Genomic DNA, 72,089 nt, shown 5'->3' with positions numbered 1-72,089 from the left:
GAGAAGTCCCCACACCCACTATATCCTCCTCCTCTCAGTCTATTGGGTTTAAATCCCGGCCCCTCCCATATGATCCTACATTTAGTTCTTGTGTATCCTCCAGAAATTCTTTAGAGAGGGAAGGGAGGAAGAAGAGAGGGGGTCATGAGAGGAGAGGGCAAACCTGAGCTCTAGGGAGGCCCACGGATCGTGGTGCTGTCCTTCCCACCCCACCCCCAGTGCCCCAGTGGGAATCTCAGCAGCTTAATCTCAGGCAGGAAGTGGAGTCTAGTTACCAGAGAAGGGAGGGGAAGGGAAAGGAGGGGGGAATACCCAGGGCTACGAGTAAAGGGAGCTGGTGAAGAGGGAGGGAGGAGAGGAAGAGGAAGGACAGTCATGGGGGGGGGGGGGGAAGGGTGCCACCGGACGTGCCAATCTTTCCCAGTCAAGCGTTTCTCTACCCCCTCTCTTGCCTACCCACTTCGGGGCGTGAACTGCTTCCTAAAACCGTGGGGCTTTGCCATACACCACTTGGCAAGGGGGTGTGGCCGTCCCATCTCGGGGCTCTTGACTCTCTGGTTTCAAATTTGTTCCCTTCTGAGAGGTCTGGCCGTGTTCCGCAGATTGCCTTCTCTCCTGCCCACCGTCTCTTCCTGCACCTATGTCCTGTCTGTCAGCGGTCCTGTAAGAGCAGGTTTTTGCCTTATGCTTATGCCTTATGCTTGCTTATGTGTATATGGTATTTCTGTATCAGTTTCTTTGTACGTCTGCATCCCTACTTTCTTCCTTTGTCTATATCTCTATCTGCTCCACACTGGTCAACCAGGTCTGACTTTCTCTTCACTTGTCACCGTCTCTCCATTCTGTCAATAGAATGAAAGCTCCTTGAAAACAAGCAGTTTTTCATTTTTTCTTTGTATCCCTAGCATAGTTCTGGCATTTTGTAAGCACTTAATAACTATGTTTGGGATTGGATTGTCTCAGGGGCAGTTCGATGGCACAGTAGATAGAGCACTGGTCCTGGAGTCAGGAGGACTTGAGTTCATCTGGATTGGATTCTCTTTGAGTTGTTCCATTTCTATTTTTTGTTGTTTTATAGGCTCAGGCTCATCGTTTATGTTTTCTGACTGTTTTCTTCTCTGTCCCTCTCTGTGTTTCTATCTATATGTCTGTGCTTCTGTTCTCTATCTCTCCTTTTTCTCCTCTGCCTCTCTCTATGTCTCTATGTCTCATCTATTTTGTTAGAAACCAAACCTTTATCCTGGGGCCCAAGGGTCCTTTAGGTTTATTCCTCCTTAGAGAAAGGAAAGAAAGATGGAAGAATGATGAATATGGGTTGAGGGGACCCTCAAAATATCAGAAAAAAAGGATTAGAGAAATACAGAAGAATGAAAGGATTGATGGAGTATGATTACCTTATTCTCCACAAAGATGTAGTAGACTAATGGTCCTGAAAAGAACACTAGAAGAAAAGATTGCTGGGAATAACCAGTAAAAAGAGACAGAGAAGATGATAGGATGTCTGATAGAATGGAATGGTCATCAAGCCTAATCACTCCATTTTACAGATGAAGAACAGAGGCTCAGCGAGGTGAAATGACTTGATAGCTACAGAGAAATTTGAACTCAGATTCCACTAACTCTGCGTAGAACATGCAGTCCAGTATTGGGCGCTGGTTTTAGATAAAGTAGGACAAAGAGAAACACCGAGAAAGAGAAAAACAGCAATAAAACAGGCAAAGATATCAAGAGAACAAAACTGATAATAAATCACAAACAGATAGACAGAAATGAGAATTGAGAATCCCCAATTCCAATCCTAATTTTACCACTATAACTCACTGTAAGATTTTAAGTGAATCAGAAATAATCCACAACTTTTGCAATGTTGAGGGATACAAAATAAACCCACATAAATCATCAGCATTTTAATACATCTCTAACAAAATCCAACAGGAAGAGATACAAAGAGAAATTCCATTTAAAATAATTGTTGATAGTACAAAATATTTGGGAATCTATCTACCAAAGGAAAATCAGGAATTATATGAGCAAAATTAAAAACACTTTCCACACAAATAAAGTCAAATCTAAACAATTGGAAAAAATATTAAGTACTCCTGAATAGGTTGAGCAAATATAATAAAGATGACAATACTATCTAAACTAATCTATTTATTTAGTGCTATACCAATCAGACTCCCAAGAAATTTTTTTAATGACCTAGAAAAAATAACAACAAAATTCATCTGGAAGAACAAAAGGTTAAGAATTTCAAGGGAACTAAGGAAAAAAAAAATCAAATGAAGTTGACCTAGCTGTACCTGATCTAAAATTGTATTATAAAGCAGCAGTCACCAGAACATTTGGTATTGGCTAAGAAATAGACTAGTTGATCAGGGAAATAGGTTAGATTCACAGGACAAAATAGTCAATAACTGGATAAGAATTCATTATTTGACAAAAATTGCTGAAAAAATTGGAAATTAGTGTGGCAGAAACTAGGCATTGACCCATACTTAACACTGTACACCAAGATAAGATCAAAATGGGTTCATAATCTAGGCATAAAGAATGAGATTATAAATAAATTAGAACTTAGGATAGTTTACCTCTCAGATCTGTGGAAGTGGAAGGAATTTATGACCAAAAAAGTAGAGATCGTTATTGATCACAAAATAGAAAATTTTGATTATATCAAATTGAAAAGATTTTGTACAAACAAAACTAATGCAGACAAGATTAGAAGGGAAGCAATAAACTGGGAAAACATTTTTACAGCTAAAGGATCTGATAAAGGCCTCATTTCCAAAATATATAGAGAATTGACTCTAATTTGTAAGAAATCAAGCCATTCTCCAATTGATAAATGGTCAAAGGATATGAACAGACAATTTTCAGATGATGAAATTGAAACTATTTCTAGCCATATGAAAAGATGCTCCAAGTCATTATTAATCAGAGAAATGCAAATTAAGACAATTCTGAGATACCAATACACACCTGTCAGATTGGCTAGAATGACAAGGAAAGATAATGAGGAATATTGGAGGGGATGTGGGAAAACTGGGACACTGATACATTGTTGGTGGAATTGTGAATACATCCAGCCATTCTGGAGAGTGGTTTGGAACTATGCTTAAAAAGTTACCAAACTGTGCATACCCTTTGATCCAGCAGTGTTACTACTGGGCTTATATCCCAAAGAGATTTTGAAGAAGGGAAAGGGACCTGTATGTGCAAGAATGTTTGTGGCAGCCTTTTTCATAGTGTCTAGAAACTGGAAATTGAAGGGATGCCCACCAATTGGAAAATGGCTGAATAAATTGTGATATATGAATATTATGGAATATTATTGTTTTGTAAAAAATGGCCAGCAGGATGATTTCAGAAAGGCCTGGAGAGACTTACATGAACTGATGCTGAGTGAAATGAAGTGAAATGAGCAGGATCAGGAGAACATCATATACTTCAACAACAATACTATATGATGATCAATTTTGATGCCCTCTTCAACAATGAGATGAACCAAATCAGTAGAGCAGTAATGAACTGAATCGGTTACATCCAGCGAAAGAACTCTGGAAGATGACTATGAACCACTACATAGAATTCCCAATCCCTCTGTTTTTGTCCCCCTGTATTTTTTATTTCTTTCACAGGCTAACTATACACTATTTAAAAGTCTGATTCTTTTTGCACAGCAAAATTACTGTTTGGACATGTATATATTGTATTTAACTTATACTTCAATATATTTAACATGTATTGGTCAACCTGCCATCTGGGGGAAGGGGTGGGGAGAAGAGGGAAAAAGTTGGAACAAAAGGTTTTACAATCATCAATGCTGAAAAATTATCCATGCATATATCTTGTAAATAAAAAGCTATATTAAAAAAAAGAAATCTTTCCATATTCACCCCCCCAAAAAAAACATATTATAAAGCAGCAGTCACCAAAACCATTTGGTATTGGCTAAGAAATAGACTAGTTGATCAGTGGAATAGGTTAGATTCACAGGACAAAATAGTCAATAACTGGATAAGAATTCATTATTTGACAAAAATTGCTGGGAAAATTGGAAATTAATATGGCAGAAATGAGGCATTGACCCATACTTAACACTGTACACCAAGATAAGATCAAAATGGATTCATAATCTAGGCATAAAGAATGAGATTATAAATAAATTAGAACATAGGATAGTTTACCTCTCAGACCTGTGGAGGAGGAAGGAATTTGTGACCAAAGAAGAACTAGAGGTCATTATTGATCAGAACATAGAAAATTTCAATTATATTAAGTTAAAAAGCTTTTGTACAAATAAAACTAATGCAGACAGGATTAGAAGGGAAGCAATAAATTGGGAAAACATTTTTATACCTAAAGGATCTGATAAAGGCTTCCTCTCCAAATATATAGAGATTTGACTCTAACTTATAAGAAATCAAGCCATTCTCCAATTGATAAATGGTCAAAGGATATGAACAGACAATTTTCGGATGAACAAATTGAAACTATTTTTAGTCACATGAAAAGGTGTTCCAAATCAATGTTGATCAGCGAAATGCAAATTAAGACAACTCTGAGATACTACTACACACCTATCAGATTGGCTAAGATGACAGGGAAAAATAATGATGAATGTTGGAGGGGATGCGGGAAAACTGGGACACTGATGCTTTGTTGGTGGAGTTGTGAATGAATCCAACCATTCTGGAGAGCAATCTGGAATTATGCCCCAAAAGTTATCAAACTGTGCATACCTTTTGATCCAGCAGTGCTACTTCTGGGCTTATATTCCAAAGAAATATTAAAGAAGGGAAAGGGATCTGTATGTGCCAAAATGTTTGTGGCAGCCCTGTTTGTAGTGGCTAGAAACTGGAAATTGAATGGATGCCCATCAATGGGAGAATGGCTGGGTAAATTGTGGTATATGAATGTTATGGAATATTATTGTTCAGTAAGAAATGACCAGCAGGAGGAATACAGAGAGGCTTGAAGAGACTTACATGAACTGATGCTAAGTGAAATGAGCAGAACCAGGAGATCATTATACACTTCAACAATGAGACTGTTTGAGGATGTATTCTGGTGGAAGTGGATTTCTTTGACAAAGAGACCTAACTCAGTTTCAACTGATAAATGATGGACAGAAGCAGCTACATCCAAAGAAAGAACACTGGGAAACGAATGTAAACTATTTGCATTTTTGTTTTTCTTCCCAGGTTATTTTTACCTTCTGAATCCAATTCTCCCTGTGCAACAAGAGAATTATTCGGTTCTGCAAACATATATTGTATCTAGGATATACAGCAACATATTTAACATATATAGGACTGCTTGTCATCTAGGGGAGGGAGTGGAGGAAGGGGAAAAATCAGAACAGAAGCGAGTGCAAGGGATAATGTTGTAAAAAAAAAATTTCCCCTGGCATGGGTTCTGTCAATAAAAAGTTATTATAAAAGAAAAAAAAGAGAGACAAAAAGAAGAAGAAGAAGAAGATAGAAGAAGAAGAAGAAGAAGAAGAAGAAGAAGAAGAAGAAGAAGAAGAAGAAGAAGAAGAAGAAGAAGAAGAAGAAGAAGAAGAAGAAGAAGAAGAAGAAGAAGAAGAAGAAGAAGGGAAAGGGACCCATATGTATAAAAATGTTTGTGGCAGCCTTTTTCGTAGTGTCTAGAAACTGGAAATTGAAGGGATGCCCATTAGTTGGAGAATGGTTGAATAAATTGTGGTATATTAATGTTATGGAATATTATTGTTCTATAAGAAATGACCAGCATGATGAATACAGAGAAGCTTGGAGAGACGTGCATGAACTGATGCTAAGTGAAATGAGCAGAACCAAGAGATCATTATACACTTCAACAATAATACTACATGATGATCAATTCTAATGGATATGGCTCTCTTCAACAATGAGAGGATCCAAACCAGTTCCAATTGATCTGCAATGAACAGAACCAGCTACACCCAGAAAAAGAACATTGGGAAATGAGTATGGACCACAACATAACATTTCTACTCTTTCTGTTACTGTTTGCTTGCATTTTTGTTTTTTTCTTCTCAGGTTATTTTTACCTTCTTTCTAAATCCAATCTCTCCTGTATAACAAGATAACTATATAAATATGTATACATATATTGTATTTAATATATACTTTAATATATTTAACATGTATAGGACTACCTGCCATCTGGGGAGGGGGTGGGGGAAAGGAGGGGAAAAATTGGAACAGAAGTTTTTGCAAGGGTCAATGTTGAAAAATTATCCATGAATATGTTTTGTATTCAAAAAACTATAATAAAAAATAAAATTTTAAAAAAAAAAGATTTTAAGCAAGTTGCTTTCTCTCTCTGGACCTCACTTCTGTGAAATAAGAAAGTTAGATGATACAGTTTTTAAAATGGTTTTTACTGATTGATAGCTTTTGTTTTTACATCATCTATATTTCCTCCCATATTCTCTCTTCCCACCTCTCAGGGAGTCATCCCTTATAATGAAGATTAAAAGAGAAAGAGAGAGAAGGGAAAAAATTATCAGCAAAATCAATCAACATTGAAAAAAAATCTGATATTATATTCAATATTTCACATCCCTGGGCCACCACTATCTCTACAAAGGAACAGGAATATGCTTTTCAAGTTCCTTCCAGCTCTGACATCTTAGGATACAACAAAATCTTTTGTAGCTGACAATACTGGAGAAAGATGATCTTTGAGGCAGGTATAGGAATATCTAGAAGGTTTCATGGCAGTTGGAAAGGTGTATCGTCAAAGAGGAGGACTATTTGAATTTCCAAAGAAAATGCTCATAAAATTTTTGAGTAGAAGAACTACTAGTTATTGTAGAAATCAAAACAATTAGAAAAGGTGACCAAGGTCCTGGTGACTCCCTTTGCCCCTTTTCATTTCCCTGGGTTTTGATACTTAGCTTCATTAGCACTTCCTTCCTCCAGAAAGTTTCTTCAGTGTCCTTCTTTAGGCTTCTTTCTGATTAGTTCTAATGGATTACTGTTTCTACATCCACTTTTGGTTTTGTCTAGTAGATAGGTATGCTGAGTTAAAGAGCTAAAAGAGGCTCCGCTGAGTTTCCTTGCAGAACTCTTAGAAAATAAAATGAAATTATGGAAATGGTGGTGGGTTTTACACATGCAGAATTCTCATTCTCCTATTATTATACCTAAAACAGGTACCTTGTGTCATTTCCTCCATACTAGATTGAAAATTTGATAGGCAGAAGTATATAATTTTGGGTCAGGAAGATCCACTCTATTATCTTCTGAAACATTCTGTGGACAGTGTCAATTCATTGAGTTTTTCTTGCTCCCACTGAAGCAGTTTTTATTTTAGTTTTGATTCTAGTTCAGTATTAGTGAGTACCATTGATTTGTCACTCCACAGATGGCCAAGGTCACACAAGTAAACTAGTCTGGGAGTTCCTGGACCAAAGGAGGAAACAGAGAGAGTTCTTTGCCTGTCCTCTTTAAAGCACCTTGGGAATTGATATTAGTTGAAAACATTAAAATGGTGAAAGGGACACAAAAAGAGAACAATCACACCTTTTAGTCTTGGAAACAATGGGCAGAAGGCCAAAGGGTTGAGGAAGTCTTGTAGGATGATACATCTATGAAGCCCTGGAAAAACTCAATGAAAAAAGAAGGGAGATAGAACCTGAACAAACAGCAACCACTGGAGAGCTGGGGAAGAGGAGTGGGAACACCAGAGAACAGCTTGTATGAAGGAAGACCTCAGGCTCATTTTTAAGTTGACCTTATAGGCATATGTATGCCAGGATACATTAGACTCTTTAATATTCCTGAGTTCTTTCTCCTTGAGGAAGGTAGAAGAACTTCTTCAATTGCCCATCAGCTTGGATACAACCTATGTTGTATTTTTTGTTGTGTAAATAAAAACATTCCTCTCTTCCATGTTGTTTAAGCCTTATTGCTTACAAAAGATCATAAACCTGGATTTAGAGCTGGAAAAGAAACTCAGAAGTCATTTAGACCAATATCGTCTTTCAAATTAAAGAAATGATATCCAGGAAGGTTGTGATTTGCTCAAGTATGAGGTCATTTATGTAGTAACCATCAAAATTGGGCCAGTGCTCTATGTCTGAGCTAAGTCAGGTACTCAGGCTTACCTGGGTCCCAGTAAAATCAGGAAAATGTTGGTAGATCTGACAGATCCAGAATTGAGGGTATATTGTAAGGGACCAAGGGTTCAATTGAAATAGTTATTTACACTTATATTTCCAGTACCTCATATGTTATAGATATTGAATCAACTAAATGAATTGAAATTAGTTATTATTCCCCAGCCTCTTCCAAAACTGGCAGGTAGGGAAAAGGGAAGGAGAGAAATCAGAGAAAATAAAGGAAAGTTTTTAAATCATCAGGATTTCCCTGGTCTACTTCTCACTATCAGAAACCTAAATTCACATGGTGCCCCAGGAATTATCAGAGTAGTTGAAATCTGTTGATTCCTATACCGATACCACTGTATATCTCAGTTTCCTCATTTGTAACCTAAGGAAATTAGGTTTCACAATCTCTAAGAATCCTTATGAGTCTGAATTACTATGAATCAGTTCAGGGGAATGAGTGAAAAGAGTTCTGGACTGCAAGATTCAATTCTGCCCAGTTTGCCATTACCTTAAGTAAGTCATTACTCATTCTGAGCCTCAGTTTCCTCACTTACAAAATGAGACAATTAAATCACATAACCCATGATGTCCCTCCCAGTTCTGACATTCTATGTTCTCTAAAAGACAGAGAAATACAGAGAAAGTGCCTCTAAATTCAGAGTGATTATATTCTTTCCCAACCCTACTAGGGTAGACCAGAGGGAAGGAAAGATGAAAACTTGACACTTTAGGAAGAGGAAGCCTTTTAACCTCCCTCTTCTCTTGAAATACAGTCAAACTCCCTCAATAATGGTGATAGTGGTGGGAGGCCTGGGATTGAAGATGGAGGGGCTGGCATGGAAGGTGGGGGCTGGGCTCTATGACTTCAGCAGCTGGATAATTAGCTGGCGCTACCCCAGGCCCGGAGGGAGAAGGGTCGGGTGGGCTGGGAGACCGACGCAAAGTGACAGGGGTGGTTTTGACACTCGGTGGAGCTGACGGGCCCAGGGAGCCAGGGCTTGGGTTTCGGGGGAAATATCCCAGCAAATGATTTAAAAATAGGTCAGAGGGAAGGAGCCGCAGCCGGCACTGAGTCCGTGGTGAGAACTTCATGTGTCTCCCCTGGGGGCTGCCGACCTCACCGTCAAGGAGGGGGTGTGGTATAGAGGGAGGAAAAGAGGGAAGAAGGGAGGGAGGACAAGGAAGAGGAAGAAGAGAAGGAGAGACAGATAGAGAAATAGAGAAAGAAAGAGGGAGACAGAGATAGAAAGAAAAGAAAAGGAGAGGGAGAGAGAAACAGAAACAGAGAGACAGAGGGAGATATAGAAAGAAAAGAAAAGGAGAGGGAGAGGGAAAGGCAGAAACAGACAGAGGTAAGAAGAAACAGAGACAGAGAGATAGCAAAGGAGGAGGGCAGTAGCCTGAGGTCATTGCTGCCAGTCCCCTGCCTCCACCCCCTCTCCCCTCTCCTAGACATTCTCCATGCTTCCATCTCCCTAGATCCCTGAGGATTGCTTTCTAGGATCTAGATTCATACACTCCTGATACACTTTGCTACAATGTTCCTCCCTGGAGAATCTTCTCCCTTCTCATCCTAAACCACTTGGCACAAAGTATTTTAAAGATTGGTAAATGATTCTTGCTGTCTACCCTCTCGATACACAGAGAGCCTATTTTCTTTCTCTAGAGGGAGGCTGTTAGATTTTTCCACTTACTGTTAACCCATTGAGATATTCACATAAAAATTGCCTCCTTTTTATAGTCTCACATTCCTTTCTTGTGGAAACTACACCACTAACTTTCCAAACAGTCTCTTCTCCGCACTGATTCTCCAGGATACTCTCTGGGCTACAAGAAGGACAAAATCTGCTTCTCTCTCCTCTTCTCTTCTCTTCTCTTCTCTTCTCTTCTCTTCTCTTCTCTTCTCTTCTCTTCTTTTCTCTTCTCTCTCTCTCTCTCTCTCTCTCTTCTCTCTCTCTCTCTCTCTCTCTCCTCTCTCTCTCTCTCTCTCTCTCTCTCTCTCTCTCTCTCTCTCTCTTCTCTCTCTCTCTCTCTCTCTCTCTCTCTCTCCTCTCTCTCTCTCTCTCTCTCTCTCTCCTCTCTCTCTCTCTCTCTCTCTCTCCTCTCTCTCTCTCTCTCTCTCTCTCTCTCTTCTCTCTCTCTCTCTCTCTCTCTCTCTCTCTCTCTCTCTCTCTCTCTCTCTCTCTCTCTCTCTTATTCTTCTCTGAGTGGTGTAGATAGCTGGATAGCATAATAAAGAGAGAGTGATGGAGAAGAAGTCAGGATAAGCTAGGTATGGGTTTTGTCTCAGATGCTTACTTAGGTTGGGTGACCCTAAGCAAGATGATTAACATCTCTTTAGCCTCAGTTTTTCTCATCTGTAAAATGAGGATAATAATAATGTCTACCTTAGAAGTTAGTTGCTGACCATTATTACCTGAGCAAGGGGTAGAGTTGTGTAGGTAGTGGAAGTTCCATATCTATACTTTGGGATAAGAGGAGGATGATAGCTTCCACTTACAAGTCTAGTGTCAAAGAACATTTATGAAGTACCAACTTCCAGGAACTGTGGTAGGCACAGAGACTGCAAAGATTAGAGAAAGACAGTTGTGGCCCTCAAGGATTCTATTGGAGAAGATACCTCCTGATCTCAGAAGGAAGGAGGCACTAAGAGGTAGGAAGCAGTAACTGAGCTGAGTCTAAACTAGGGATTCCAAGAGGTGGAGGGGAGTCAGAGAGTACATTCCAATCTATACAAAAGTATGGAGATGGACAGGAGTTAGATCATTGAATTTGGGGACAGCAAGTTAGTCTAAAAGTGAAAAGGAATAATACTAACTCAGTATTGGAAGATAGAAAAGAGCCATAGTGTGTACAAATTTATGTGAATGCAAACAATATCCCTTGCACTTCACAGGCACTTATTATATGAAAATTTAAGCCCACTCTTAGGTCACCTAGATCCCTCTGTCTCTGTCTCTGTCTCTATCTTTGTGTGTTTCTCTCTCTCTCTCTCTCTCTCTCTCTCTCTCTCTCTCTCTCTCTCTCTCTCTCTCTCTCTCTTTCTCCCTGGAGCAAATGGGATTAAATGACTTTCCCAGGGACACAGCTAATAAATTTCTAAGATTTTTCTTTTCTGGATTTCTCCTGACTCCAGGGCTAGTAGTCTATCCATTGCACCACCTACCTACCCTGACAAAGATCTCTTAAACACTATCTCTCATCTTATCCCAAAAGTCAAGAAATTCTTACTATTATCTTATTAAATTTTCTTGTTGCAAGTCCAATGCTTTTCATTCTTCTGAGAATTGTAGCTATTTTCTTAGTAGAAAGTTGGCCTTGTAGTTGGGGTAAACAATAGCTTGGAACTCAACTGCACTTTCTTCCTTTACCAATGCCAGGTGGGCATAGAATATCCAATGCTAAAGGAAGCAGGCAATGGGTATCGAGGGTAAAAAAAGATGAGGCAGGCAGGAGGCCCTGTGTTTCCTGCTTCCAGCAGTGCCATCCCCAGCTGGGTAGGCACCTGGGTCTCAACCACAGCAATGGGCAGGATGCCTGGGGCCACATTGGCATAGGAGACTGATTGGCTTGGCCTGACCCAGAGTTTAACCCCACTTAACAACCTTAGACATAGATCAACTCTGACACTAGAGTCTGAGATGCATCCTCTGCCTCACCTCTCCTTTCCCCTGAGGTGCCCCCCTCCTCCTGTACCGTCACCCATTGAGATGTCACAGGGAGTTCGCCAGCCCCCATCTGCTAATGCCATGGGCAACATAGCTCATTCCCTGATGCCTGGGGAGGCGTCACTTTGGTTTGTGTCTCTAAAAGCCAAGGGCTCAAGGGATGACAACTGATTTGCTTCCTTTCCCGCCCCTCCCCTCTTCATTCAGGTCACTGGCACCTGAAAAAAAAAAAAAAAAAAGGAGAGACTATCAGAGGAGAAATTGTGGGTGGGTACCTTTATTATAGATGTCTTACTGGTTAGAAGACTGAATTTGCAATTTCTTTGGGATGCTCTATATTGGAGAATCTTCATCAAAATATCTCAAGTCAAGAAGAGCATGGGGCAGCCAAGTCTGTTTGTCCACTCATCCTATCTCCCTTCCCACAGATTAAAAACTGAGATTAGCAGGATTCTTCATACATACTGTCTGTAAACTTTTCCAGCAAAGAGAGGGAATGATACAGAACCATATACTTGTAAATAAAATGTGTTACACTCATAGAGGGACAGAGGTGAAAGGCTCCCTTAGAGATCAGTCCTACCATTTTACAGAGGAGGCAGCTAAGGCTGGGATCTGCCCAGTAATTTAATTAAGGTCACGTCCAAGGTAGTGGTATGGTCCGGACTACAACCTAGCTCTCCCTACTAACCACAGTGCCTTTTCCACTACATTAGGACACTATCAGCTACAGCTCTTTACTATAACAGTAGCACCCGAAGAAGTGATCATCTCCTCGTCTTGCCTACCCCACTCAGAAGAGACCACTCAGGTGTCAAAGATGCACTTCCACTTTCCACTCCTTTGGTCAGGGTTGGATGACCTCCCTCAGTCACCTGTTTTATCAGTAGTTCATCCCATCATTATTCTGTCCTCTGGAGACTTTTTCTGACCAGTGACCCTGAAGAAGGATTTACAAGATTTATCAGTGAGCAAACATCACTTCTCCTCCCACCAACAAACTCCTCCTCCCCTTCCTCCCCCCCAATAGCATTAATTGCATCCAGGATGGAGCAAAGAGAGAAGACTGAAGAGACATTTTAGGGAGAACACCATATGAGCTCCAGGCCAGGCAATGCCTTCTTTCCTCCTGTTCTCCACATCCCCCACCCCCATCCTGCTAGATTCATCAGCACCTTCAGCTTTGCCAACTTGCTAATAGGACCCACACTTGACTGCTTCTCACCTCAGAAATCAGGGAGAGGAGAAGGAGGGAGCTGTGAGCCCAGGGTGGGCCTTGGGGAGGAGGGAGGAGGTGAGTGGGCATGGAGAGACCTGCAACTTCCAGCTATCTCCATCACCCTGTGCCAACTAAGCTGATCCACTTGGTGGGGGCTTCCATCTATCCTTTTCTGAGATCTCAACAGAAATCTCTAAGAGTCCTGGGGTTCTATCGGTTAGTAGCAAAAGTTTTCATTATAGACTGAGCAAGGGAAGGGGGAATGGATGGGAGCTGGGAGCTCTAAACTAGTTCTTCCCCCCACATTAAGACCTAGAACCCACCCAGCCCTCCATACATGCACACATATCCCTCTACCTCAGAGGTGATTTCCAGAAAGGGAAACTGAAGCAGAGCCAACTCTACTCCTGCAGCATAAATTTCTTCTTCATTCTAACCTTTTGCTCCTTCTAAAGAACTACCTTCAATCTAATATCCTTCCTAACTAACTTCCTGCACCAAGGGGAAGGAATAGAGTTGGGGGTGGCGTGGGTTGGGGCACCATTGAGGAGATTTAGATTTCTTATAAACCTCCTGGCTTCTTGTTCCCCCACAACATGGCAGACAGGCTCTGTGATCTCATCTGGGCTCTAGCTCTGAGTCAGGGCTCCCTCCCTTGGGCCTCCCCTATGCCACACTCTTACTCTCTGCTTCCCCCCTCCTCTCCGAATTGGACTGGAAAATCAGGCTCACCACCTCTGCCCCTGTCGAAGTCAGTGCTTCCCCCGTGACTAGGGCGATTTCCCCTAAAGGGAGGTGTTTCCTCGAAGCTGGGAAAAATCAAGGGGGCTGAGGCTGCAGCAGGCTGAGAGGCCACGAAAGGGTCGTGTCCCTCCAGCACGGGGGAGATGAGAGTGGCTAACGCTGCAGTCCTTGGTCCCCACCCCAGCTCAACTTCAGAAGCTACTCCTTCCTGTGACAGCAGACTGTGCTGTGGTTCACTCAAAAGGCAAAGATGGGAAGGCTGTAACTGGTAGCCGGGAGACATTGCTCATACCCCCAAATTCCTCAGAGCTGGGGTTAGAGACTGAGGCTAGGAGAATCATTGTCTCTGAGGTTTCTTCCTGCTCTCAATCTATGCATTATGGCTAGCACAGTGCTTTGTACCAGAGCATGTGTTTAATGCTTATTTAATCTCATGACACACCACAGATGCTGGGGTCCCCTACCACACTATGCACCTTGAAATTTATTAAACTGGATCAAACTGACTGGTGGATATTTTGCTGAACTTTCTCCCCTTCTTCCTGTTCCCACCACCCCAACAAAGAAAAGGAAGAAAGTAGAAGAAATTCAAGATTTGGGGGTGAGAAATAGAAAAACAGAAAGGAATAGACTCCCCTATTTAAAAGCGAACCTCTCCCTCATTTTACAGAAAAGGAAACTGACACTTGGGGGGGGCAGAATGACTTGACTGAGATCACATAACTAATTAGTGGTCAAAAGCAGAGGAGGAAGTAGGGTATTATGGAGAAAGTCCCAAGTTCAAAGTCAGGCTCTTTAGAACTATGATGTTGCTTCAGCAGCCCACTCTGCAATCTCCCATCCTTGAATCACACAGAAGGGTCCAGACATGTTTAAAAACATGAAGAAACCACAGTTCTGCATAAAATGGAATGGAGGGGCTGCTGTTGCTGCAGAAAGGTTTTTTTTCCCTGTGGTAAAACTAGAGTCCTAGAAGAAGGGTCAGCCCAGGAACTGACCCAGGTGCCCCAACAGCCTTTACAGAGCTTGTCCATGGACCGTTTTGCTTAATTGGAGGAGACGACTCAGACCAACGGGAGTCAAAAGAGTCGAAAGAGAAAGAAAGAACAAGATATGGAAAATGAGAGCAGGTGAGAGAGATAGAGAAACCAAGACACAGGGACAGTCAGACAGAGAGAAGTAGAAAAAGGGCACAGCAAGCCAGGGTTGGGGTCAGGGGAAAGGGAGATTTTTGGAGCGGGGATATGAGAAGATTACCCCTCCCCCAGAATCACAGAATGTCACAGACTGAAGGGACTTTAAAGATCATTTACCCCATCATCAGTGTGCTATGAAGAAAAAAACTAAGAGGTAACTCCTTTTCATCATGTCACTCTGAAAGCCCCATATGGAAGCTGGGATTGGGATTACTGATTGTTGAAGGGAAGAGGATTGAGAGAACTTTGAGATAATTCTAGCATTTCCTCCAAGTGCTTAAGGGACCCACAACATCCTCAACAGATCCAGAGGGTCATTGTAGACCAGGACTGGGAGGAGAATGTGCATTCACCCCCAGACTCTCCAAATCTACCCTTTAATCCATGGCCAGAACCTCCCATTCCCCTAAGAATAGTAGACACAATACTGGCTTCATGTTATGAGCTCCAGCACTAGCAAAGTTCCTCAGTCAGAGACAATCAGCTACCTCCATCTTTGCCTAATGGATTAGCCCCCATACACAAAAATTGAGGGGTATTAGGAGAGGCTGCCACCCCCCTTAGTCATCTTGGGAAGCCACTAGTAGTAGTGACTGATAGAGAACTAACCACAACCAATTCTGTGGTTGAGCTGTTTTCTGGAGGAACTGTGGAGAATATGGCAGGAGCAGGGAAGATGATCACATGGGACTCTCAGATACTCCTACATGTTACACATTGATACCCAACCTTTGAGAAACCAGGAGCTCCAACCATAAGTCTTTTCTCTCAATCATAGAAGAAACACGGAGAAGGGTTTGGAGAGGCTATGCCCATCTCTGCCCTGACATGACACAACCACGGTCTACCCTCTGAAAACACACCTTAAAGGGTAGTAAAGACTGGGTTAGTGGAAAGAAAAGGCTTGAATCCTGGTCCGCCATTCTGTCTGTGTGGCCTCTCTGGGCCTCAGTTTTCCCATCTATAAAACGAGGGTTGAATTAGCTAATATTCCTTCCAGCCTGAAATCTGTATTCATATGATAAAAGATCACAGGATTTATTTTTTTGAGGACTAAGATACAGGATTTGTATCCTGACTCTCCACTTATCTCCTGTTGGCCTAAATGAACTTTAAGATGCTTTTCAGCTTTTAGAGCAAAGAGAAAGCTCCTCTTCATGTCTTGGGCCATGGCAACTAGACTGGGCAGTTTCATTTTTCCAAGACAGACTGTGAAAATTCGTTCTCTGGGAGTAGTTAGTACGAGACAAGACATTCCTGTCTTTCCAAAAAGGCATGTCAGCCATAAATAAGGATCAAGGGGTTGAAGTTAGGGAATTGGGGATATGGACTGGTCCATGACTTCACTAGTATAGGGAACTCCTAAGTGAGAGAACTCATGCATGCTTTCCTGCAGCACATAGCCTTAGAGAATTGTAAGAGAGAGAGAAAGAGATAGAGAGACAGACAGAGACAGAGACATATAGAGAGAAAGAAAGAGATGGAGGGAGAGAGAGAGAGAAAGCAAGAGAAAGAGGGGGAGACAGAGAAAGGGAGAATTAGCTAGAAAAGCAATATCAAACTCAAATAGAAACAGAGCCACTAAACCATATATAAGATCCTTGTGGCTGCATATTGACTTTGAAAACCACATATTAACATTATCTATGGTTTATTGAATTTATGTTTATTTTGTTAAATATTTCCCAATTGTATTTTAATATGGTTCAGACAGACCTGAAGGGTGTGTGGGCTACTGTGCAGCCCCCTAGCATCTGACACATCTATTCTATAGCCTGGAGAGAGTTAAGTGATTATCCCAGTGTCACAAAGCCAGGATGTATCAGATGTATGATTTAAGGGGCAGCTAGGTGGCCCAGTGGATAGAGCACCAGTCCTGAAGTCAGGAAGACCTGAGTTCAAATCTGGTCTCAGACACTTAACACTTCCTAGCTGTGTGACCTTGGGTAAATCACTTAACCCCAATTGCCTCAAAACAAACAAAAATGTATGAAGAAACAAAGAAACAAAGAAAACCTTTGACTTAAACCAACATCTTTTTGATTTGAAGCTGAGCTCTCTATCCACTGCAGAACCTACCTAGAGAGTAAACAGGATCAAATAATTTAGAGTTGCAAGATACTTTGTTATAGTTTGCTTTCAGTCATGTCCAACTCTTGACTTCATGTGGGGTTTCCTCAGCAGATACTGGAGTGGTTTGCCATTTTCTTCTCCAGTTCATTTTACAGATGAAGAAACTGAGGCAAAAAGGGTGAAGTGACTTGCCCAGGGTCACATAGTAAATTTCTGAGGCTGACTTTGAACTCAAGTGATCCTGACTCCAGGCTGGGTACTCTCTCCACTTGGACACCTAGCTGCTCTATGATCTAGTCCAACCTCTTCAGCCAAAGATAAAAGACATTAAATAACATATCCACAGTCACACCACTAATAAACAGCAGGGCTGAGGGGATTTGAACCCAGGTTCTTTGGCTCCAAACCTAAGGCTATCTCACTTCACCAAGCTTGGAGGCAGCACATTATAATAGAAAGAAGGCCAAACTTGTAATAGAAAGCCTTGGATTCTAATTCCATGGAAGGGAAGAGAGAATAAGGATAAAGTAAAGACTATGGAAATGAACATTGCATCATTGCTTCTGATCCATTGTGTTAATGGCCCATGTGGGTCCTCCTTTCTCTTCCCTTTCAGATTCAGGGACAATATTGGAAAATCCTTGAAGACATCAAAAGGTTCTTATCTAAATCTGGGAACTCCCTCATGCCAGCTAACCCCTGCACACTTTGGGCTAGCAGATGTTTGTTGAAGAGGAAGGGGGTAGGGCATGGGCTTGGGGTACAAAGGATGGGATGCTGAGGGGGGTAGGGAGGAAAGGGGAGTCGTGTCCCCTCCCCACGGAAGCCGCTGCTCTCTCCCCCCAGCCACCCCGATGAGTCACAGTGCCCTCCTCCTGTCCGCCCACCATCGGCCGGGGCTGCCCAGCTGGGTTTGAAGTTTATCATGTGATTTCTAAAAATGAGAATCAACTCCAGAGCTGGGTCTTTGTGTGTCGTTGTGTGTTGTGGAAACCCTGCACGTGTGTATATGAGGTGGTAATTGTGTCTCTTGGTCTGTAGGAAAGGAGTATAGAGTGCTTTTGTGAGAACCTGTTTGTATATGTATGTGTGTGTGTGTGTGTGAGAGAGAGAGAGACAGACAGACAGGCAGAGACAGAGACAGAGACGCAGAGAGAGACAGAGACAGAGAGACAGAGAGGCAGCGTGTTAAACTGTGTAAGAGGTATAAAGTGCGTGTCTTCACATCAGCATTCCTATGTGTATATGTCTGTTCATATTGCCTCTGCAACCTTATGGCCATATGTGGAGGGGACAGATGTGTCCCACATCTGGACATACATGTGGAAAGTGGTACTGGAATGAATGAGAGAAGGACCTGAATTGAGTCAGGTCTCCCTGCCATTCTCCCATCTGCTCCCTTTTGCCTATCTAGGTCCTATTCCCCTAACCTGACTCCTGAAGCTCCCACCTTTGCTCTGGATGTCGCAAGCCCCTAGCCATCGCCCTCCCTGGGGGATGGGGGGTGATGGCAGGCCAAAAGTGAGGGAGGCAGAATCTCCTACTTCCCACTACCTCTTTAATTGCAGGTGTCTAGGAGTGTCCAGCTCAAGCACAAGTCTAGATGGGCATTCCCCTGTTCCCCCCTCACTTCCCAGAACCCCAGGGGCCCTGCAGCAGAGGAGGAGGCCTCTTCTCTGCTTGCAGCACAAAGGCTCTGAGCTATCTCCTTCACACCATCTGCCCGCTCCTTCCCCTGCCCCCCACCCTCATTCACACAACTTGCTCTTGCAAGTTAAGATGGAGGGGAAGGTCAGCTTCTTTAGCAGCCACACAGATTGGGGGCCTCAGGAAGAGGAAGGGCAGTGCTCATCCAACCATATCCCAAGGAGAGGTCTTCTCATCCATTCTTCTATCTCAGAGAAACTTGGAGAAGGAAGTTCCTACTTTACCAAGCTCACAAGGATAGATAGGCTTTAGCTTGCAAGTTCCCCCAAGTTTCTCCAATGACTCTCTTCAGGGTCCAGTTGAACTTAGTCAAGATGGGCTTTTTAAGGTAAGAACTGCACTGGAAGGAAGGAGATTTGGGTTCTAAGCTCTTCCTCTAACTATGTGATCTTGGGGAAATAACTGGAGTCTTAGGGGTGTAGAGAGGGTACTCCCTACCCTTGGAATAAAATAAAGGCCTTGGTAGACTCCAGCTTCCTCATCTTGTTAGTGTCACAGATTCCTTGGGTGATCTTGTGGAGCCGAGGAATCTCTCTTCTCAAAAGAAAGTTTTTAAATAATCAAAGAAAATGCTAAATTTCAGCAAAATGTTAATAAACATGAAGATTTTCTTTTCCCATCCAAGCTCATGGACCTGTGGACTAGATGATCTGTAAGGCATCTTCTACTTCAGATATTCAGTGATTCTATAATTCTAGATTTAATATCAATCTCTCATATTCCAACTTAGAACCAAAAGTCTCTGGGTCTTTCCAGTCTACCATGGCCACAGAGGCTAATAGGTATTTTCTCTCAGGTTTCTTCTCCCTTCTTTTTCCACTTATCCCTCAAGCTTTTTATTACATTAAAAGGGATTAAGGTAAGAATTCCAGAAACCCAATGGGGTATATTTGTTAAATTGGAAATTTAATATGAGAGGAATGAGTCTTTAAAAAACAATGAAGTATCTTAATTTTTTTCTTTATTTTTCTTGGGATTTTTTGTCTGTTTTCTTTTGCAACATGGTTAATATAGAAATATGTTTCACATGGCTTCACATGTATAATCGATAACAAATTGTTTGCCTTCTCAAGTAAGGGGGGAGGGGCAGAAGAGAGAGAGCAAATGCGAGAAGAGAAAGAGAAAGAGAGAAAATGGTACTCTAAGATTTAAAAAAATGCTTTTTAAAAAATTTTTTACATGTAATTAGGAAATAAATAACAATATAAACATGTTAAATAAAGTGGATACATAGATAAATAAAAATATATTTTAAAAAATAAAGACAACAAAGAACTAGAGTCTTTGTGACTCTCCTCCTCCCACCTAACAGAAGCCTCTATTTTCAGGCAGATACTGGGTTATGCTAGTTTCGCTGAAAAGAGAAGATAAAATAAAGCAATCTTATGGCATCCAAAATCCATGAGCTACAAAGCAAGGGACTTTCTTCCCAAAATGCCACTAATTCCCACTTTTTGTTATTCAATCATTTTCAGTCATGTCCAAGTTTGCGTGACCCCATTTGGGATTTTCTTGGTAGAAATACTGGAATGGTTTGCCATTTCCTTTTCCAGCTCATTTTACAGATGAGAAGACTGAGACAAAGAGTGTTAAGTCACTTGCCTAGAGCCACACTGCTAGTACTCCAGGTCGTTTTACAGATAAGGAAACTGAGATCATCAAAGTTAAGTGACTTTAAGGTCTGAGGCGAGTTGTAAACTCAGGAAGATGAGTGTTTCTGAGGGGAAGCCTGGCATGTTATCCATTGTGCCAAATGGACAGAGGGGAATGAAGCTTTGGAGTGAGGGTGGGGTTGATAACATCACCTTATTTGTCTCCAGCTGTCTTGGCTAAGTGAGGATCCTGATTTGATTGGTTAACCCATGTTCTCTACTAGTCAAAGGTATAAGCCAAATGGGATTGGCTTTCAATTCTACTCTTACACTGGGGAAGTATTTTAACCTCCTTGGGTCTCAGTTTCCTCATCTGTAAGATGAAAGATGACCTCCGAGATCCCTTGAAATTCTGGATCTATAAATCATTCTTTGAATCTGGACCTGAGCCTGCTGCCAAACTGAGCTGCCATGCTTACTATCCCAAGAGAATACAGCAGCCAACCCATCTTCTAGCAGAACCAGCAAAACATGTCATCTTCCCTTGCTCTTCATTAGATCATTAGATTGTAAGTTCCTTAAGGGAAGGGACTATGTTTTGCCTTTCTTGTAGCTCCGACACTTAGTACAGTACCCAGCATACAGCAGGTACTTAATATAGATTTATTGTTTAATTGAAATTGACTTCTTTTTTGGCCAATTTCGAGGGTCAGTATTCTCAAGTCATAAGCAGTCTGCCACATAAACAAGGCTCTGTCCACCTACTAAAGAATCATTTCTTCACATGGTCACTGGGTCTCACATCCTAGAATTGCCAGGTCAGAGGAACTATTATTCCCCTTTGCCCATTCCTCTGTCTCTATACTGATTTGTTTCACAAACTCAGGCCAGAAAGTCAAAGAATTCACATTGGAAACCCTCCAAAGGGCTAAGTGGTTTGATTGCCTTAAAAATTGTTTCAAAGTCCCAAGTTCTTCCCAGATTCTATCTTAAATTTCTCTCACTGTGGCCAGCTCACAGTGTTCTCATCTTGTTCTCTTACATGAGAAGACAATCTCCTTTTTCCCCACAACTCTCAGCCTTTCCTTTCTAGGTTCCCCTCTCAGTGAGAGGACAAACATTCATGAGAATGAAAGTAAAAGCCTCCCCTTAGTACTCTTCTCCCCTCCCTAGAGACCTACAGGCCACTAGAGCCTTCATCCCAAAATGAGTCAAGACAAATCAGAGAGGTTGTGCTGGGGGCACAGAAATTTCCCCTTTATGCCAAGGATAGAGGAGTGGGGGCACATCATTAGGCTTATGAGGGGGCCATCTGTTTGCCCTTTTTTTGGTAGGAGAGAAAAAAAGGAAGTAACATTAGACCTGAGCTCCTGGACATCCTGCACAATGATCAGGCATGCAGGAGGTGGGCCCAGATAGTATTAAAAAGGATGTACCACTCTAGTCCCCTTCTCACTACCTTCCCCTATCCTAAAAAATTATTATAGAGGGAAAAAGAAACAAGGTGTTTAAGGACTTTTCAGTGGTGGTGATCCATAAGAGAGACGGGACACAGAAACTGTCCTGGAGCAAGGCAGCTATTTTCAGCTATATCTTGGGATAATAGGATGGAAGGAGTCTTATAGATCATAGGGTCTAAGTTCTTCATTTTACAATAAAGCACATTACAGGGATTCTTGTAATCCTGTCCTTATCTTCTTCCTGAACCTTTCCCATCTCCATTCTAAAACTGTGCTAAAATTACATGATACAGCTAATTTGTACTAAGACTTCTATTTGAGTTAATCTGACCTAAGGCTGTATGCTAAGGTTAACCCATTCTAGGACTATATTGGAATGGAAAGAATGAATGAGTGGAACTTACCTGCTTCAATGTTGCTGGGAGGATCATAGGGATTTAGCTCTGGAAGGGAGGGACTGGAAAACCAGTAAGTCCATTGAAGTTCAGAGTAAGACATAAAAATAAGACATAATGTTTTGTTTTTACTGAGGGAGAGATTGGGGAAGAAGGGTTTAGTATCAAGATGCTACAGAAAGAAGCAAAGAAAGAAAAGAAGGTCATGGAAGCATTTTTTTTTTAATGCATTTAAGAGAACAGGACACTGGGAGGGAGCCAGATAAGCAGGACAATTTCACAATGAATGTGTTGAATTTATCAAGTATGTTTTAAAACACAAGAGGTATGTAAAAGATTCGAAGTTTCGTATATACATATATTCTCTTATGTTCTTTGTATGTAGAAACATTCATATGTGTTGGTTTGTCAAATTCAGAACACTAAAAATTATTTTTAAATTTGAAGTTATTTTAAAATAAATGGTAAAATATTTCAATTTTTATAAATTTGGACTTTTTTAAGATTAAGAAATCCATCCCATGTTTCATTTTATAGATGAAGAAACTGATACAGGTAGAGAAAGGATTCGAACCCAGATCCTCTCATTCCCATTCCAGAGCTCTTTCCACTATATCTGCTGCCTCTCAAAAAAATCATAGATGTGAATGCTTTGAAACTATAATGCTATACATATGCAAGGTATTAGTATTATTATTCTAGCTCTGGAACACTGGTCAGTAAGATAGAGGGAGACTGAAAGCAGTTTTCTGGGTCTGTTCTTACCTCTCACACACAGAAGCAGGCAGCAAGAAGAGCTAAGGAGAACAAATGGGGGAGGGGTTGCAGGAGAAAGGTCCTAGAATAAGCAGACACGTAGGGATTTGAAGATCTTTGGGTGGAGTGACCTTGATCTGGAAACCTAGTGGGACAAAAGTGCTATGGTGACGCAAGAGAATGGACAGGTTGGCCCCTCAGAGAGCTAACATCCACACCTACCCTGCCCCATCACTGCATATATTCACTCCCCCTGAAATAGCATCTGGGTGGGGGATGAGGGTAGGGGGTGGGGGAGTTCTCAGTTCGTAGCTCATTCCTTCCCGCTGTGTATTTGTGTATTCACAGTTCTTTTTGTTTTTTCTCTCTCTCTCCTTCTCTCTCTCTCTCCTTCTCTCTCCCTCTTTTTTTCCCTAAGAGTTTTTCCTTTTCCTTTCTTCTTCCTTCCTCTCTCCACCTCTGTCTGTCTGCTGTTTCTGTTTCTCTCTCTCTCTTTCTGTCTCTCTATCTCTATCTGTGTGTTTGTGTGTATCTGTCCATCTCGCTTGACCTGGTTTCTTCATCTACTTCCTCAGCTTTCACTAACACCCAATCACTAAGACCTCCACTAGTGCTGAAAATCTATTTGCCCTCTTCTTTTTTAGGGATAGGAACCTAATCTTACGGCTTTTTTGGTTGCAGTCTTTCTTTTCTCTGAACCTTCTCTGGAGCAGAAATTGCTACAGCCTCCACTTCATGGACTTCTATACTTTCAGGATCCAGAATCCTACCCTTTGGTCTAATTGAAATCCTATCATGTTAGAATTTGGATCTGGGAAGTCATGGACTGTGGGATCTTCCATTACGATGTGGATGACATAGACCCTGTCCTCAAAGAGTTTCTAGTCTAACAAGAGAGAAACACAGTTATCCAGAATGCAGAGGCATAACTATATCCTAACTATATCCTTTCTCTCTGGAGACACAGGGACAAGAGCAGACTTTAAAGCTGAGTAGAGCTGTAGACATCAGTACTGGGAGAGTAGATCCGGGTCAAGAAATAATGAAAAGCTTTCTGGAGGAAGGAACCATGCTGAGAATAGAGTATGTCAGAGATTATTCTTGGCTAGGGAAATGACCTGTGGGAAGGATTAGGGATGGAAGAAGGATAGGTATGGACAGATGATAAAGACAGATTGACCAACTTGAAATAGAATCTTAGATGGATAAGAAGAAAAGAGAATAATGACAGACATTAAGTGTGGGAAGTTGTTTTTGTTTATTGGGGGCAGGGAGGAAGGTAGAATAAGGCATATTCACTGTGAAGTCTAATACAATATCACACAGTAAATGCATCAAAGTGTTATATCTGCCAAGGTCTGACCTCCTACCTCCAGCAAGCTGAGGGGCAGATGCTAGGGTAATATCCCTTCTGCCATTCCCTCCACCCCTAAACCCTTCTCTCTGTTATTTCTGGTTCTCAGCTCATGGGTGTCTCAGAAATGCAAATTATGAAGTGGTGGAGGTGATGGGCTACACCCATCCTGTACCCCTTTCCCTCGACACATATGTTTCAGCTGTTCCAAGAGGGTAGAGTGACCATTATGCCAGAGGGATTGGTTTAAAGTTGGAGATGTGAATTGCAGTTGGAAGATGTACTTCTGTCTGTGGGTTTTGGTTGAGTCCTCAGAGGCTATCTCCTTTATCACAAATTGTTAAGTGATCACAGGACAGGGTATCCAAACTATACTCATAACACCTTCATTATCAACCAAATCCCACTACTCCAGTTAGCCACATTAGACCAATCAGGATATGTGACATGGTGGACAGAGCTCCAGGCCCTGGTTCGGACTCATCTGCCTGAGTTCACATCTGATCTTAGACACTTACTGGCTGTGTAACCCTGGGAAAGTCACCTAACTGTGTTTGCCTCAGTTTCCTCATCTGTCAAATGAATTGGAGAAGAAAATGGTAAACCTCAACCTTTCTTACCCCCAAAAATAAAAATCCAACAACCCTCAAATGGAATCACAAAGAGTAAGACATGATGAAAATGACTAAACAATAACAACCACCATATATTCCATACCAAATTATCATTCTTAAATTAGTGAAATTAGATGAAGTTCTTTTTAAGTGTTTCTATGTGCCAGTAACTATGTTAAGCTCTGGAAATACAAATGTTAGCAAAAAGGATAAAAGTCCCTGTCCTCAAGGTACTTGACTTCTAATAGGGGAAGATAGCATGTAAAAGGAAAATGGAAGGAGTGGTCTCCCCACCAGAGCAAAGTGAAGATGGATTCTGAGAGTATTCAGCTAAGACAGTTCGAAATGAGCATGGCTCTCATACTCAGATGAGTCTAGGTACTTGCTCACTTGGAGGTTTGAGACTTTACCAATCAGAGCAGGAGACTAAGGAGTCAGAAGTGTGAGAGGGCTGCAGGGATAGAGATGGAAAAACAGTTTGGCACTCAACCACCCTTAATAATATTCAGAAGAGAAAAAAGAGTTCAAAGGAAAGAAGAAAGAAGAAAGGAAAACTTGGTTGAGAGGGAGACATGATAACCATTTTCAAATATTTTCAGGCCTATAACATGGAAAAAAGATTAGATTGGTTCTGCTAGGCCCCCAATTATTAATCATTTAATCAATTCATAATATGATTAATCAATTCCTAAAATACCTACTAAGTGCCAAGCAGAAAGGGAAGAACAAACAGTAACTGATGGAAGTCATTAGAATTGTCTCCAAGTGAGTTCCTTCACTAAAAGTTTTGACCTAGAAAAATAAAAGGATTTATTCTAGATCATAGTGGTATAACAAAGGGAGAATTCAAACCAGGATTCCTGGATTTAATGCTTTATTCACTAAATTTCTCGCCCTATCCTAATTACTTTTTTATAATATTTCCCCCTAATAACATGTTAAAACAAAATTTTTAAAACATTTTTTTAAAGTTTTGAATTTTCAATTCTATTCTTCCCTTCCTCCCTCTTTCCATGCCCTCCCTGAGAAAGTAAGCCATCAGATATAGGTTATACATGTAAAACATTTCCATATTAGTCATTTTGTAGGAGAAGACTCAAATAAAAGAAAGAAAGAAAGAAAGAAAGAAAGAAAGAAAGAAAGAAAGAAAGAAAGAAAGAAAGAAAGAAAGAGAAAATAGCACCTTCAGTCTCTATTCAAAAAATACTAGTTTTTTTTCTCTGGAGACAGATAGTATGCTTCATTATCAATCCTTTGGGATTGTCTTAGGTCAGTGTATTATTGAGAATAGTTGTCATTCATAGTTCTTTATCATACAATATTGCTGTTATAGTGTTCAACATTCTCCTGGTTCTGTTCACTTCATTTTGCATCAATTCATGTCTTTACAGGTTTTTCTGAAATCTTCCTACTTGTCATTTCTTACAAGATAATAATATTCTATTACAGTCATATGCCACTGCTTGTTTAGCCATTCAGTTTCCAGTTTTTTAGCCACCACAAAAAGACCTGCTATAAATAGTTTCATACAAATAACTCCTTTTCCCTTTTTGATGTCTTTGGGACCTAGCAGTGGTATTGCTATAATTTTATAACCCTTTTTGTGTCCCCTTTTAAAAAATGATCAGACTAAGTCCTCATAGGCAGAAAGAACTTCCTTAATCACATAGATAATATGGAGTAAAGCTGAGTTTTAACCTGAGATTTTTCTTCTACTAAAATTCTGTAACCATTTTGGATAACACTTTTCTTTTAAATTAAATTTTATTTTTTAAAATAAGAATTTGGGATTTTTTTCTCCCTCCAACCCAGGGAGAGAAAAACTCTTGCAATAAATACGAGCAATCAAGAAAAACAAATTCTCCCAAACTGTTCAGTTCCAAAATCATTCTGTATCTTCTGCAGGGGGCCTTTTCCCAGCTATACTTGCTGCCCTATTCCCCACCATTGCTAATGCCTTCCCTCAGAAATTATCATTTATCTACTCTGTTTATATAGTTATATATATGATTATTTGCATATTATCTCCCCATTAGATTATGAGCTCCATTAGAGTAAGTACCATGATTTTTCCATTGGTTGCATTTCTAATGGTTAGCACAGTACCTGCCATGTAATAAGCCCTCAATAAAAGCTATTTGATTGACATAACTTTCTGTTTCGGGAACATCCCTCAATTGACCAGGAACAGCCATGAAAGGAGGTTGTATATGGCTTTGAGAACTGAGTGACATCATATAGACACCAGTAAAGATGACATAAATGGGACTAAGTACTCAGAATGCATGCCTATGATTTGCTGGTCCCCACTCATCTCTGGTGGGCATTTGAAACTTTTGGCCCCTTGAGAGCTGTGCATTTAGAATCAGGAAGAAAAAAAAATCAGGTTAAAAAAAAAAAACTAGTTATATGATCCAGGATAAAATATGCAGCTACCACTATCCCCTGGATTCCCTGGTCCCTGTTACCTACTCATTCCCTCTCTTTTCCAGGAAATTCATCTTTACAAGTCCCCTAGATAGCCACCTCTTTTCTCTTCCAGGTCAGGATCAGAATGGAAAGCTATATCCCTTTCCCACCTCCTCTGACCCCACCCTACACAGCCAATGCCAAGGAGGGACCCCATCCCCTTCAGCTTTTCTTCTTTAGTTCTAATCAGCTGAATGAAATGCTCCTCATTAGCACAGCTGACTCACTTAGTGACACCTTCCCTTCGTTAGCAAACTTCACCTTTCCAACTTCTAAAAGAAATAACTGTTGTTTCCCTCTCAGCTGATCTCCTCTCCCACTCTTGGAGGAATCCATGAGTAAGGTAGGGATCCCCATAATTAGGGAGTTCGGGCTAGGGGGAATGCTGAGGGAAAGGGCTCAGATTGGAGAGAAGACAAGGAGGAAAAGTAGAGGATTGAGGAGCTTTGAAAGAGAGGGATAGGAGAAAATTTTAATTAATTTTATACTGATAAGCTACAATCAGTCTTGGCTGTTTGGGAGCCTACTTTGGTGGGAAAGAGCAGGGCACAAAGGTGTAGGTGCAACCAAGTTATTCTTGGTTATTACACCTACTTTTTGCCTCCACTAACTCAGCATTCTAAAAACTATCCCTCTTCCCTCCTGAAACATCTTAAGAAAATACCTTTCTTTGTGTTTTAAGTAACTTTTTGCCTGATCTCATCAATTCTCCATTAGAAAATGCTTCTAGAGATATAATCTCAGGTCTAACCTTGAACTGGAATGACATCTTTGGTGTTGGGATCAAAGTTGAGAGGAAAAAGAAAAGATAGTCTTTCTCTTCTTCCTTCTTTTCAAGGGGTATCCTAAAAGGACAGCTCAAAGGGAATGAAGGAATTTAGTCATCATTTGAAGAATGTAGATCACGCTCAGGGGTGAACTTCTAGGGGCAAAGGGTACTGTGATGAAGCAGCAAGGGGAGCAATGGATGATGCTTACAAAAAGGCAGCTTGTATCAAATGTTTCTAGAGGAAAGGAGACATCTACTTTGCCCCACCTTTTATCTGTAAGGCCTACTTATCAAAGGGGATTGCCCTCTTTGATTTTTGTCAAGCATTTTTCCATTTTTCCTTTCACATTGTTTCTGCTCATAAGTCTCAAGAAACCCTTGATAAAGTGTTTCTCTTTGGTCTAAAAAAGATGGCCAAATGGCCATCCTTTTTAATTTAATAATCTGTTGGCTTGTTAATAAAATGATTAAATTGTCCCCCCACCAAACAAACAAAAAAAGAGCCAGCTTTTTCTTATCTAAGGGACAATTTAGAGCTCTCACAACTAGAGTTCCCTAAGAATTAAGTGCCTTAGAAGTTAAATCCATTGAAGGTTGTCAAGGAAAGGCTATATGGTCCCTTGTTGGCATGTATTTTTCACATTGAATTGGACTAGATTGTTGCTGAGGTCTCTCTCTTCCACCTCTGAAATTCTGAGAAACTAGAAAATATTTCCAGGAAATATAACTTAACAGAAATTAAGTTTAGGCCGAACTTTTTCACTATATTTCATAATAATCTCAAAACAATCTTTCACTATATTTCAAAATAATCTCAAAAAATATATATAGTCTGGATATTAAAGGTCATACCATTTTAAAAAAAAACCAACACCAATATACTTTTTTTTTTGGACTGAGGTAATTTGAGTTAAGTGACTTGCCCAGGGTCACACAGCTAAGCAGTGTTAAATGTCTGAGCCAGATTTGAACTAAGGTCCTCCTGACTTCAGGGCTGGTTCTCTATCCACTGCACCACCTAGCTGCCCCCTCCCCCCAATATACTTTTGACAGTAATGGCTAAAGGAGAATTTTCAATTAATTGTAAATTCCTCAAAGGCAGGGAATGTCTTTTGCCTCTCTCTGCATCCCCCAGTGTATAATACAGTGCCTGGCATGATGCTTAATAAATGCTTGTTGACTGATTGATCAAAGGAAAATCCAATCATATTATAATAATAATCAACAGTATTTTACAGTATTTTTAAGGTGTGCAACATGCTTTATACATTTTCTAAGTAGATGCCCTATCAATTGGGAATGGCTGAACAAGTTGTGATATATGAAGATAATGGAATATTACTGTTCTATGAAAAATGATGAGCAAGCTGATCTTAGAAAGGCCTGGAAAGATTTATATGAACTGATGCTGAGTGAAACAAACAGAACCAGGAATACATTGTACACTATAACAGCAAGAATGTGCAATGATCAGCTATGAAAGTCTTGGTTTTTCTCAATGATCCAAAGCAATCCCAATAGACTCTGTTCAGAAAATGTCACCAGAAAAAGAACAAAGTAGACTGAATGTAAGTCAACACATGCTATGTTCGTTTCTTTTTTCTGTTTTTTTCCTCTCTCCCGTGGTTTTTCCCTTTTGCTCTGATTTTTCTTTTCCAACATGATTCATAAAGCAATGTGTATTAAAAATAAATAAATTTACAACAGAATGAAAAAACCCAAATATCTCATTTTATTCTCACAGCATCTTGAAAGTTAGGTGGTATTATTATCCTCATTTTTTTAAAGATAAAGAAACTGAGGCACTTAGAGATGAAATGACTTGCTCAAGTTAGTAAATGATGTGTCTGGATTTGAACTCAGTACTTCCAGAGTCATGGTATAGGACTATATTTACTGTATCACCTAGGTGCGTCTATAAAATATATTATTTCAATTATTGTGGGTTGTTGTTGTTTGTCCTTCATTCTCAAAGAGGACTAATGAAGACATCAAGAGGGTGATGTCTTGACTTGAGAATGAATTGGATTTAAGTGAGGCAGGGCTCCACAAAGTCATGGACCTCATTTTCTCCTCCAGAGTCATCTGAGTCCAGTGGGAATACATTGATCAGGACAACTGAAAATGATTCCCTTATTTCAAAAACATGAAATGGAAAAGATTTTGCATAAACAAATTTAGTCAATTGGAAAAATACATATCAAATGTCTCTGACAACAGTCTAATATACAAAGTTTATAGGAAATAAATTCAATTACATAAGATTCAGAGTTATTCCCCAATGAATAAATGGTCAAAGGACATGAACAGCTGTTAAAGAAGAAATATAAATTATTAACCAACACATGAAAGACTGCCCCAAAGTTAGTAATAGGAGGTATGCAAAAACAAAACAAAACTTTGAGGTTTCACTTCAGACCCAGTATATTGGCAAAGATGATAAAAGGCAAACAATAACAACAAAATTCAAACCCAAAGGAAAAAACACAATATTGGTGGGGTTATAGAAAGACAGGCACACTAATGGAGGAAAGAAAAGGAGGAGAATAAGTATTTATTGAACACCTGAAATGTGCCAAATACTGTGTTAAGAACTGCACAAATATTTTCATTTGATTGAAATAACATACTCTTGGTGGAGCTATAGATTAGCTTAACCAAACTGGAGGATAATTTTGAATGATTTTTTGAATATTAGTCATCATACTATTTTTCCAAAATCTAGTTAAGCACCTTGGACAGTAATGGCTGGAAAGTTTTCAGCCAATCCTTTAGACTGTGAGCTCTTCAGATTCAAAGACAGTCTTTGTGTGGGTTTCTTTGACTCAGAGAATCCACAGTTGGATATATGCCTCTCTAGAGATCAAAGATAAAAAAGAAAAGTCCCAAATATACCAAAGTATTCATAGAAACACTTTTTTGTGGTAGTGAAGAATTGGAAATAAAATAGATGTCCATTCCAATAGACTTGGGATGGAAAATGCCATCCTCATCCAGAGAAAGAACTATGGAGACTGAATGCAGATTGACACATACTATTTTTATCTTTTATTGTTGTTGTGTTGTTTTGTTTTTTCTCTCTTGTGGTTTTTCCTTTTTGTTCTGATTATTCTTTCCCAACATGTCTCATATGAAAATATCTTTAAAAGTATTTTTTATGTATAACCTATATCAGATTACTTGCTGTCAGAAAGGTAAGGAAGTGAGGGAGGGAAAAAAAGATGGAACTCAAAAATCTTACAAAAATGAATTCTGAAAACTATCTTTGCATGTAATTGGAAAAATAAAATACTATTAAAATAAAATAAAATTTTAGGAAAAAAAGGAAAAAAGCAGATGTCCACTGATATAGGAATAGCTAGACAAATTGTGTTATAAAGATTTAATGATTTAATGGAATATTACTATAATATAGAAAACAATGTATATGAAAAATTCAGAGAATTATATGAACTGATGCAGCATGAAATAAGCAGAATCAGAGAAAAATAAAAACACAATGACTACAACATTGTAAATGGAAAGTTAAAAAATATAAAACAATTTTATAATTATAATTTGATCATTTTTATTATTATGACCAGTCGACTTTGAAGAAGAAATAAGAAAATGTATTTTCCTATCTTCTTTGCAAAAGAGCAGAGCTATGGAAGTAGAATACAGCATATGAAGACCTTGATTGACGTGTTGATTAGTCGTGCTGACCTGTTTTTTCTCTTTCTTTTTTCATTCTTATTACAACAATTAGCTTGCAGAGGTAATAAGAAGGATACATTGAGAAGTTAAGGTAATGTAAAAAATAAAACATATTAATAAATTCTTTAAATTTAAGGAAAATATCCTCAATCTTTCCCAGATTCTGGATAAGTGAAGGCAGGATGGTGATAAAACTATCCTTGCCTCAGCTTGGGCATCATTTTGACGAGAAAGAACATTATATATTTAGAGTTGACTGGGTCTTTAGAGTCATCTGGTTCAATCCCTAGATTTTACATATGAGAAAAATGAAGTTCAGAAAGTGATTTGCCCAAAATAATACAGTCAATAAATGAATAGCAGGATCTGGAATTGAACCTCGATTCATTAACTCAACATCTGATGGTCTTTTCTTTGCATTATGATGACCAAATATGTTATACCTAAGAGGAAAGTAGATTTTTGAGAAATGATTGTTCCATTTTCAGTTTTCAAAAATGTTGTAATAATAACAACTGGTATTTATAAAGTGCTTAGAACCTAATTGCAGCTCTATCAGCAATAATAATTGCTATTAGTATCCCTACATTAAAGAGGAGGAAATAGAGGTTGAATTGGCAAGTGCTTTCCCCAGGGTTAACAATCTCTCAGAGTCTTTTATCATACTTACAGTAGAAATCAATATGACTTATAGCTACCTCAAAGAGTTACAGTGGTCAATTAGTAAGTTAGTCATGTAAACATTAAGCATCTACTATGTGCCAGGCATTATTGCTAAGTACTCAAGATACAAAGAAAAGCAATAAGTCTTGCTTTCAAAGAGTTCATAATCTCATGGGAGAAGACAAAACCTAAAAAGAAGCTGAAGGAAGGAGGAAGAGAAGGTACCTGCCTTGGGGGACTAACAAAAAGTCCTTAAATAAAGAATGTGGGAGAATCTTCCAGATATCTACTTTTTGTTCTCTCCAATAAGAAGGTAAGAAGAGTCCTAGAGAGAGTAATAATAAGGAGGCATGAATTTCAGAGTTGAGGTCATCTTATAAGAAAACATGTTTCTGAAAAAGTGATGAAATGTAGGTAAGCAGCCATCTCATGGGAAATTCTAAACTATGTCTTCCTAACTCCATGTCTAAAAGATTATCCATTGTACTCCATTGTTTGTTAATTTCTTTATCTGTAAAATGGGGATAATGATATTGGCACTGGCACCTACATCAAAGGGTTTTCAGAGGATCCCCTGAAAACACAAATGTAAACTTTTGCAAACCTTAAAGCACCACATAAATGTCACATAAAGCACCACATAAAACTGGACCTACAGTGGGAAAGTATTGCTATAATTTCAGATGAGTGGATGTAGGCTCTAGGTAATACTGAAAAGGTTAGCTATGGAACACTGTTATGTGTGTGTATGTATACATGCACAGATGCATATGTACATGTACATGTTCACATATGTATTTGTGTTTGTTTTATTTTCAAAAAGTTCTATCTTTTCTTTCTCCTACCTTCTCCCTCTCTCCCCACCTCCCTGAAAAGCAAGAGAAAACAAAACTTCTGTTATACAGATAGATAGTCAAGCAAAATAAATTCTCATGATGGTCAGGAGATTATACTATATAATAGGCATAATTATTTTAATCTTTCATTTCTTCATTTTTCAAAAAAAGGCACTGGATGAATTAGGTACTTTATCCAGGTTTAATGAATTTATTTCAGAAAAAAAAATTGGAGGGTAGCTAGCTGGTGCAGTAGATAAAACACTGGTTCTGGAGTCAGGTGGACTTGAATTCAAATCCATCCTTGGACACTTACTAGCTGTGACCCTGGGCAAATCACTTAACCCCAATTTTCCCCCCTTCAAAAAAAATTTAAAAATCATTTTGACAACTGTATTTTAATATATTCTTTTTTAATTGGTATTTTGTGCCCTTAAAAACACTATTCTTCATACTACCTAAGGATCCATGACATACAAAAAGCACTACAAGACTCTAGACAAGATTGTCTTTAAAGGCTCTTCCAGCTACTGGATTCTATAATAAGAGTTTACATTTCCATAGGGGTTCATGATTTAAAAAGTGTTTTCCTCACAACCTCCTAATAAGATTAATCCTGTGAACATCATCCCCATTTTATAGAAACAGCAGTTAAGACTCTGATAAAGTAAAGTAATTTTTGCCCATAATTCACACAGCTGATAAATATCAGAGCTGGGATTTGACCACAAGTAGTATGATGCCAAGTTCAAGACTCTTTTCATCTAGCACAACTGCCTCATTCTATGATTCCATATTTGTCCCCAGAACAGTTCCCATAGTTCATATTAGAAATAGCTTAATCCAAAGGTAAAAGGAGCATAAGAACAAGAGTCAAAATATCTAGATCCTGGCTCTGGCACTACCTTGCTATGTGATCATAGCTAAATCACTTTACTTTTTATACTTGTTTCCCCACTTATAAAATGGGGGTAATATGTAACTACCTCATAAGGTTGTTGTGGGGAAGGTATAAATTGTGACTACAATAACATGAGTTAGCATTTAAAAGTACCCTTTGGCATAACAGCATCTGCCCAAACATAATATGGAAATGAGCAAACCCAGAGGCCTCATAAAGTGAAAAGTACAGACACTTTTCATAATCAGTGATTAGTTGTTGGGGAGAATTAAGGGCTTGGAACCAGGAGCCTAGTTTTCTAGTTCTAGCACAGCTGACATTATGCTAAAAATAAGTATAGTTCAAACTTATACAGGGTTTAAAGGCTTGCAAAGCACTTAACATATCCTATTTTGTTTATCATTATCTGAACCTTAGTCAGCTCAAGCTTCACATTCTGCTTGTGGTCTTTTCTGGTTCCCCTAATTGATAGTGCCCTCTTCTCCCCCATTTCCCCCACAAAAAAAAAATTACATTGTACTTATGTTATCTTTCCTATAATAGATTATAATCTCTAAAGACAGAACTAATTAATTTTTATCTTTATATCCCCAGCACCTAGCACAATGATTGACAATTTAGTAAATACTTAATTAATGCTTATTTAATTGATTGGTCTTCACAATAGCTCTATGAAGTAGGTGCCTATTATTATTCCCATTTTACAGATGGGAAATTTTAGGCTGAAATAGATCAAGGCCACACAGCTAGTTAGTTTCTGAGGTTGGATTTGAAGTCTAGTCCTCAATCAATCAGCCAACCCAGAAGCTACCCATCATCTTGGAAATACAAAGATAAAGTAGAACAATCCCTATTCTCCAGGGATTTACATTCTACAGAGAGATAATATGTAAGTCTATAGTTAGATAGAAAGTAGATACAAAGTAATGACAAAAGGAAGATTACTAGCAACTATGTGGGGAGATGAAGAAAGGCATCTTATGAAAAAGTAGTTGAGTCTTGAAGACTAACGATCCTTAGAAGTCAGAAATAAGAAACTAGTAGCTAATATTTTTCAAGCATGGGGGAAAGCCAAAAGAAGGAAACAAAAAGGCTGGTTTTATCTACCAAACTCAAGATTTGCGAAGTGATTTGTCTTATCAGCTCCCCACAACACCCCAATGCAGTGAGTATTACAGATACAATCATGCCCATTTTGCCTAAAGGACTATGAAACTGTGCCTTTGATCTAGCAGTTCCACTACTGGGTCTATATCCCCAAAAAGAAGGAAAATGTACAAAAATGTTTGTAGGCAGCTTTTTTTGTGGTGACAAAGAATTGAAAAAGGAATGGATGTCCCATAATTGGGAAATGGATGTCCCATAATTGGGGAATGGCTGAATAAGCTATGGTATATGAAAGTATTGTTATAAAAAATGATGAACAGGTTGATTTTAGAAAGGCCTAGAAAGATTTACATGAACTTATGCTAAGTGAAACAATTAAAACCAGGAATACAGTGTACACAGCAACAGCAAAATAATGTGATGGTAACTATGATAGACTTGATTCTTCTTAGTGATTCAGTGATCTAAGGCAATCCCAATAAACTTTGGAGGAATGGTATCTGCATCCAGAAAAAGGACTGAGATTGAAACATGCTATGTTCACTTGTTTTCTGGGGGTTTTTTTCTCATGGTTTTTCCCTTTTGTTCTGATTTTCCTTTTCTAACATGGTTCATAAGGAAATGTGTAAAAAAAAAATGAATGTACATGTATAATCAAAAAAATGTTGTTTTACATGTAACTGGGAAAAAGAAAAAAAAACTGAAAAAGAAAAAAGAAAGCAATCACGCCCAATTTTTTTTTATTAAAGCTTTTTATTTACAAGACATATGCATGGGTAATTTTTCAGCATTGACCCTTACAAAAGCTTCTGTTCCAACTTTTCTCTTTCTTCCCCCCACTCCCTCCCCTAGATGCCAGGTAGACCAATATGTGTTAAATATGTTAAAGTATATGTTAAATTCAATATAAATTATGTCCATTTTACAGACAAGATGTTATCTTGAATTCTCTGTAGGTCAACAGGAATATTAATGATATTTTTGTTGTTTGTAGAGGGCCGCAGATAGCGGGGGAGCTCTGGGTAAGGTATAAGACCCTTTAGCCCAGAGGGAACCTGCTGACAATGTCTGGTTTGGCACCCCATATCTCCTAAGGGTTCTCAGCCTTAGGGTCAAGTAGGGTGTGACTACCTTCTTTTGGTATTCTCCCTCTGCCTGAGAAGTCAGGGAGGGCGTGACCACCTATGTTCTACTTGAAGCAAGGGATACTTACAGTAAAGAGGCATTTATATATCAATAGCTGGGTGCTTAGTTAACACATTTGTAATGTGCTGTGGTGATGTAATGGTTCCACAATTGGCACATGCTCAGTGTGCTATAGCAATGTAATCCTACTAAGGTGTGTAAGGGCTGAGAGGATTTGAAATAAATGGACTCCATCCTTGACCATCTTCATGTGGCTCTTTTGCCTTTATCACTCTTCCACTTAAGACCAAGGCTTGTCCAGAAATCCTCCAGAGAGCCAATCTAGACATTACAGTTGTTATTTGTCATGTGTTTTTGAAGGCCAATGATATCACAGGATGATGTATTCATTCTTTTATTAATTGAAGTGAGGCAGTTGCACAAAATCAGCCTCACTCTTTCTTCCAGTCATTTAAGTCCAATGGCAAGACAAAAGTCAGAATAATTGGCAATGACCTACAATACAGTGGGTGACCTTGGTGTCTGATGCCTGGCCAAGTTGTAAGCACTTCAGCTTACTTCATGGTCATTAGAACAAATTGTTCTAGGCTGATTTTAGAAAACCTTGGAAAGATTTACATGAACTGATGCTGAGTGAAGCAAGCAGAATCAGGAAAACATTGTACACAGCAAGAAAAAGACTGTGTGATGGTAACTATGATGGACTTGGTCCCTCTCAGCAATTCAGTGATCCAAGGCAATTCCAATAAACTTTGAATGGAAAATACCATCCATATTCAGAGAGAGACCCATGGAGATTGAAGATGGATCAATGCACATTATTTTCACTTTTTTTCTTATGATTTTTCCCTTTTGTTCCCATTTTTCTCTCCCAACCTGACTCATGGAAATATGTTAAAAACTAATACAGATATATAATCTAAAAAAATTTAAAAAAGAGAACAAATTGTTCCAATCTACCAGTTCCGTTGAAGAAAGTCATCACATGCTTGGGGTCTATAACTCTCTTAACTCAATAACAGTGAGATCTGTTGATTACCCTCAATCTGGTTTAGTCCATATGTGGAGATATTTTTCCTGGGCTGATGACAATAACAGTAACAGCAGTGATGCAGTGTTTTAAGATTTTCAAAGCATATTACATATGTTATTTCATTTGATCCTCACAATAACCCTGGGAGACAGATGCTGTTATTATCCCCATTTTACAGATGAAAAAACTGAGGCTGAGAGAGATCAAATGATTTATCTAAGATCACACAGCTAATAAGACTCTGAAGTTGGATCTGCCTCCAGTTCCAGTGCTTTCTCTCTATTTTGTCACCATGTATGATGATAATAATGTCTAAAGATTTATAAAGCACCTTATATCCATGTCTTTGGAGCCTTCATCTTCTCATCTGATTGCTTAAACGGAATTTCAGCCATACCTCCAGAAACTTATCTTCTTTCAAGAAGACCTCAGATCTGAAATTCACATTCAGTATCTCCTGTCTCTAGGATCATTTCTGACTTCTTATTAGAGAGACTGAAACGTAGACATCAGGAAGATTCTCCCAAATTTTCTATTTAAGAAGGGGATCCAGAGCAGACTTTTATCAGGCCCCCAAGACAGGTACCTTCTCTTCCCTTTTCGTCTCTCTCCCTTTTCAATTTTTTTTTTTTAGATTTTTGTCTTCTCCCAAAAGATTATGAGCTCTTTGAGGGAAGGGACTATTTTGTTTTTCTGTGTATCTTGAGCACTTAGCACAGTATCTGGCACATAATAGATACTTAATGTCTACTGAACTAACTTACTGATTGACTACTGTAACCCTTTGAGGTAGTTACTATATTATAAGCATGCTAATTTCCACTTTACAGATGATAAAAGTCTCTGATAGATTGTTACTTTGATCATCATTGTTTAGTGAGTATCTGAGCTGGGATTTGAAGCCAGATGTTCAGTATTCTATCCAATCTGCCTCTTGGTTTTGTGACTTTGGCTGAAGACATTGAATTCTTGGCCTTCTATCCCTCCCCTTCCCTCTTTTCTCTTCAGAGAAATAGGAAAAACATAGATCAGAAAAGCTGGAGCATTAAGAAGCTGGAACTAGCCCAGAGAAAAGTGTAGTGAGATGACTACACATAGACAATGTGAGAACTAGTTTGAAATAATGAGTGATGTTTAATGTGGAGAAGAGATTGAGTGGAGAGCACTTCAGATACTCAATGCAAGAGTCTTATGGAAGAGGTATTCAAGAGGCAACTTGGCATGGTGGATAGAAAAACTGAATTGGTAGTGTGTTGGAATTCTGCTTTAGACATTTTCTAGTTGTGTGATCCCAGTAAATCACTTTTGAGAAGTTCAGTTTCCTCATCTGTACAATGGGAGCAATAATCTTTGCTTTCCTTATCTCTTAGGAATGTAGCTGGGAAAACATTTTGCAAATTCTGTCATCCTTTTTTATTCATCTTTTCATCCCCTATTATATACCTAGATCTTGTAATAAGAGATAGCCAATAAATCTTTATTCTTGTGGATAATAAAGGTCCTTCAACAGCCCTTACAGCATAGAAGAAAACAGCATCTCAACAAATCTGAAGTAATGTGCTTACCCAAAGCTAAAGATACTATAATGGATCACTTTCACCATAGACTCTTCCTTGACTGATTATTACATGAATTTAGAATTGGACCCAATTAAAAGTTTACCTGGAAAAGAGTGCTTAATTTTTTTAATATCTTGGACATAGATTGCCATAAATTAGGATTTAAGACTTAGAGACCAATTGAATAGAAATGTATTCAATAAACACTTATTCTTGGAAGAAAAACATATTCTCATTCAACACTACCTCTTAGAAGAACACAAGTATGGCAAGTTTGTTGTTCATACCTTTTATTATAAGCAGATTAATTTTCAGAGACTTCACATTTTTTTGCTGGTAGAGGTTAAGGGGAAGAAAGATAACATAACTTAAGGGAGTTGTGAGGGATAATGGTGGGCTCTTTATGTCCCAGGCTTATCTTAATAGTGTTCCAATAACGTTGGTGTCAAATCTGGCCTCTAAGCAATTCCAACAATGTCATGGGCTCATAGAATTTAGCACTAGAGAAGATTTTAGAGCTAATCTAGTTCAATACACTTATTTTATAGGAAAACAAAGGCTCAAATAGGGGAACTTACTCAAGGTCTCACAGCTAGTTAAGTGATTTGATTTCAATCCAAGCTTTTCACATTTTTACATTCTAAATTTTATACTTCCTTACACTCCAAATTGAAAAGAGTTAGCATTACCTCTCCAACAAATGCAGAGCCCCGGTCTAAAAGGAGCTTCCAAGAGCTGTGCCCTATTCCATTCAGATCACTGGATGGTTCATACCTTCTAAGCAAAGGGGAACTATGATTAAATGTCCAATAGGTGTTAGCAAGATGTGGTTCTCGAGTGTAACCAGGTGGCTAAGTCCAAAGTTGGCTGGAATGGGGACTAAAGGAAGTTAAATGTAGCTCAGTTCCTACTGAGGGTGTGAGTAAACAACAAAGCCAACTCTCCAGGCTGAATCAATAGAGGTATGTTGTTCCACAGATAAGTAGAAAAGGCAAAATGGTCCCCAAATAATCTTTTTGTTGTTGTTCAAGGAATGCAGTTTTGATTTACTTTTGATAATGGTTGGGTCCAATGTCCTAGAGATTCAGAATACTTTAGACCAAGGGTCTAAATGTTGGATCAACTCTAATCCGCAAAAGACAGTTAATATTTTTATTGAGCATTTATACTTTGGAAATCCCCTTTGCAGGAGAGGACCAAAAGGAAGAGAGATCTTCCTATAATATCAGATGTCAAAGAGGAAAAATTCAGAGGGAGAGGTTTTCTGAGAGAACACAGAATTCAGGGCCAATTGGGATAGCAGTTAAGGATCAAAGCTCTGAGTGGGAACATCTCATGGCAAACCTTGCTGAACCTGAAAGATGAGGAAGGTAAACCTTTAAATGAACTTCACTCTAGAAAAGTAGATTCTCTACTACAAACAGACCTGTAACACTGAGCTTGTGACTCCCAAGGGGCACTTGTTTGAGGATCCTGTGGTCTTGGGGATCACAGAAAGCCATTTGTGGGTTTTCTTTGTTCTCCTTTCTGGGTCATTCATGTAAAAAAAGGTCCCTCCAAAACACCATTCATAGGTTCACATACTTAGAACTAAGGAGAATGTTATGGGTCACCTAATCTCAATATCTTCATTTTTTAAATGAGAAGAGGAAATTCCAAGAGGATGTGACTTACCTAAGAGCATATGGTCAGTGAACCTAAGTCCTCTGATGTTTTTCAAGAATTGAAGCAAAAGGAAACTCTGAACCAAAAAGACAAAGAAAAACCCCAGAGATTCTTTGCACTATAGTAAGAGAACTATTTGTCATAGGTCTTTGACCCCAAGGACTGTTATAACATACAAACTTTGTCATCCTCTCAAAGCACAACAATTTGAAATGCAGTAGCTTCCCACTCTTTGGAGGTCTAAATACCCACATGTGGGGCGTGCTATAGTTAGAGTTCTTTTCAGATGTATTTTTCTAGATGTTGATGAGGTTACACCCTCTTCTTAAAATTCTGAGTTTCTGTGACAGGGCATACAGTAGATAACCAATGCTCTCTGACTTTAATCTCTTTTCATTTTAAATAAACTTCTTATCATCTATATTAAGATGAAATCTGGTAAGCCCCAAGGCTGCCATAATACCTCTTGAGCATAACCAGGTAGCTAAGCCCAAAGGTGGTTGGAATGGGGGCCAAAGGAAGTTATGTGTAGCCTAGTGTCTATTGAGGATGTGGGTAAAGAAAGTCAACTCTCCAATCTAGAGGTTGCCATCTCATATAGAGGCATGTTATCCCATAGATAAGTCTAAAATACAAAATGATCAATTTTGTTTTGTTCTATTTAACATGTACGGGACTACCTGCCATCTAGGGGAGGGGGTGAGGGAAGGAGGGGAAAAGTTGGAACAGACTTTTTTGCAAGGGTCGATGTTGAAAAATTACCCATGCATGTTTTGTCAATAAAAATCTATTTTAAAAAAAATTTTTTCAAGGGATGTATTTTTGATTTTTGTTGATGGTTGGGTCCAATGTCCTGGGGATTCAGGACATTTTAGATCAAGGGTATGCTGGATCATCCCTAACCTACAAAAAACAGTTAACATTTTCATTAAGCATTTGTCCCTTGGAAATCCCAAATAGTTAAAAATCAGGGCTTGTTTTGTTAGCTATTTAGAATTAAGAACCTGTTCAAGCAAAGTAAACTTGAAAATATGTGTGCATACACATATGCCCTCCAGAACCACACCCCTGGTTCAGACCAAAAAGAGTAGATGCTTCAAAGGGCTATGTGGTCAAAGTCCTTTCAGCTTTTCTACCACTTCAAGTTGAGTAAAAATAGTTTGACCTCTCAGACCAGAGCTCTATCCTGAGCAAAGCTGCCCACCCTCTTTCTCTTAACTTACTATTTGACTTACCCCTTCTTTGGGGGCAGAGAAGAGAAAAGGATTTCAATGTCATAGGTCTCCCCTTTCAGTTCTTGCTCACCCTTGAGTAATATGGAAAAGGAGAAATTGAAAGTTACAGATAATGGGCATAATGCCAACAAAGGATTTGAATCAACTGAGCAACTGACTATACCAACAAGCTGTTAAAATATAAGCATCAAGGATTTCTGGGATTCTTGGTATTTTTTTCTTTATGAGTGTTTTAGAAAATCTGTGCTCTTCCCTTTCTATTCGTGTGTTCCCTTTAAGGTCGAGTGGATACATTTTGGAAACCACAAAATCTGGAGATACTCTCCTTGTTATCTATGATACTCTCCATCCACAAGAATAGTTTGCCTACCTCTTTCAGGTATTGCTTTGAGTTATGTTGGAGAGGAGGACAAAGCAAAGAGGAGGGGGTATGTAACCACAGCAATATTTCTCCCAAAGGGGAAGGAGCAGGATCATGCACATGGGACAGGTGACTTTTATTTGGACTTTTTATTTTGTTCACAGAGCACAGGGCCCCCCTCTCCCTCCTCTTTTGTGCCTCTTCCCCTCCTCCAGGGGAACTTTCAGGTCCAGATGATACAGCCAGGTCCGTGTGTCTCTGGAGTTCTTGCAGCCCATCTCCCTCTTGCATCCATACCCAGCACCCCCAGAATAGAGGCGGAGGGTTAGGAAACCAGAGGTAAGGGAGGGCTGTGATGATCAGGGAGATTCTGGAAGAGTTGGATCAGAACTGTACATGCATTGAAAGCAGCACTCTTCCTCCTCTGACCACCAAGTGGTGGTTGTGGGGGGAGAGGGGAAGTTGGTTTAATCACTGGGGGTCCGGGCTCTCGCTGTGGGGAGTTCCCCTTCTTGGCCCTGGGGGTCTTCCCTCCCCCTTAGCCCGTCCCCTCAAACCCATCCTTCTGGGATTTATCAACTCTGAGGTAGATTTTACAGAGGGAGTTGTGGGTGGGAGGTGGGGAGGGAGAGCAGTAAAGGGAATTAGCTCTTTTTTGAAGCAGATCTCAGCAGCCTGCCCTTGGCCAATAATTCTCAGGGTTGGGCTGGGTCCAGGTGCCCACCCTTGCCCACTCCCACCTGGGCATGGGGGAACAGTTTGGGCTGCCTACCAACCCACCCACTTTACAGGAATCCGGTCTGACACCCAGGAAGCAATGCCAATGTCCATGCCTGACCTGGCACCAGCCCTTTCTGGGTTCCCAGGGCACTTGTGGTAATGGGATCTGGGCAAAAGGAGAGGAGGAGCTGCCCCACCACTATGTGAGGTGAAAGTTCCAGGAACTCAATCAGGCAGACATTTGAGCCTCTGGATCCAGCAAGTTGAAACAAATGGTACCCGTTTGGGGGGAAGGGGAAGACCCTGCCAACCTAAGCTGGAACATCCAGAGTACCTTCCTAATGCAACCCCATCACTACTCAGTCTCTCTCTGTGTCTGTGTCTGTGTCTGTGTGTCTGTCTGTCTGTCTGTCTCTCTTTCTCTCTCTCTCTGTGTCTCTCTCTTTCTCTCACATACATACACACACACACACACACACACACACACACACACACAATATTCTGCTATTCTGCTCAGGTCCAGGAAGGCAGTTAATCATCCAGTCCCTGCTGGGGGGCAGTTGGGAGTGGGGGAGAAGGGAGAGAGAGAAGACCTTTCTAGGGATAGTATAGGGAGAGGTAGCCCTGGGATGGATGGAGGACAAACGTATACAGGAGGAGAGGGATGAGGGGTGGCTATATCTGGTATTTTCTCCCCTGGGAACCCCACTCCAGGAGACTCAGTGCATAGGGAAGAGTTGGCATCTGACATCAATGCCTGGCAGGGCTGAGGACCTGGAATAAGAGTGGGGCATAGAGGACCAAAATGGGATGAAATGTGGCAGAGCTACGACACATCACAGACACATCTCCAGGGTGGGCTGGGGCCTTCCGGAGTTCACAAATCCCCTTCCCTTCCCCCCCCACTAGCCCAACAACACTGGAGATTTTACTGCATCCAACACAATTTGAAAACAGGAAGGACAAAAAGACTCACAGGGAGATGGACAGCCCTGACCCGTTCCATCCCAGTTCCCCACTTCCCTGGAAAGGAGCCAGAGAAGGGGTGGAAGGGGCAGGGAGTAGTTCTTGGCAGCTCCACCTGGGATGAGCCAAAGCTATATGGTGACCGGCAGCACAGTAAAGAGACAGCACACTTGGCCAGAGTAGCAGAGGTAAGGGAGGACGGACCCTGCGAGAATCATGCAGCATTCAAAGTAGGGGAAATGGTGGTCTGAAGAGGTGGGAGAGAATGAATGGTCAACGAGGGAAGAGTGAGTGTGCCCTATATCTTGCTGTTCTCCAGGTGTGAGTCAATGTGTTTGATGAGTGCATCATCCGGGTACCCAACGGGAAATCCCAGCTGACAGAGAGGGCAGCTTCGGATGTCTGAACCCACAGTCTCCATTAGCAACTGCAGGGAGAGGGAGAAAGAAGGGGGGTCATTCCTGAGGACTCTCTTTGTACCACCCCAACATCATACTTTCGCCCACTTTCTCCCTATTCCTTACTCCTGGGTCCCACCTCAACTCTTAATTTACATATTAATATGCTAAAATATAAACTTCAGGATATATAGATAAATATACAATATTATAAATAAATATATTTATATAAATAATAAAGATTTTAATAAATATTAAACATTGATGAACAAAAATAAATTTATATGAAATATAAACTTATATTTTTTCTGTTTTGTATCCCCAGTACCTAGAACACAGTAGGTATTCTAATAAATGCCTTTTGATCGACTTGCATTACAAAGAGCATGGGGATCAGTTTTCTATTCCTCCTCAAATTCCAGCCTGGCCAGTTGACTCTTCGATGTCCTCCTCTCAGTCTATCCTTCTTGTTTTAACTGTCATTTTCTACACTGTTAACTCCTTCCTTCTAGCTACTCTTTCCTCCCTCAGCTTCTATTGTTTTCTTGACTGAGGCACCATATATCTCCTGTAGAATGTAAGCTCCTTGAGGGCAAGAAGTATTCATTTTTGCCTTTTACTCTCTAGTCTTTGCTCTCAGTTTCCTGACCCCTGATTCCTGCAAGTGCTTTCCATATTCTCCTACACCTGCCCCATAAGTATAGTATCTCTGACAGCCCTAACATCAGTTTTCTTTCTTTCTACATACTCTCCATGACTTCAATCATCTCTATGTAGATGATATAAATCAATTAATCCCAATCCCAATCTCTCTCCTGATATTCAATTTTGATATGTCCCTGGCTAGACATCTTTTCCAGGACAAGAATTTAAACTCAGCCAGTCCAAAACTGAACTTCACATCGCAGCTAAAATCTCATTTTTCACCGGAAGCCTTTTCTGATTTCCCTCTTGTTAATTATTTTCAATCTATTATACATTATACTATACCATATGTTAAATAATTATTATATAATTGCACATATTATATATAAAACATAATAATTGTATAATTACATATTTTATTATATATCTTGTTTGTATATAGTTGTTTGTATGTTGTCTCTCTCCCTCCAGATTGTAAATTCCATAAGTGCAAGGATTGTCTTTTGCCTTTCTTTGTATTCCCAACGATTAAACACAGAGGCATAGTTTAGGTGCTTAATAAATGTTTATGGACTAATTCGTTAATCTTTTCTTCTCACTTCCTTACTCTCTTATTTTCACTGACAGCATCATTCAGTCTAGAAACACCCTCCCAATCACCGAGACATGGAGCTCCTAGGCTATCTCTGGGTTTTTACACACACACACACACACACACACACACACACACACACACACACACACACACAGAGGCACTTAACTGAGCTGGCACAGTGGACAGTTGCTGGGTCTGGAGTCAGAAAATTCAAGCTGAATTCAAATCCTACCTGTGATACTTCCTAGCTATGTGATCCGGTGCAAGACCCTTAACCTGTTTGCTTTCATTTTCTCAGTTGTAAAAGGAGGCTGATAACAGCACCCACCTCCCAGAATTATCATGAAGACAAAACGAGACACTCTGAACACATAGTAGGCACTTAACAAATGCTTGTTTCCTGCCTTCTTTCAAGGCCCAACTCGGGGGCCACTTCCTCCATCAAGGCTGCCCTGCCACCAATCCTCCCTGGGGCTGGAGTTTTCCTTTGCTGTTATTGTCTCTATTGTGCTATGTACTGTTCCTCACCCCAGTACACTATAAAGTCCTTGGGATTCAGGAACTGAGGCAGCTAGGTGGCTCAGTGGATAGACTATCAGCCCTGAAGTCAGGAGGACCTGAGTTCAAATTTGGTCTCAGACATTTAACACGTCCTAGCTGTGTGACCCTGGGCAAGTCACTTAACCCCGATTGCCTCAACAACAACAACAAAAAAAAAAGTAAAGGAAAAAAGAAGCCTGGCATTGGGTATTTGGGTGGCTCACTCCCCGAAAGGTGTGGGACTCTCAGGTCTGTTTGTCCAAAGGGGAGTGGGCACTCTGTAACCGCCCATCCTCCCCCCGCCCCAACCCCGCCACGGCCTCCCCCGCCCTCACTCACGTTGATGGACGGCCAGGACTGGGCATGTTCCGCGTGGGTGTAGGCAGCAGTGGGCGTCTCGGGGATGGGGAAGCCGGCGCAGAAAGAAGCACAGCGGATAGTGCCTGACTCTGGGCTGGGGGGGCTGGGCACAGCCCACTCTTCCTCTTCTGAAGACTGCTTCTCAAACCGAAGCCGGATGCCTTCAAAGGTGCTCCGGGGGCTGAGAGGCCGGCTGGGGCTGTAGAGCTCCCCGCCGTAGGGTCGGGGCTTGGGCAGCGTCGAGGCCTCGGCCTGCAGCCACGCTCCCGCGTATCCCGCCCCATCCGCCACCTCCGAGTAACTACGGCGCCCCTGGAAGCCGGCTTTCACGTGGTGACTGGGGGGCTTGGCGTAGGCCAACTCCACCAGAGTCCTCTCCCCTGGTGGGGGCCGAGGCGGGGGAGCCGGGCAGGGGGGGTGCACAGGAGAGCGGCGCTGGGGGGCAGGGGACTGGCATGGTGGGGGGGGCGGCAGAGGCACAGGGGAGCGGCGCTGGTGAGCGGGGGATGGACAGGACGGCGAGGCGGGGGAGCGGCGCTGCTGGGGGGAATGGCACGGTGGGACAGGGGAGCGGCGCTGGGGGACTGGGGACTGACACTGGGGCCCGGGCTGGGGGGCCCGAGCTGGCGGGGATGGCGAAGGGCACTGTGGAGATGGGGTGTGGCGCTGGGAGAGAGGGGAGTGTCTTTGGCCTGAAAAGGAAAACAGGATGGAAGGGGAGTGTGAGGGGAAAGTCGGGCCTTCCCACCCCAGGGGAATGGAAAGACCCCAGCATGCAAGGAAAGCCGTTAAGGTAGGGACAAGGTTCTGAATGGCTGCGGTGACCCCGCAGAATCTAGCACAGGCTCTAGTCCTGCCCCTTCCCACCTCCTCCTCAGCCAGGGCTCGCTCACCGCTCCTCTGGGCTTGTTCCTGCAGCAACGTCCGCAGAATCCTCCCCTGAAGGGAACTGAGCTCCCGGAGCCGGCCCAGTTCCTCGGTCAGTTCTGTGTAGGCCAGAGCCAAGTTAACCCTATGGAACGTGCAGAAATGAGGCATGGAGTCCGGACAAAGCCTTGCATATATCTTATGATCAGAGGATGACTAGGGTTTGGAGCTCTAATTAGGAAGGGGCAGACGAGGATCTGGTTCAGGCATCATCATGGGGATACACAGGGGCATCTTCCCCATAGTGGGCTAGAGATCGCTCTTATAACTATTACTCTCCGATTGGCCACAGCGCCCCTGAGGGGCAACAAGCGGAAGGAAGAAAGCTGGATTCAAAAAAGACACTACTCCGCAATCTTAATTGGACTTTCCTCTATCCCAAAACAGTTCCTCTATTAGATTCCCCACTTACTCCTAGGGCTCCACGTGTGTCTACCCCACTTGAAAAAATTTGCAATCACACCTTGGCTAGAAGGGATCATAAGAGACCACTTAGTCCAACTCCCTTCTTTGACCAATGAGAAAACTGAAGCTCAGAGATGGGAAATGACATATAGTATAATAACTATAATATATAATATAATAATAATAATAATAAGCCTAAGAGTCACGAATGGAACTTAGAAAAATGATGGGGATCTTGAATATATAAATGGTCAAAGAACAATTTTCAAAGGAAGTAATCCAAGCTATCTACAATCATGTGAAAAAATGGCTCTAAATCACTAATAATTAAGAGAGAAATAATAAAAGCAAATTTGAAGTTCTATTTCATACCTATCAGAATAGCATAATTAACAAAAGAAGAAAATTATAAATGCTAGAGGGGCTGTAGAAAAACTGACACCAGTTTACTGCTGGTTACTTAGCCTTTCTGCAAAGCAATTTGGAACTCTGCCCAGAATGCTACCAAACTTGTATATATACACTTTGAACCAGCTATACCTCAGAGAAGTCATAGAAAGAGGAAATGGATCTATATGTACAAAGATATTTATAGCTGTTTTTTTTTTCTTGTAGTAGCCAAAAACTGGCAACTACTGGTATATCCTTACATGGCATGTAAATGAATGGAATGTTACTGCACCATAAAGAAGCTTCAGAGGAAACTGGAAGCATCTTTATGAACTGATGGAGAACAAAGTGAACAATTGTTCAATGAAAACAGTTTTATACCACGACAATAACATTATAGAGAAAAGCAAATTTGAAAGACTTTAGAATTCTGACCAATATATAAGTCCAATATAGTGAAGATGAAACACAAAACTTACCTCCTACCAGTGAAGTGACAAACTTATAAGGCAGAGATGATTTTCCAAGATAGGTAATATGCGAGTTTTTTTCCTCCCAGACTATATAGGGCTTTCTTTTTTTAATTTAACTTATTTAATGGAGATGGGAGAATAGATAATTTTTTTAATTCCTAATTGAAAATAAAAATAAAAAGACACTCCCCTCTTTCCCAATGCCACATCCCATCTCCACAGAGAAATTACAAAAATTATTGGGAGAGAGGCCAGCTGAGGGCAGTGAAGTCTTTTTAGAACCTGAGGGTCTGAACTTTTTTACCCAGGATATAAACAGTTTAGCGTTTAAGGGAAGACTGGGAAAGCAGATGGGGAGGAGCAAAAGGAGGAATTGGGAGAAAGAGAAAACCAAATAAGGCTGTGAGGTTTTATAAATTCTGGCATAGACAAGAGGCATTCTCAGGGTCAAAATATTCTAGAGGTCAAGAGAATAATTTAATAACTTACATTTACATTAACAAATAGCTCACATTTCTACGTCTCTTTTTTTCAAGATTTATGTATCACTGTCCTCAAGTTGTGCAAATATTTTTTCCATTTTACAGATGGAAAAACTGAGACTCAGATTAAAATGATTTAGGATCACATTATTATATCAAGAATCTGTCTCTTTTATAACATCAGGTGTCACTGATTAAATGACATTCCTAGTCATGCAGCCCATAACTATCTGAGAAAAAAATTGAATCCAAGTCTCTCTCATTCTAAGTTGACTCTTCTATCCACTGCACCATATTATCTCTGAACCAGAATCAATAGATAATTTTAAAATATCTGAGCCAAGACTTGAATGCAAATTTTCAATGAATAGGGCAAATCCTGCCTCCGACCCTTACTGCAATGGATAGCCTTATGCATGTCATTTAAATTCTTGGTGACTCAGTTTCTTCAACTACTCAAAGGCTTCTCTATCTATGATCCTATGATAAGTGTGGTTTCCACTATAGAACATAGCCTCTGAATGGCTACAAATTCAGCCAGGGGAACCATTGCTACATAAGAATAAAGAGCTTGGGTACCATCCATCCAGTTGCTGAACAGAACCATCTATATTCACTTCTAATGCCTTCACTGTGGTGTCCTTTTTGTGAATTTGCTTTGCTTTGTGAATAAGTCCTAGAGGAGAAAACAAACCAAACCTATTATCTCAAGTTGGGGAGGGGGAGGCACATAGTGTATAAACCACTGGACTTAAGAAGACTTGGGTTGGTACTTGTTTACTGTGTGATACTGCATTTCCTGAATCTCAGTTTCCTCATCTGTAAAATGGATCTGATAATAAAGATATCTATTTCACTAGATTATTATGAGAACAAAATGAGATCGAAGATCTAAAGTGATTTACAAACTCAAAGAACCCTCTGAACTGTTTTCAATAAACAATTGGCGGGGAGTGCTGGGACAGTGGAGGGGAAGTGGATGAGGTTAGGGCTTCAGAGAGCAGGAAAAGCTGGGCTACCGGAGAGAAAGAATGACTGAGCGGCTCACTTGTTTGAACATCAGACTGGGTTGGTGGAGGAGCCTAAGGGTGGTTAGGGACAAAACCCCCTTGAACAGCAACATTATTTTTAACTCATTCATTTTCCTGCTAGTGAAGGGAAAACTAGGGCACTAAGCCTCCAAAGGAAACCCGCTTACCCCTAGAGAATTCTTTTGCCAGAAAGAGTCCACCCAAATGTGTCCTGGTCCAAAACAGTAAATAAAATATTTTAAAGAAGACTGGGCTTCTTTCTGTCTCCACTACCTATTACCACTGTGACTTTGGTCAAATCACTCAATTTCTCCTTTCTCTTAATAGTTAAAAATTAAGGAGATGTATGTTTTGCCTTCACACATATAATTGATATCCTATTGCTTGCTTTTCTCAATGGGTGGAGAAAGGGGAAATGAAGAGAGAGAATTTGAAGCTCCAAATTAAAACAATAATGTTAAAGATAAAAATTGAAGGGGGGAAAATGAAGGCAATAAATTAGATGAACTCAAGAGTCTCTTCCAATTCTCATCCTTATGATCCCTTCTAGAATGGAGAGTGGGTACAGATGAAGAAATCTAGGGTAAGAGGCATAGCAGGCAGGAGAGTGCTCCCTCTTTGCCTCTGCACCCTCCAGGCCATGCCTCCTCCCCCGAGTAACCTCACACCATGCTCAGCATATTTAAGCATTCTGAAATCCTGAGTACCTCCCAAGTCAGACTGGAACCTCCCTAAAGAAGGGACCATTACTCCTCCTTGCCCCAGAATTCAGCATAGCTCTACCCCACAGGGGACACTCTGTCCAAGGTGTTGATTGATTAATTCATCCACCAGCCAAAGATACAACTGAGATGTAATTTTTTAAAAATGCCCTGGACTCCTGAAAGTCAGGACCCTCACACCCAATTCTAACTCTTTTTGTAAGCTCAGACAATTCACAACTTCATTGCTTGTCATTTAGTCAAGTTGATAAACAATTATTAAATACCTACTCTGTGTCAAGCATTGTACTAAGCACTGGGATACAAAGAAAGGTAAAAGCCCCTGTTCTCAATGAAGTGATGAGCCTCAGTTTCCTCTTCTGCAAATTAAATGGATTGGATTATATTATGTCCCTTCTACAGCTATATACTCTATGGTCCTCTCCACCTCTGTCCTGTCTGCTTAGATTTCAGGTGACAGATACAGGTCGGTGCCTTCACACCCAGCTCCCACTCCAGGGTCTTGGCAATCTCCCAATGTACCTCTGTTTCTTCACCTGACAGTCTAGATTTCCAGGTTCCTGTCACCTCTCCCTTCCTCTCTATTCCCTCCTAACACTGCTTCCGCCATCATCACCCTAGATCCTGACAGTCACAACGCAATCTAAGAGTGAGGCTGAGAGCTGTCACCTCTTCTTGGTCAGATAAAAGGAGGGGGGAGGGAGAAAGGAAAAGATGAGCCCAGAATACCTGGTTGGGATGAAACAGGGAGTGAAAAATGGATTGAGAAAGAGAAGCTTTAAGGAGGGAAGGTAGGGAAGAGACAGCTCTCCTCTAGAGGCTACCAGTTATTCCTGAACAGGCCGGGCCAGCGGGAACTAAGATTGTTCTCTGTCTGCAGTGTTGGTTCCCATAGGCCTTCCCCAAACAGGTCCTGTTGCTTTCTTAGGAAGTTCTCCTACGAACACCCCCTATTCCTCCAAATACAAACCTTTTTTATGCTCAAGACTACCTCCCCCAAAGCAGAGGCTTCTGAATATCCTCTATCTCCTTCCTCTCCACCCCCTAGGATTGTGCCCAAATGCCCACAAAATCAGGTTGAGATGCCAGGCTACATTGTGCCCAGTGGGAGAAACCTAGAAGCAACATGACTCATGTTGGAAACACTGCAAATTCAGTGGAAAAAAAAAACAAAAAACAAAACTAAAACTCACAAACACACAGAAAGATGTATACAAAACACACACCATTTCCTGAGGTTCTGGCCTAAACCTGAGTGGGGTTTTTCTTTCCCCCTCATCAAAGTTATCGATCTCGTTAAATTTCTTTCTATGTTCTGTTTAATCCTCTTTTGTTTTCATCACATTTTCTCCAGAACCATAGCTACATGTGGATACATATGACTCTTCTTGAAATATAAGCTCCTTGAGTACAGAGATGGCCATTTTTCTCTATGTTATCTTTAGAGCTTTGTATGTATTACATACTTAATAAGTGTTTATTAAATTAAATTGGGAAAGGAACAGAAATGGAAGATCCCAGGATTAAGGATTTAGAACTGGGAGGGACCTTAGAAGACATCTACAATAGCCCCCTGATTTTATGGATAATTAAATTGATAATGATAAAATAGATTGTTACACAGCTAATCAGTGACAGAGTCAGGTTTAAACCCAAGGACCTCTGACTCCAAATTCACATTGCTTCCACCTGATTTTGTTTGGCCTGATGATGAAAATGATAAATATTGTTGTGAGGTCATTTTAGTTATGTCCAACTCTGGGGTTTTCTCAGCAAAGATACTAGAATATGGTCTGCCATTTTCTTCTCCAACTCATTTTACATATGAGGAAACTGAGGCAAATAGTGTTAAGTGATTTGTCCAGGGTCACAGCTGAGGACATATGTGAAGCCAAATTTGAAATTCAGGTCCTTCTAACTTCAGAAACAGTACTTCATCTACTTCATCACCTCACTGCTTTTAATAATAATAATAGCCAGCACTTATAGAGCATCTCAAGAATTACGAAGCATTTGCTATGACAGGCAAATCATTATTCCCATTTTACAAGTGAAAGATTACACACATACAGCTAAGTATCAGAGCTATTACTCAAACACAGATCCCTCTTACTCTAAGACCAAGACTCTCCTAAGAAAGGGTAATAACAATGCCTACAAACTGTCCTGGATGGATGGATGGATGGATGGATGGAGAAGAAACCCAGGGTAGAAAGACTTAAGAGGACTTTTATATTCTTAACATATGTTCTTACACATATGACAGAAAAAGAAAGTGCAAAATAGATGGGTTTGTGGAGGTCCATAAAGATGGGACTATCTCAAAGTCTACTCTGGTTAGTTTGAATAGAAAAAGTATTCAAGGTCATGATTCCTACAGATTCAATTTGTTGAACCAACACTTCCTAAAGATCCAGAGGCCAAAAGACAGCATTGCTAAGGAGCTCCAAATACAGGTATCCAAGCCATTGAATGAATAAACAAATTTATCCATTTATTCATTGATTCAATTAATATTTCATCAAATCATAAAATTGTGGGTTTTAGCAATGGACAGGACATCCAGAGGTGATCTGGTCCAGCTCCCTGTTGGGACATAGACAAGGGAGAATACACTGAAATGGGAAGCAGGAGATCTATCCAGTGGGGTCTCTGCCATTGATAACTATGTGTAAATTACTTCCAGAAGACTGTGATCTGTAAAGCTGGAAGGAATTTCAGAGACTCCCAATAGATTCAGTTTTCTCTGCTTTAAAATGAAACATTCTGCACTCTAATATTCTCTATACAGAGAAGGAAAGTGAGGTTGAAGGAAGGGGCCATGCCTCGCTCAGATTCAAACAATTATCAAGTGACAACGATGGACTAAAAAAGCCAGATCTCTTAACAGGTTCTAGTGCCCTTCTACCACACCAGGATGCGCCACTGAACACCTAGCATCTACACAGGAGCATGTGCTATGTATTTCAGCTGTTGTTAGGGTTAGAGTTGGGTCAGTCCAACTCAGGATAAAGGTTAGAATTAGAACCAGGTCTAGAAGTAGGGATAATGTCAGGAGTAAGATCAGGGTCAAGAATTTGTATCAGCTCAATTCTGATGGACGTGACTTTCTTCACCAATGAGATGATTCAGATCAGTTCCAATGGTTTAGTGAAGAACAGAGCTATCTACATCCAGAGAGAGGACTGTGGGAACCGAGTGTGGATCACAACATAGCATTTTCATTCTTTCTGTTGTTTGCTTGCATTTTATTTTGCTTCTCATTTTGTTTCTGTTTTGATTTGATTTTTCTTGTACGGCAAGATAATTGTACAAATATGTATGCATATTTTGGATTTAATATATATTTGTTTTTCTTTTATTCTGAGGCAATTGGGGATAAGTGACTTGCCTAGAGTCATACAGCTAGGAAGTATTAAGTGTCTGAGGTCAAGGTCAAATTTGAACTCAGGTCCTCCTGACTTCAGGACTGGTGCTCTACCTACTGCGCCACCTAGCTACCTCAGATTTAACATCTATTTCTATCATGTTTAACATCTATTGGACTACTTGCCATAAAAGGTAGAAGGAGGGGGAACTAAAGTTTTGCAAGGGCTAATGTTGAAGAATTATCTATGTATATGTTTTGAAAAATAAAAAGCTTTAATAAAAAAAAATAACCACAAAAAAAAAAAAAAAAAGAAAGAATTTGTATCAGCAGGGGCAGCCAGGGGGCACAGTGCCCTGGAATCAAATCCCACCTAAGACACTTACTAGCTGTGTAATTTTGGGCAAATTAATCCAAACTGCCAAGGTCAAAACATGGATTAGAGTCAAGAATAGGATAAGGTTTAGAATTAGGGTCAGGGTCAAGATCAAGAGTAAGGTAAGAGTTGGGTTCAATCTTAGGGTTAGAATCAAGTTCCAGAATTGAAGTGAAGTGAGTGACTTGATCCCCAGCTCTACAACTAGCCCCTCACCATAATTGTCCTTGGGTCACCCCCACTCGGGGTATAGAGAAGCAACAGACCAAACTTTCCACCGATGGTTCAGCCACACCCATCCTTGCCCTTCCTACCCCTAACCCCAGGGGAGGCGGCTGGGCCACCAAGGCTGTGGAGCGGACTTTGAGGTTATAGGGCCAGGAGGAGGAGGAGGAGGAGGAGGAGGAAGTTGAAGCACAGCAACCAAATGATCTACCACTTCCTCCAGGGTGCTTCCCCCCTACACCTTCCCCACCTCCCACGTCCTTCCCCCTCCAACTCCAGCAGATGGTTCCCAGAATCTCAGGCTAAGGAGCAGCTTTTCCCTTTCTTCTTCCTCTCCTCCAGAAAACCTTATCAGATATAGCCAAACTAGAAAATTGCATAAAGGACCTTTCAGGATCTGAGAAACCCCCAAAGACCCCCCCAAAGCCCACTTCTAAGAGCTCAAGTGCTATTTTTTCTAGCCTGGACCTTGGACACAGGGCACCTAGGTAGAGGGAGGGAGAAAGAATCAGAAGAGACTCTAAGGAACAAGGGGTAGAGACATATTTTAAGCACAGCTGGCTATTAAATCTTCACGAATCAACTGCTATTAAAAATCAATTGCTCAGTCATTTGGTGTCAAGCATGAGGGGATCCCTCAGGGAGTTTTCCATCTGGGGAGATAGCACTGTGTGACATCTTTCCCTTCATTTAGAAGTAGGGGAAAAATTATAATGACTAAGGTTCTAAAACTCCCCAATTCACTGAAACTCAAACCATAAGCCGCCACCTCCAACACCCCAATATCCCCTACTCTGAATATAGTGATGGCACTGGAAGGAGGAATGACGGAAAGGACTTTGGATCCCAAACAGGAGTTGTAAGGGAGTTAGGGAGTAGGACACGGAGGAAATGAAGGGTGTCTGAGTTCAGTCCTTATTTGATGCTACACTGTCCCTTGGCCATTATCTGAGACAGAGTTTCCATCTTCTCTTATGGACTTCACACCTCTCCTCTGATAAACAACCGCAGTGAATGCAGAGACTTGTGGGTAAAGAGGGAGGGGATGAAGCTTTAAGCCAAGGAGTGAGCAAAAAGGGGGGGCAGAAATCAAAACCCTGAACTCCAGCTACAGGGAGAGGACAAAAGTAGTCACTTCACATCAGCCTCTATCCCTAAGCCTGAGGCCTGTCCTACCTCATCCCTGGAGATGTCTAACCTTGTTCTTCAGGGAGAAAAGGAAACATCAGAGGAAATCTTCACTCCTATTTAATCCCCTTTCCTTGGTCTACAACTTTGGACTCTGCTTTATGGTTCTGTCTCCTGAAGTATCAAATTGGAAGACATCTGGGGCTTCTAATCTCAGATGTGCTGAGTAACACTGAAAGACCTATTCAACCTCCCAGGGTCTTCTTGCTCTCAAAGACTAATATCTCCTAAATTTAAAAAAAAAAAAAAATCATGCGAGAGATTATCTATAGCTTAAATAACACCAGCTTTATAATCCAGATCCTGCTATGTAGGATTTTTTGCTATGTAAAAAAAGATAAATTCCTCCACAGGCTTCATTAGTAGAAGCAGAGAGTCCTGAGACAGGGTCTTAACTTTCTATTGTCCACTACCCTGGTCAGAGGGAGAAAGTAAGGGAACAAGCATCGATTAATCTTCCACGGTATACCAGGCACTGTACAAATATCTCATTTGATGAGGACCCATCAAGTGGGCTCTGTTCAATTATGTGTGTCACATTTAGAAGGGATATTGATAACAGATGAAGCTGGTCAGGATGGAAGAGTAGGGACAAGCATTTATTAAATACCTATTTTGTGCCAGGTAATGTGCTAAACACTAAACAAATATTATCTCATTTTATTGTAACAACCCTGGGAAGTAAGTCCTATCATTCCCATTTTACAGATGAGGAAACTGAAACAGAGATTAAATGGTTTGTTCAAGGTCATACAGCTAGAAAACACTATGATTGGATATGAACTTAGCTCCAGCAGAACTTATGTCTAACTTAGAAATGAGAGAATCTAAGGGGTTCAATAGCCAGTTTTCTATGTTTAAAAGTCTGTTGTGTGAAATAAACTTTTTTGAGTAGCAAAGAACTGGAAACAAAGTAGATGCTCATTCATCAGGGAAATGATAAACAAATATGACATTATAAAAACAAGGAATATGAAGAATTCAGAAGAGTATAGAACAGTATAGAAAACAATGTGGAATGATGCAAGTAGAACCAGAATAATAATATATTCAGTGATTACAGTGACATAAATGGAACAAATCAAAAACCCAACAGAATTTCTGTGCAATTCTAATGACTGAGTTAGTTGCAGGAGAAGAGCTGATAAAAGGTACTCTTTTTACCTCTTAGTAGAGGTAGAGGATCATGGCTGTGGGATAGTTTCCCTACCTTTGCTTTTTCTTTGTTCTAAGGGACGCCTCAATGGGGAGGGGAGGGATTTATTTGTAAATGAAGGTGACATAAGAAGAAAAGATGTCAATATAAATTCCTCTAGGCATATTTGAATGAGGCTGGTAGAGAATGTAGAAGATATTCCTGCATCTACTGGAAGGCTAAATTTGATGGCCTAGAAGTACCTTCCATCTCTAAGACTATGTTCTAGACTGGTATATTAAATGTGCTTGAAGAAGGGAGGAAAAGGGTGAGGAGGGAGAGAAAGGACTCTGGATCAGACCTGGGCCTGAGTCATAAGCTCCTAAGTGATGAGAAGGGATAAGGTAATAAGGAGAGAAGAGGACACAGGGAAGAGGGAAGTTGCCAAAAGGAGCTGAGTTTACAAAAGCTGAGTTTATTAATTTTTTTTTTTTTTTTTGGTGAGGCAATTGGAGTTAAGTGACTTGCCCAGGGTCCCACAGCTAGGACATGTTAAGTGTCTGAGATCAGGGCAGCTGCTCCATCTACTGCCCCAGGCGTTGGGTTTATTAGAAAACTACTTGGGGGAGTGAACTGTCAATAAGATTTCCTCTCAGGGTTAAATAATTCTTGTCATCCTTAGGCTGCCCACACCTTTCAGGGCCCAGAGAGCTGAGAAATCAAATACATGCCTGTGTAGGGTTAGCTCGGGCATAGTTCTGTCTCCACTGTGACAAACTGGGGAGATGGAGGTGCAGAGAGGGAGTGGAAAGTGGAAAACTGGCTTGTGAGGGATGGACAGAGGTTGGTTAGAGTTCAGGAGGGAGAAAGAGGCTTGAACAATGAATGGTCTTCAGGATTCAGGAGTTTGTCTCCACTGAGCCCAACAAAGCAGAATGGTAGTTAGATACAAAAAAGTCAATGACAGCAATAGGATACCAGCCCAGAGGAGAGTGCAATCCTCTTGGAGAGGAGATAAGGAGTTGAGTCTTCCTCTATCATAATTCTCCTCTTCTTCCACATGAGACAACTGAGGTTCAGAGAGCAAGTAATTTGTCCAAGATAACTCTGGAAGTTAACCACAAAACCAAGCACTCTTTTTTTTTCCCCTTTTTTTTGAGGCAATGGGTTAAGTGACTTGTCCAGGCTCACACAGCTAGTAACTGTCTGAGGTCAAATTTGAAAACAAGTTCTCTTGATTTCAGGGCCAGTGCTTTATCCACTACCCCAGCTAGCTGCCCTGCACAAGGCCACTGGACTCTTGGCCTTGTGGTTATAATGATATCATTCACAATGCATGATGCTTTTCCTTAGGGGCCAACCAGGCCAGGGGTTGGCAACTAGAATCTCAATCATTAATTCCATATACTGGGTTCTTTTAGCTAAAATAAGCCCTGCAATGGACCCATCAGTGCTGCTGGCTCATTAATGTGCAAACTCTGACGATAATGACTGGAGAACAAGGCTTAAATGGCCCAGGGCCCAACTACAGTCCCAGTCATTACTATAGTCAGCAAAATGGAAAGGAAAAGGAAATGGGCATAAGTTTGTAAGATATCGGAAGGACTGCAAGTAAGCATCTTCTTTCCCCTTCTCTCTCCCCACTTAATACTTTGCTTAATTCATTTCATAGAATTTTGAGCTGGAAGAGAATTTAGAAATAATTTTATCCAACTTCCAAGGCCCAGAGAGGAAAAATAACTTGCAAGATTACATTGATAGTAAGTAAAGGGGCTAGGATTCAAACTCAGGTTTTCTAACTTTGATTGGGGGGTTCTTTCCTCTTCACCACACTCGGCCTGCCCACAAAAACAATCCAATCTTATCTGTTGTCCTTCCCAGAAACCAGCTTTGTACAATACAAGATCAGCCATCCTAGTGTTGGCAATCCTAGTGTTCATCCTTACTTGGCAGCATCCCCGCCGTTGGCATAGACAGTTCAGTAGCCATACTTATAGCCTCTTCTTCCTCTTTCTCCTTTCTTCCTTTTCCTCTTCTTCCTCCTCATCTCCCTCTTCCCCCCTTTCCATTTCTCCTTCTCCTCTTCTTTCTTCTCTTCTTTTCCTCCTCCACCCTCCTCTTCTTATCCCTTCTCTCCCTCCTTATCCTTGTCTTTTTTTCTCCCTCCCCTCCTTCCTTTTCTCCCCTTCCTCCTCCTCTCTCCCTCCTTCTTCTCTCCGCTCTCTCTCCTCCCTTTCTTTCCCTTCCTCCTTTTCCTCCTCTTCTTCTTTCTCCTTTTCTGTCAGTTCCTTCAAGTTCTATACAACCTCAAGCTCCTCCTCTCTTCTTAGAAGAACAATTAGCTAATCAGATAAACTTCTTTGTTTCTCATAGAAAAAGACAGGGTAGGAGCTAAGCTCCTCAGGGCCCTCACTCTGGTTCCTAGATAAACCACATACACGTTTGTAAGTGCTTTCCAGAAACAAAACATAATTATTTTTTTGACTTCTTAGCATATTGTATTAACTTAGAAGATTATAAGATATCAAAAATCTTGTATCAAAAATTATGGGAATCTTTCTAGTGGCCAGAAACTGGAAACTGAGTGGATGCCCATCAATTGGAGAATGGCTGAATAAATTGTGGCATATGAATATTATGGAATATTATTGCTCTGTAAGAAATGACCAGCAGGACAATTTCAGAAAGGCCTGGAGAGACTTACATGAACTGATGCTGAGTGAAATGAGCAGGACCAGGAGATCATTATATACTTCAACAACAATACTATATGATGATCAATTCTGATGGACGTGGCCCTCTTCAACAATGAGATGAACCAAATCAGTTCCAATAGAGCAGTAATGAATTGAACCAGCTACACCCAGCGAAAGAACTCTGGGAGATGACTATGAACCACTATGTAGAATTTCCAAGTCCTCTATCTTTGTCCTGCATTTTTGATTTCCTTCACAAGCTAATTGTACGCTATTTTAAAGTCCAATTCTTTTTCTACAGCAAAATAACTGTTTGGACATGTATACTTATATTGTATTTAACTTATACTTTAACATATTTAACATGTATTAGTCAACCTGCCATCTGGGGGAGGAGGGGAAAGGGGAAAAATTGGAACAAAAGGTTTTGCAATTGTCAATAATAAAAAATTACCCATGCATATAACTTGTAAATGAAAAACTATTAATAAAAAAAAATTATGGAAGGGAGTTGGGACCACATAATGTCACAGTTAAAGGGACCTTAGAATATATACTATAGCATGACACAGAATGTCAGAACTGAAAAAAATATTTAAAAATAAAACACCAAGCCACATTGCTTGGATAGAAACTGGAAGTCATGGTGGAGTGGAGTGTGAAAGGGAGGTATCTTCTAAAACTGTTTCTGAGTACTGATCCCTTTACCCTCTATTTGAAAAGGGTTCCATCATCCTGCCCAATAGGTATGTAAGGGACCTTAGAATATAGAAGTAGAGGGCCAAAGCAAGAGAGGGATCAGAGGCCATCTAGTCTAACCCCTCCATTCTACAGATGAGGAAACTGAAGCCCTAAAAGAGTAAATGGTCCAAGGTCACATAATAATTAGTGTGATTAGTTAAGTTAATTGTTAGCTAAATTGGTTAGACCAAGAAATCAGGTCTTCTAATTCTTAGTATCTTCACCCATGTACATATACATACACATCTAGAGTGAGAAATGCCAAATTAACTTTGCTTCATATACTTACAATATTAAAAGTATACACACATACATATGTATGTGTGTGTGTGTGTGTATATATATATATATATATATATATATACATATATATATATATAATATAAAAGACATATATTACAATTCTTTCAAAAATTCTTTTCCAAAATGATATTTTTGAAAAGGATTTCTTCTTTAAAAATCTTCCTGGATCTGACCTCTGCCTATACAATTAAAGAGTGAATTTTCATCTCTCACAGATACTTTCATATAGTAGCTGCTACAAATTACACCCTTCCCTCTAACTGACCTGCTCTAAGGGCTTACATCTTTATATACTTATTGATTTCTGGTCTCATTCCTCAAGGTGGGCTCGAAGAAGACCAGGTAAATAGACCAGAATTCATCCAGCATCTCAGTGACAGAACCAAGATTGGCTCCCAAGATCCTCAGATTCTCCTAGTGCCCTCAGCACTAGACAAAGAGGAGAATTCCCATTCTGCTAGAGGTGACTTCAGAAAGCAGAAGGATGGAGGAGAAGGAAGAAGCTCTTCACAGCTAAAGCATCTCGTGCTCACTCTATCTAGAACCATCTTGCTCCTTTATCCCCAAGGCATATAGACTCCAATAGACAGAGCAGACAAGGGTTCTTAGAGCAAAACATTGAGCTGGAAAAAGCTTTAGAAGTCACCTAGTCTAACTCCTTCATTCTACAGATGAGGAAACTGAGGCCCTAAAAGAGGAAATGGTCCAAGGTCTATTCTCTATGCACAGCTTCTCATAAGCCTGGATCATCTCTCCCAGAGAACTCTGATGCCCAAGGCCTTGGCACGTTGTGTGATGTGAGCCAAGTTCCTGATTCTCTTTGGGCCTCCAATTCTCCTACCCAAAAGAAGGAAGTCTTTGCTGCGACCTCATATAAGAGTACAGGATTTGAAGCAAGTTTGAACATGAATAACTCCGAGCTTTTCAAAAGGCAAGACTGGAAAAAACACATGGTCGTTGTTCACAGTCCATGGGGAAGACAGTTCTCATGCTATAAACACACGTCCTCCCCAACGGACCTTGATACTATTATAATATCAAACCCCTCCTGCTCCTATCTTAGCTTCAGTCTTGGTCTGATTCTTAATGTATCCTTCAGGGATTGGAATCCTACCCCTACAATACTGTGTGACTCAAGGGAAGCTTCTGCCTTTTTCTCTGCCTCCCCTTTTTACAGACCCCTTCCCCATCCCCATCCAGAAGCAGAGAAAAGAGAATGCTACAAATGATGACTCCTGCCTGACCTCATCTCCTCTCTGTTTAGCAGGGAAGGAAGAAGGGCTTAGGCTAACTCATCCTGGTTTGTATGAGAAATGAAGGGCCAGAAGACTTACCCAGCGGCACACAGCTCATTGGCAGCAGCAAAGCAACTGAATCCCACCAAGGAAACACAGTCTAATCCTACTCTCAGAAGAGCAGGGGGTTGGGCATGAAAAGAAAATTAAGGGAACTTCCCCAAGCCCGAACTCCACCCCCAGCTCTCACCTCCTTCCCACCCCATCATAGAAAAACCACAGGAGGAGAAAAAGCCACTTCAGGAAACCCAAACTGCTCCCCCTTAACTGCTGGGCACTGAGACAAAAGTTCCATGAGAGCCGGAGAAGAGTTAAACCCTGCGTGGAAAGGCACAGTGGGCACTGGAAAAAAACATGGGACTTAAGGACTCAAGAGAAACTTGGGTATGAATTCCACTTCTGACCTCAGCTTCCTCAGTTGTAAAATAGAGATAAAAGTACCAACATCTAATATGTAGTTGTTGGAATTAATGGGACTATGTGGATTTGTTTGACTGTATTAAAATGGGATATAGTCGGTGGTGGCGCAACGGATAGAGTGCCATTCCTGGAGTTGGAGGGACCTGACCTGAGAAACTTAACTAGCTGTGTGACGCTAGACACTTAACCATTGTCTGCCTCAGTTTCCTCATCTGTAGAATGATCTGGAGAAGGAAATGGCAAACCACTCTAGCCTCTTCATCAAAACCCATGAAGAACAAGAAACAACTTTAAAAGATTTAAGACTCCTCTGATCAATGCAATGACTAAATACAATTCCAGAGGACTCGTGGTGAAACATGCTGCCCATCTCCTGAGAGAGAGGTAGTGGGTTCAATGTGCATATTGAGACATACTTTTGGGGAGACATGGTCATGAAGAATTAGACATGATTGAATAACTACAAAAAACAGTGATGATGAAGGAGAAAGAAGGAGGGACAAGGAAGAGGAGGAGGAGGAGAAAGAGGAGGAAGAGATGGAAGAATGAAGGAGGAAGGAGAAGGAAGAAAAGGAAGAGAAAGAAAAGGAGAGAAAAAGGAGGAGGAGGAGGAGAAGAAGAAGAAAAGAAGAAGTTGTTGCATAGATTGACTTGAGAGTCAGGATGCTCTGCCTCTAATACATATTAGCTGTGTCACCCTGGACAATTCACTTAATCCTGGACCTCCTTTTCCCAAGCAATTCTCTGAGACACTGAAAAGCAATTGTCATCACCCTTGGTGATGAAAACTCCTCATGGAAATTCTCTACACAAGAAAATCACAGGGCCAGTCCCTGCCCCATCCCCAGCATCATCATTATGATGAAATCAAAGCTGAGGGTTCTGGTGAGTGCCCGGACTGGAGTGAAAGAAAGGATGGGAAGGCCAGGAAGCCTGGAACTTACTGGTCATCTCCAACCCTCTTCACCCAAGCCATGTCTCGCTCCGATTGGTTGGAAGCCAAATCCTAAGAGAGAGAAGAGGTTAAAAAGCACTGAGTGGGAGAAAAGTTTACGTTGCAAAAGCGAGCAACTCCGAAAGACAAGATCCTCTGGTGGAAGCAATGACTAAATACAGTTCCAGAGGGCTCCTGGGAACCGGGCTGCGCGTCTCCTGAGGGAGAGGCCGAGTGTGCACATCAGACAGAATGGCGGGACGTGGCCAGTGGGGACATTTGTTTTGCCTGAGTATGCATGATTATTTTGTTTTTCTTTCTTTTTCAATGGGATGAGATGGGGTAGGGAAGGTGGGGGAAAGAGAAGATGGATTTTTTTATTCATTGGAATATAAATTAAATTTTTAAAAGCGAGACTTCAAGCCGGAATTCCACATGGGATCTCATCTCTGGGTCCCCCCACCCCGCTGCCTACCAGACTTCCTCTGCAAAAGGGCATGGCTGATGTGGGGGAAGGGCAGCTCTCCCTGGGTGCTCCCAGGTGGCTTCCAAAGGGCCCTCCCGGTCTTGCCCTCCCCTGCGCCTCATCTTGCCCCCGCCCCCCCAAGCTGGACCCCAAGGAGCTGGAAAAGAGGAGACAGGTGCAGGGTCAGATGAGGCGCCGGGAGGCATACCTGAGCCCTGCTCTCCTGGAGCTGCTTCAGCTCTCCCTGCAGCCGCTCACACTCGGCCTGGAGCTGCTCTTCCCGGAGCTGGGCCCCCCTCGCCTCCCCTCTAGCTGCTTCCAAAGCCTCTTCCAGCCGCCTCCTCTCCAGCTCCCCAACACTGGGTGGGCTGGGCCAGCCCAGAGCAGGCTCTAGCACTTGGGGAGGCAGGCAGGAGTCCAGAAAGAGAGCAGACAGAGGAAGGGGCGGCGGGTTCAAGGTCGGTGCTGGCCAAGCCCGGGGCTGCCCGCCTCCCGCCCCTCCTCCCCTGCCCCAGCCTCTGGGACCTGACACTCGGAGAGTCTCCCTCGGGCTGCGTCTACAGCCCGGCCGCCCGCGGGGGGGCGCTGGGGAGGGGGCGGGGCGGGGCCGGGCCGGGCCGCCTCTGTCCAGTTTGCTCCGCGCCCTCTCCAAGGTCCTCCTCTATCCCAGAGTGTTCTAGTTCTCCAGCAGAGCCTCACCTTCCGCTCCCCGGCCCAAGGAACAGACAGCACTGAGCCTAGGCGGGCAGTGCCCTCTGCCGGCCGTCCTAGACACCACACGCTTGGGGCCCGTGGAGAGAGCTGGGGAGACTCCGGGGGGCAGGAGTGGGTGAAAGGGGTACGGTTCCCGGGGGGTCGGGAAGGAGGAGAAGCGAGCCCTCAGGGGGATCTCACCATGGCCAAGGCCAGGCCCTCCTCGTAGTGCCAGGTAGTGGAGGTCAAGGTCAGGGTCAGTGTGGGGAGGGGCTGCTGGAGGGCTCAGGCTGGGGAAGCTGCTGTCCCCGCCTCCCTGATGCTGCCGAAGCTGCTGCTGCAGGCCACAGATCTGCCTCAGGTGGGTCTCCACCAAAGCCCGCTGGAGGGAGACAGGACGCGGGCGAGTGGGGGGAGTTCAGGTCTGCACCGGAGCCCCCTCCCCCTCCCCCGGGCCTCCCTGGCAGGGATCGGGGGCATGTGAGCCCCCTCCCTCCCAGCCCCCAGTCCTGAACCGTTCTGCGAGCAGCCAAGCGCCAGCCTCCCGGGCATGCGCCCCGCCCCTCCTTCCCCACTCCCACTGAGGCACAGACTGCCCAGCGGGCAGCCCAGCCCAGGAACGCCCACCCAGCCCGGGCCCGGCCGCCCCGCCCCCGGCCTCACCATCTCCCCCAGTTCGTTTTCCAGGTCGCTCTTCTCTACGCACAGCTTCTCGTAAGCCTGGATCATCTCTCCCAGTTGTTCTTCCTGCTCCTTGCTCTTCTGGAGCTGTTCCGGAACCGGGAAGGGGAGGGAGGGTGGGAGAGGGAACAGCAGGGTCAGCAGCAGACAGAAACAGCGTTTGCATTGTTTTCAATTTCTTAAGATTTATAACATTTTTTTCCTCAGGAAATAGTATCATCTCTCTTTGTCCTGGTGAGGAAACTGAGGCTCAGGGATTGCACTAGTTTCACACAGTTAGTTATAGTATATCCCAAACATTGCTATACCTCTGGATAGTTTCACCTTTAGTAAAAACATTGTGGGATTTAGGATGGGGGGGCCTATTTGCTCAGTCCTAGTTAAAGCGAAGGGCCCTTATTCGGAGACCACCGCACTGGTTAAGGGTTTCTCGTCATCCCTGCCATCCTCCTCAGCAAGAAAGGGGCAGGGGCCAGTGCAGCTGACTCAAGGCACTGGGGAGGAGTGAGTCCAATCCCACCTGAAACCCCCCTGGGACAGAGAGCAGAGAACCCCCGGAGGGCAGTCCTCTGGGGACAGGGGCTCACCTCATGCTGGAACTGATTGAGTCGCTGCTGTAGACTGGACTTTTCCACCTCCAGCAGGGAGCCCTCCTTAATTTCATACAAAGAGAAGTTGTGCTCATCTCCAAAGTCACCAATCACTGGGTACTGCAGGAGGCAGAAAACAGAGTTCTCAAAGGGGACCCATCCAGCCCTTTGACCCGCCGGTACCATCCCTGAGGGTCACCTCTCCTTCCGCCAGAATGTCCCAGCAGACCCCTTCTCCAGATTCCTAATTAACCTGCTCCCAAGTCCCTCTCATGCCTCTGGCATGCACCCTTCACTGAACGCCATTCTCAGATGTCTCTCAGGACGGTCCTGGCTTGAGCTTCCTGACAGATTTCCCAACTCTATCACTAGCAGAACCCACCAAGAGGGATCCCCAGTGAGGGGATCTGTGAACCAGATCTTTGCACTCTCTAGCCAAAACCTCCCACTGAGTGTCCCTAAGAGACAGATCCTTCCCTTGATAACCTTTCTGGAGGATCAGGTGATCTGCTGATCTCTCCACACTCTCCCAGGAATCAAACACAATAGCAGAGCCCTCCTGGGAGACCCCTGAAAACCAATGGGACCAATAACCTGATTCCGCTACCAGGGCCCTTAACAAGATCCCTCCCTGAAACAGTGGGGATGGAGGGAGGCCTGGATGGCCCCTGACCTTGATCTCATACACCTTGAGTCGGCGCCGTAGGGTGGCATTCTCCCGCTCCAGCCCCCCCAGCCGCTCCTTGATGTCCCCGTAGGCTGTGATGAGTGCGAAGTGGGAGGCAGAACACATGTCACTGCCCAGCACAGGGCCCCCCGGCCCATCCAGCCACACCTCGCCGGACCCCAGCGCCTCCTGGGTCAAGATGCTGATGTCGTCCTCAAACATGGATTCCATGGCACTCAGGTGAGGGGCAGGGGCCCTGGTGGAGCCACCTGGGGGGGTTGGGGGGGAAGGGGGAGCCAAGGTCTGCCAAGGGCGCCCAATACCAACCCCCGCCCCAGCCCAACTGGGAATGTGGGTGGGTGTGTCTCTACCACATGGCTCATCCACATTCCTTGTATCTCCAAAGCCTTTTGGGACATGAGGACAGGGGACTTCCCAGTTCCGTAATGAGAGGGACCCCAGGCAGAGGGGAAGTAAACTCTAGATAAAGTCTAGCTAAGCGGTAGATAGCCTCAGGTCTAAGAACCCAAATCCTAAAGACCTCATTCCTCCTTTTCCAGTAGCCCCTGGTGGGTGGTAGTGGGGGTGGTAGTCATTCTGTCCAAACCCATAACTCCATGGAAGCTAAAACAATCCTGCTTATTACATATAACGCTCCTATCCCTACCCCCAGGGCTACTAAAACCATTTTCCGTAGTCACCAGGGATCTCAGACCCTGAGAAGATCCCTTCCCATTAAGGGACCAGGAAACTGAGGCTACAGCAGGAAGGGGTTGGGGAATACCAGCCCTCAGAATCCTACCAGAAATCAATTATGCCAACACTCAGGATCCTGGAGCCCCCATCTCACCTGACCCAATTCCCCTCTCACAGTTCCCCCACAAGTTTCAAATACCTGGCAGCCATGCTCCTGCTCCCAAGTTCGTCCTGTCCCTAAGCCTCTTCCCCAAAGGATCAACAAAGGCCTCCAAGGGTATCAGTGCTCTTAAACTCCCAGCATCATATCCTCTCCAGCCTGTCCCTCCACCCCATTTCCTCCCAAAGGATTCCAGAATTCAGGAAAAGGAAATGCCCTCCCTTTCCCCCGCTACTCTTTCCAAGCCCTCCCTGGAAGTGCAGAGAGTCAGCGCTCATGTTCTGCCAGTGTCTGGGGCCCAGAGAGAGGAAGGAAGAGAGATGAGGTCTGGGCTCGGGGATTCATCGTCAGGCATGGTGAAGGCTCAGGGTCACCGACGGGGGATTTGGGCTTAAGGACAGAGGGCTCAATGTCTGCAAGGAGAGGCCCTGTGCTAATGATGAGTGAGACAGAGGAGGCTCACTTGTCAGGGACGAGGGCGCCCACTTTCAGTGAGGGGGGATTCAAGGCTGAGTATCAGGGAAGGGAGGGCTAGAATTCAAGGATGAGAATATATGTTAGGGATGGGGGAGGGGAGGAGCTTCAGTGCAGGATGAAGGAAATCTATTGTAAGGTGGGGGGGGGGGGGGAGGGGGGAGGCATTCCTTGTCAGGCAGGTATGGGATTAGCCCTTCCTTCAGTACGAAGGGTGACAGACTGATCCTCAGGGTTTAGGAAGGATTTCAGGGTCAGAAGGGAAAGTTCAGTATTAGTGATGATGGCCTGGCTTAGATGTGATGGAGTACTAATTGCTGATTTACTTCTCCACAAAAGAAAACGGATGACATGGGGACATGAGGAGCGGGTTGTGATACTCTTTAAAGAGGTTATAGTATGTGTTCATGTGCATGGGGGGAGGGGGGGAGAGAGAGAGACAGAAACAGAGAAGGGAGAAAGAAAGAGAGAGGAGAGAGAGAGAAGGGAGGGAGACAGAGAGAGAGGAGAGAGACAGAGAGACAGAAGGGAGAGAAAGAGAGATAGAGACAAAGGGAGAGAGAGAGAGACAGAGAAGGGAGAAAGAGAGAGACAAGAGAGAGGAGACAGAGAGAGACAGAGACAGAGAGAGAGACAGAGAAGGGAGAAAGAGAGAGAGAGAGAGAGAGAGAGGAGAGAGAGAGAGAGAAGGGAAGGAGACAGAGAGAGGAGAGACAGAGAGATAGAGAAGGGAGAAAGAGAGAGACAAGAGAGAGGAGACAGAGAGAGAGACAGAGAGCGACAGACAGAGAGAGGGGGAGGAAGAGTTTTCTGGGGACCTGTTTATGAATGTGGCTATCTGTGTGACTTTGAGTGTGTGTAGGGGGGAGGCATTGTGTGTCTCTGAATGAGTGTGGGTGTCATAGAGCTGGTACCTCAATGAGAGAGCTCGGCTTGGGGTGCTGATGAAAAGGGACTGAGATGAGAGTGATAGAATGTGTGTATTGTTCTGTGAGGGCTGGGTGGGTTTGTGGCACGTAAAGCACGTACGGGAATGTCAGAGGGGTGTGTGAGTGTGTGTGGTTGTGTGTGTGCGCGTCCCTGAGCCAAAGCTCTGTGTGTGTTGGCAGTATGAGGATTGTGGGAAGGAAGGAAGAGGGTGTTTGCTTCCAAAGCTAGGCAGCAAAGGTTAGCACCCCAGGACCCCAATCCCTACGGGCTAGGAGACCCGGCTTAAGTGTCAGGGAAACGTGCGTGATAGTGTGTATGTATGTCTAAGGGGTGGGTGTGTTTGTGTGTCTAGCCCCACCTTTAACCCTTCCACCCCCAGTGCTGCTCCTCACACTCCCGGCCCACCCCACGACACTGACCCCCCGAGGGGAAGAGGCCAAGGCCCATGTGCGCAGCCCTAGCCTCTCCAAGCCGGCTTTCTCGGCCGGCCTTGGCTCGCCCCACGATGGGGGTCCCTGCTAACTGCTAGACTGGCAGGCCTACCCGCCGGACTGCTGGCGACCAAAGGTTCACTCCCGCATCCTTCCCTGGGGCCTAGCCGGAGGAGGGGCGGGGCGGGGTGGGAGGTGAAGGAGGGAGAGGTAGTCGGGGTATGGAAAAGGGAAGGGGTCTGTGGCTTAGCTGGCCCTGGTCCCTCCCGCGGCCCCTTTAAGAGCCGCCCTTTAAACCCCTTTAGCTCGGCGGAAAGGAATTGTCGCCCCTCCCCTCTCGGGGGCTGAGACCACGCAACCCCCTCTTCTCCAGCCTGGTCGATCCCCTGCCCCAACACCTCTCATGCCCCTAGAGCTCGTGGGGTTAAAAGAAGGGGCGCCGGAGGCTGCGGGGCCTGAGAAGTAGGGAGGATGGGGATGGAGGGCCGATGCAGCGGCCCGGGCACTGGGACCCTTGCCCTCCCGCCGAACCTAACGAAGTGCATGCCAACGCCCCCAGCCCGTCCCCCGCGACCCCCCGCCAGGGCTTCCGGCATAGGACCCCAGGCGCCGCTGCCATCAGCACCGCCCCCTTCCCCATCCCACCCCACCAACCCCGGCCCCAGCCTGGGACTCACATCAGCTGCCGGCTCCGGTTTGCATCGCAGCTCCCCCCTCCGCCAGTTCCCTCCCCAGACTGGCACCGTTGCCCCCACCCCCGGCACCGCGCTCCGCTCCTCGCCCTGTCGCTGCCGCCGGGTCTCTCCCCACCCCCCACCCCTCCCCTGCCCCCTCCCTCCCTCTCGCCCCGCTCCTCCTCCTCCTCCTCCACCACCACCACCACCGACACCACCGCCGCCGCCGCCACCAGCTCCGATGCCGCCTCCTCCCCGGCTGCTCTCTGTTCCCTGAGCTGGAAAGGCGCCCCGGACCCCGCCGCTGCCACCACGTGGCATGGGGCCGCCAGCCCCCGCGGTTGCCCAGACTTGGCACAGCGCCCTGTGGTCTCCCCTCCCCTCCTCCTCCAGTTACCTGGACCACACTGGCATGGGAAGCCAGCCCGAGGATGCTTTGAAACCCTCGCTATTTTCCAGATTTTCCAGTATTTGCAATTGAGGACAAGAGGAGATGAAGTGAGGTACAGGGGCTGGGGAGTCAGGAAACCTACGTTTTGTTTGTCTTTGAGAGGGGAAGTAGACTAGGACTGGGGAGATATAAAATCCAAATTCCGTTGTTCCTGGAATAAGGGTCCCTTTGTGCTCCGCACTGACCGGTAGACTGCAGTAGAAGGGGTCACATACAGAGAGAACTTCCTTAAAAGTTAAGATGCCTAAAGAGTAGGAATGGAGGCCTCGGGAAGTTGATTGGGCCAGCAGTGAGTTGTCCGGAAGCATCTTTCTTTATTAAGAATATAGTATTAGAATCCAGCCAAATTCCTCACATGTGTGAAGATCATCCTACCTGAAGATAAAGGAATGGACAAGTTAAATTCTAGTGTACCTTTCTGTGTCAGGTAGCTAGTAATCTGTAAAGAAATCACTAAGGGAACAAAAGATACCTAAATGTGGAATAGGAATGTGCTCTTGGCCTTGGGGGAGGTAGGAGGAAGGAATTGAGGAGGGTAACTGCTAACGGATAGGTGGTAGGAACTCTGGCTCTCAATTCAGGGTTCCCTCCTCACAAACTATCACATACACACATAGGGCATGAGTCTATACAGTTCTCCCCTATAAAATAAAGATATGAATTAGACAAGGTCCTTTCTAGCTCCAGCATCTGAGGATGCTTTGAGAACTGAGGCGAGGGGTAAAAGAGGATTCAACATTCATTCTTGGCTTTTACTGGAGATTCCTACAACTTTCAAGAAGTAAAGCTGAGGGTCAAAAGCACTGCTGCCCTTAATTTGTCCCCTGAGAAAATAGGACCCAGGATTGAATTTCTTCTCTCAGGAAAACCAGCAGGTGGCTTCCATTGACTGCCCCTTCTGGCTCCTATTCCTTAAAATGAAGGTGATCTCCATTGCAGCAGGTCATCTCCATTCTTGCTGACAGGAGCAGATCCTTCCTCCCTTGTTGTTATAATTTTTAAAAGGGAGGCCCTGGCGCCAATGGCGTTCCTTGGCCTCCCCTGTGCTAGCATACCCACTTATCTTTTGAGAAGCAATTTTGGAATTTTTTTGGGAGAAGAGGAAGTTTCCCCAATCTTTCATGTTGTCATAGCCCTGTTTAGGTTGGGAAACAAGGATATCGCCCTAAGTTTGGAACAACTTCCACTAAGTTTGAAGGGAAAGCCACCACACACTTTGGACCTAGCCACACCACTCCAGGCCCCTCCTCCTCCAAATGTCAAAGTCATGGGTTACCTCCAGGGCATATGACAACCTCGTGGTCATTATCAGCCCTTGTTCCTTGGTGACTGACCTAAGTAAAGCAGTCTTACTCTAAAGAAAGCTACTTTCAAAAGCTCTGGAGCAAGAGAATGAAGGTGAAGATCAAAAAAAGGAGAAAGGCCAAGAATGCATTTGAGGGAGGAAGGGAGGAAAAGAAAAATGCCCAGCAGAGCCCGAACGAGAGTAAAGGAATTCG

General features: G+C 42.5%; 1 protein-coding gene across 2 annotated transcripts; it reads right to left on the bottom strand.

The window, feature by feature from the left end:
- Positions 1–42,462: 42,462 nt before the first annotated feature.
- TBKBP1 (TBK1 binding protein 1) lies at positions 42,463–70,157 on the bottom strand. Of its 2 annotated transcripts, none has more exons than XM_051994685.1 (10): positions 70,143–70,157; positions 66,781–67,043; positions 66,105–66,227; positions 65,500–65,604; positions 65,038–65,218; positions 64,352–64,539; positions 63,688–63,749; positions 47,461–47,579; positions 46,547–47,259; positions 42,463–44,456 (listed from the first exon to the last, which is right to left on the bottom strand). In XM_051994685.1, the coding sequence occupies exons 2-10, from the start codon at positions 67,003–67,005 to the stop codon at positions 44,328–44,330; spliced, it is 1,845 nt and encodes a 614-aa protein (XP_051850645.1). In that variant the 5' UTR covers positions 67,006–67,043; positions 70,143–70,157; the 3' UTR covers positions 42,463–44,327. The 2 variants fall into 2 exon arrangements, with proteins under 2 accessions (XP_051850645.1, XP_051850644.1); XM_051994684.1 differs by lacking the exon at positions 70,143–70,157 and adding an exon at positions 67,670–68,632.
- Between the last annotated feature and the right edge of the window lie 1,932 nt (positions 70,158–72,089).

This window comes from Antechinus flavipes, chromosome 4 (genome assembly GCF_016432865.1).
Source record: "Antechinus flavipes isolate AdamAnt ecotype Samford, QLD, Australia chromosome 4, AdamAnt_v2, whole genome shotgun sequence".
NCBI classification, from domain to species: Eukaryota; Metazoa; Chordata; class Mammalia; order Dasyuromorphia; family Dasyuridae; genus Antechinus; species Antechinus flavipes.
This window is presented reverse-complemented; position numbering and strand designations above follow the sequence as displayed.

Bases quoted from the DNA above. Each gene is read 5' to 3' on its own strand.
- TBKBP1 (XM_051994685.1), bottom strand. From the start codon at position 67,005: ATGGAATCCATGTTTGAGGACGACATCAGCATCTTGACCCAGGAGGCG. The intron at 65,219-65,499 runs GTGAGGCCGGGG...GTCTCCCTCCAG, and splicing joins AAAACGAACTGGGGGAGATG to CGGGCTTTGGTGGAGACCCA. The intron at 63,750-64,351 runs GTATGCCTCCCG...TCTCTCTCTTAG, and splicing joins TCCAGGAGAGCAGGGCTCAG to GATTTGGCTTCCAACCAATC.